At 42.3% G+C, this 70,571-nt stretch overlaps 1 protein-coding gene across 1 annotated transcript; it reads left to right on the top strand.

Annotated features, from left to right (window-relative positions):
* Positions 1-10,610: 10,610 nt before the first annotated feature.
* SLC17A8 (solute carrier family 17 member 8) lies at positions 10,611-67,511 on the top strand (the record flags this gene model as incomplete). The annotated part of the gene is made up of 12 exons (XM_080706457.1): positions 10,611-10,711; positions 31,906-32,158; positions 38,520-38,638; positions 42,371-42,485; positions 44,293-44,380; positions 50,419-50,505; positions 50,850-50,989; positions 51,126-51,275; positions 52,801-52,933; positions 61,446-61,556; positions 65,670-65,797; positions 67,167-67,511. The coding sequence occupies 12 exons, from the start codon at positions 10,611-10,613 to the stop codon at positions 67,509-67,511; spliced, it is 1,770 nt and encodes a 589-aa protein (XP_080562583.1).
* Positions 67,512-70,571: the final 3,060 nt, after the last annotated feature.

Raw genomic sequence — 70,571 nt, 5'->3', positions numbered from 1 at the left:
AGAGTTTGTACTGTAATTAAAAAGGTAGCCGCGCAGGCAGCCAATGACAGCACGGTGCTATGTTGTGATAGACAGCTCTGGACTAGGGACACCCACTCTGGCTAGGGCAGCCAGGAGAGCGTCTTAGAGGACATAGGGACTCAGCTCTGGGGAGCTTTTTCAAAGCTAGTTTTGTTTTTTTTTTTAATGTTATCAAATGGTCACTTAGGAATGACATTTTCTCTAGGTGGATATGCTAGGGAGGTGATTAAAACAGGTAACCCCCAGAGTCCTTCTGAATTTTGAGATTTTGTGAAAACTGCTTGAATTAAGGGAAGTTTGGTTAAATAACTTTTGATGACCAAGAAAACTAGAATTAATATTAGCTGCTTAGAATGTTTTCTGTTAGCCGGGCGTGGTGGCGCACACTTGTAATCCCCGTGCTTGGGAGGCAGAGACAGGAGGATCACGCTGGTTCGAAGCCAGCCGCGCTGGCTTAAGAGACCCTGTTTCCAAATGAAAAGGTTAAAAATAGGTCTGGGAGTGTAGCCCATGGGAGTGTATCCCAGAGATAGAAGGGCTTCCAGGAACCCCAGTACCACCAAAAAAAAAGAGAATGTTTTCTGTTAGAACGAGGAATGGCAGCAAGGGGCAAAATAAGTGAGCTATAATGTTATTTTTTAATCATTTACATTTATTCAGTTATTTCAGAAGTTTAAGAATCCCACACTTAGGGGCTCAATAAATGTGTATAGAAAGGCAGACCTATTTTTAAAAATAGTGGCTGGAGGGGGGAATGTCCAGCATAAATATATTTAGTTTATAAACTACCAGAAGATGTCACTGTTTCCCACATAATCCTAATAGCCAATTTTACAAATGCATTTAAAACACACACAGGCCGGGCATGGTGGCACACACTTGTAATCCCAGTGCTTGGGAGGCTGAGACAGGAGGATCGCACAGGTTCAAAGCCAGCCTCAGTTACTTAGTGAGGCTCTCAGCAACTTAGTGAGACCCTGTTTCCAAATAAAATATAAAATAGGTCTGGGAGTATAGCCTGGAGGTAGAAAACCTCTGGGTTCCATCCCCAGTAAACACACACACCATAAAACACACACACACACACACACACACACACACACACACACACACACTCCATTAGAAGAAAATACAAATAAAGATACTGATTTGTGGTACTGAATAGATAAAAGGGTAAGTACCTCAAGAGAAATGCTTATGGAAGGTGGGTAGGTTTGTCTTGACTTGATTCTTGACACCTTAAATATGAACTGTGTTCACTGGTTTATGTGTTGGAATTATCTGGACACCCATGGTTCCATCTTCACCTTTAAGAAAAGTGAAGACTCTTCCAAAATCTTCTGATCTTGACGTTTCCTTCCAGTGTTTCAGTTTGTGTTGATACAACTGCACCATTCAGCATGAATCAACTGCATTTGCTAAGATAACAGGTTTTCTAATAATTTTTATCTTGGACACAACCACGTGTTTGAGAGAGTCTGTGTTGCTGTGATTGGTATGGAATTCCTGGCTCAAGTGATTCTCCTCGGCCTCCTGAGTAGTTGGAATTACAGGTGTGTGCTGCTTGAAATGTTTCCTATTAGAGCAAAGGGTGATGGCAAGGCAAGTAGGAGAATATGTGAGCTATATTGTTATCTTTAACCACTTACACTTTATTATCTCAGAAATTGAAGAATCCACATTTCTCTCTATTGCCAGTTGGTTTAAATTCCCAGTGGAACATTTCAATGAAAGCAAACATAGTATGTAATCAGCCCCTTAAAGTTAGCACACAGTCTGTAATCAGCACCTTGAAAACCAGCACTTTATTGTACTTTGGCACCGGGAGTTGAACCCAGGGGCATTCTGTCTCCAAGCTCTACTCCTAGCCCTATTTTATTTTTTTTAAATTTTGAAACAGGGTCTCACTAAGCTGTGGAGTGTCTCACTAAATTCCCGAGAATGACTGTGAATAAATATATTCTTGGGCAGGGTGTGGTGATGCACGCTTGTAACCCCAGCATTCGGGAGGCTGAGACAGGAGGATCGCGGTTTGTGGACAGCCTCAGCTACTTAGTGAGGCTCTCAGCAACAAATAAACTATAAAATAAGTCTGGGGTGTAACTGGAGGTAGCCCCTGGGTTCCATCCCCATTACTACTAAATAAATAAAGCCCCTGGGTTCTATCCCCAGTACCATCTCCAGTACCAAAAAATAAATTAATTAATTACAAAATAGGTCTGAGAGTATATCTTGGAGGTAGAATGCCCCTGGGTTCTATCCCCAGTACTGCAAAAAAAAAAAAATATATATATATATATATACATATATATGTCTATATATGTATATGTGTGTATATTTATGTCTATATATGTATATGTGTGTATGCATATACATATTCTGTTTTAGCCTCCCAAGTACTAGGATTACAAGTATATGCCACCACGCCTGGCCAGGACCCTATTTTGTCTAAACATTTCCATGGTATCTAGCATAGACTTACCTATAGTGTGCGTGGTGGCGCACGCTTGTAATTCCTGCACTTGGGAGGCTGAGACAGGAGGATTGCACAGGTTTGAAGCAAGCCTCAGCTACTAAGTGAGGCTCTCAGCAACTTAATGAGACCCTGTTTCCAAATAAAATATAAAAATAGGTCTGGGAGTAAGCCCGGAAGTAGAAAGCCCCTGGGTTCCACCCCCAGTACCACCAAAAAAAAAAAAAAAAAAAAAAAAAAGTTGTCTCCAGAAAAGCTCAGATGTTGTAAAACACAGCAAGGTTCAGAGGTGAAACAATTAAACCAGGGCTCTTAGTTTCACAATTAAGCCATCTCAATTTGAAAGTGCTTTGTATACAAGTCTGACTACTAAAAGATAATGTCAAATTGGTACTTAATGAGAAAGTCAAGTTTTATGTATATTTTGGTTAGCACTAATGAGTTCTCAACAATTATACAAATTTTAAAGGATGGAAAGATGTCTTGGATAAAAGAAAATGTTATCTTGGTTCAGGATGTTACAAGAAAGTGAGTAGGAGGAAGATGGAGCTGGCTGGGAAATTTGGTTGGATTTGATGAAGTTATATAGAGCGCCGGGCGTGGTGGCGCACGCTTGAAATCCCAGTGCTTGGGAAGCTGAGACAGCAAGATCGCACAGGTTCAAAGCCAGCCTCAGGCTACTTAATGAGGCACTCAGCAACTTAGTGGGACCCTGTTTCCAAATAATGTATAAAATAGGTCTGGGAGATAGCCTGGAGGTAGAAAAACCCCTGGGTTCCACCCCCAGTACCACCAAAAAAAAAAAAAAAAGTACCTATATCTATACCTATCTATCTGTGTGTGTGTGTGTGTGTGTGTGTGTGTGTGTGTGTGTGTGTGTGTGTGTTACCGGGGATTGAGACTAGTGGCATTCTACCTCTGAGCTACACCCCCAGCCCTATTTTATTGTTTTTATTTTTTTATTTTTATTTATTTACCTTTTTTGCGGTATTGGGGATTGAACCTCAGGAGCATTCTCCTCTGATCTACTCCCCCTAAGACCTATTTATTATTCTTTATGTTGAAACAGACTCTCACTAAGCTATGCAAGACCTCACTAAGTAGCTGAGGCTGGCTGCAAATTTGCGATCCTTCTTGTCTCAGCCTCCCACATACTGGAATTACAAGCGTGAGCCACTATACCCGACCCTATTTTATTTTTATTCTGAAACAGGGTCTTGCTAGGTTGATGAGAGTCTCGCAACTTGCTGAGGCTGTCCTCGAATCTACAGTAGATTCCTGTCTCTTCCTCATAAGTACTGGGATTACAAATGGAAGCCACCACACCTGGCTGAAATTATATTCTTAACTATTATCTTCAGGTTGTTTGTGATTTGCCTGTTTGCTTTTCTGGTCTTTGAGTGGTAGATTGGAACAACTTGGCTCATGACCAGTTCATGAACTCCGCTTGTTTCCTTCTTACAAACTAGCATTCCACCTGTCATTGAGTGGGACGGTCAGGCTCCCCCACATGGGGCTACGGATAGATGATTTAGCATTATGGAATTTGTTTTAAATAATTGCAAAAGCCAAGATTCTTTATTTGTGAGGAGCAGAATCTATCTTAGCTAAACCGAAAGGGCCATTTCTGCCAGGTGTGGCGATGCATGCGTGTAATGCCAGTACTTAAAAGGCTGAGACAGCAGGATTTCGGGTTTGAAGCTAGTGGGCAGTAATTTAGTGAGATACTGTTTAAAAAAAGGGGGTGGGGGGCAGGAGAGATTTCTTATAAGGATGTGGATATTTTACAAAGTCCAAGAGTGGTTCAGCTGAATCCAGAGGTTCCCAAACTTTTTGGCTTACTGCCCCCTTTTCAGAAAAAATAGAATTACTCGGCTTTCCCTAGCCCTGCAAATTGACTTTCTTTAAAAAACAGAAGGGTGCAGTGACGAATTTGTGTTCTTTTCTATATCTGTATTGCCTTGCAGCATGCCCAGGGGGTGGTATTTCCCGCTTTGGGAACCTCTGAGACCGATGGGGACTGGAAGGCCATTGTAAATAGACATACCCCCACTCTGTTGAAGTTTCATTCGGTTTCATTCTTCTTTTTCTGCCAGACTCAAGTTCTCTGCATCTCTTTTCCATAGATGTGAGCATAGCCACCCCTCCATTACAGTTCTAGGGTCCTTTAAAGATTAGCAGTCTTTCAACCCCAAAGTTAAATCACTAAAAGAATCTGGCAACTGACTGACTGAGTGTGGTATGAGTGCCGACCCCTGTTCCATTCAACAGTGGTCAGCGGGATGGGAAACAATATATGCAGGACTTTTGGACACCTGTCACCATCAAGGGAGAGGGAGTGGGGACATTGGAAGTACCCTGAGAAATAAACATTGCTGTGGGATCTGGGCAAACACCCCGAAAGCTGTCCTAGTTAATGTATACACTCTAGGGAAGGTTTTCATTTGTTTTTTGTTGTTTTAGTGTAGGATAATGGGAAGCCATCAAATAGGAAGCAGTGGCTAGATTTTTTTTTATAATATGTATATTATCCATCCTATGGACCAAATCTATAGTATGGACCAAATCTTTTGTTTCACAGACCTAAGTGAAATCGGAACTGTACATATTTTCCTCCATCTTTGCTGTATTTGGTATTTTGAGATGAGGAGCACCTGCCTTCATGTTCTTCTGCAACAACAGAATTATACAGTCAAGATCATCACTGCGGCCTTATTTTCTAAAACATGGACACACCCACCCAACTCTGACCCTACGCTGTTTCCCCAGACGTGATGCTCTCGCATGCCTGCCGGCCTGCCTGCTCCCTCATTGACTCCGCGACCCTCTCATCTAGGAAGCCCTCTTCCACTTGCACCTGCAGGATGAGGCTCGCATCCTTGCGTGTACTCCCAGGGCCCTCCGTTGCACTGCAATGGATTCAGTTGTTTTCTGTTTAATTTTTGCACAGTTCACCCTGTATCACCATTGCCTAAAAAGGGCCGGCCACCTAGGAGACCCTCAAGAAAAAGAACTAGTAAATGAAATGGGCCTCAGTTCTATAAAGTACTGTCATGAATGCCTAATATAATTAACTTATGAAGAGTTATTTGGGCTCATAAATTTTGGAGTTTTGGTCCCAATGGGAGGTCCTATGGCTTTGGGCCTGTGGTTGTACATGATTGTAGGAACTTGGAGTAGAGCAAAACTACCCACCTTGTGGCTGAAAGAGGAAGTAAGAGAAAAGCAAAGGAAAGGCGTGGGCCCTCAAGTGCCCTTCAAGGGCATGCCTCCAGCGACCTAAACACCGCCCTTAGGTCCCATCTCTTAAAGGCTCCTTTACCTTTCAGGGACATTTACCTTTCACGGACATTTCAGGGACACTTCAGGTCCAAACCAAAACACTGGCCTTGTATTTTCTGGACTCCTATCAACAGATTTTGTGTAAAAGGTAAGAGCATAGATTCTAATGTCAGGCTTCTTGGGTCCATATCCCATCTCAGTTTGGTTTTTCAGCTGCGTGAGCTTAAGTTTGCTTAACCTTTCTGTGTCTCGGTTTTCTCATCTGTAGATGATATGACGGTGCCTACCTCAAGGTAATTGTGGAGATAAAATAAGTTACTCCCTGTGAGGTACTTAAGTCTAGCAGAAAATGCTCCAGAAATGTTAGTTATTATTAACCATCAAAAGTGCCACCCAGAAGCTTTGTAGATTTGGTGAGCAGTGTGTTCTGTAGGAACAGTTAGTGTTCTCAGCAGCTATTGACCCTTAGAGATGGGCGATCTTTGCCTAGCAATGCTTCCATTATGTGCTGCAGGAGGTAAGTGACTTAAAGCATCTGGGGTGTGAGGAATGTGTTAGAAGCTCCCCCAGGGAGCGCTTTCTGTAGCAGAGAATGTTCATCGTATTTCACTGTGATCGCACTCATTTTTAACAAATGAGCGAGCTTTTTGGAGATAGGTAAAGATTCAGTGGAGTGATTAGACAGACATGTGGTTTTCTGAGGCCAGAACATTCTGAGACTTAAAGGGTTGCTTTGGCAAGGTTAGTGACTTATAAAATATCCTTTTAAGCGCACAGGGCTAGCCAACATGGTGGCACACACCTATACTCTCAGGACTTGGAAGGCTGAGACAGGAGGATCGCAGGTTTGAAGCCAGTCTCAGCAACCTATTGAGGCTGTCAGCAATATGTTTCTTAAACATAAAACTCAATATGTTTCTTAAACAGCAAGATCCTGTTTAAGAAACAAAAAATAAAATAGGGCTGGGGATGTAGTTTAGAGGTAGAATACCCCTGGATTCCATCCCCAGCACTACCTAAAAGAAAAAGAAAAAGCACTGAGTAGTATTAATTTTTGTAGAAACTGGCAAGCTGTTTCTAAAACTAATATGTAAAACATAAAATACCTGAAACAATTTTTAAGAAAGCAAAGTCGGAGGACTTTCCTTTCATTTTTCTTTTTTTTTGAACTAGGAATTGTCAGGGGCATTCAACCTCTGAGCTATGCTCCCAGCCCTTTTTATTTATTTATTTTTGTTTCAAAACAGGGTCTCTGTAGGTTGCCGAGAGTGTAGCTACGTTTCTGAGGCTATCTTTGAACCTATAATCCTCTTGTCTCATCCCTACAAGTACTGAAATTACAGGCATGTGCCACCATGCCCAATTTTTTTGCAGTTTCAAAACTTAACTCTAAGATATAGTCAAGACAGGGTGATACTGGCATAATAATAGACACAGATATCAATAGAATGTAACAGAGTTAAAAAATTAGTCTTTATGCTTTTGTTCAATTGGTTTTTGACAAAAGTGCCAAGACAATTAATTGTGGAAAGGATAGCATTTCTCAGATATGATGCAGGGACAGTTGGGTATCTACATGATGAACTTAGACACTTACCATGCATAAAAAAGAACTCATGATGGATCATAGATGTAAATGTAAGTACTAAGTTAATTAAGACTCTTAGAAGAAAACATAGGAGAAAACTTTTGAGGCCTCAGGTTGGCAAAGTATTCTTAGATCTAACAATAAAAGCATGGTTCATAAAAGAAAAAAATGAATCAATTTGATTTTATCAAAATTCATACACACTGGTGGAAATGTAAAATAATGCAGCCATTTTGAAAATTAATTTGGCAGTTTCTTTAAAAGTTAAACCTAAGCTGAGCATGATGGCTAACACCTATAATCCTAGTACGTAGGAGGATGAGACAGGAGAATTGTGGGTTTGCAGCCAGCCTTAGAAACTTGGTGAGACTCTGTTTCAAAATAAAAATTAAAAGGTCTGGGAATATAGCTCAAAGGTAGAATGCCTCTGGGTTCAATCCCTAGTACAACAACAACAAAAAAGGTTAAGCCTACATTTGTTATATGATTCAATAATTCTAGTCTTAGGTATTTACCCAAGAGAAAAATTTTTCACACAAAGGCGTATATGCACATATATCTAATAATTTTATTCATAATAACTAGAAATTGAAAATAACCTGAATGTCCATCAACAGGTCAGTAGACAACATGGATATGTCCATAGAATGAAATATTATTCAGCAAAGAAAAGGAGACAAACTACCTATATATGCTATAATGTAGGTGTCAAATTCATCACATCAAAGTAGAAGAAGCCAGCCACGAGGGACCATAGATTGTATAACTCTATTTATATAAAACGTCCAGAAAAGGCAAACCTATAGCGAGGAAAAGCTGATTAGTAACTGCCTGAGGCAGGATAAGGATGGTTTATGGGGATTAACAGTGAATACGAGGAATCTTACTAGGGTGATGGGTATGTTCTAAAAGTGCTTTCTGCAGCTGGGTGTGGTGGTGCACATTTGTAATCATAGCATTTGGGAGGCTGAGACAGGATGATCGTGGTTCGCAGGCAGCCTGGGTTGACACTTAGTGAGGCCCTTTGCAACTCAGTGAGACCCAGTTTCAAAATAAAGAATAAAAACTTGGGCTGAGGGAGTAGCTCGGAAGTAGAATGCCCCTGGGTTCCATCCCTAGTACTGCAAATAAAGAAATAAAATTAAAAAAATAAAAGTGCTTGCCGGGCATGGTGGTGCACGCTTGTAATCCCCGCGCTTGGGAGGCAGAGACAGGAGGATCGTGCAGGTTGGAAGCCAGCTGTGCTGGCTTAAGAGACTGTGTTTCCAAATAAAAATATAAAAAATACGTCTGGGAGTGTAGCCCGGAGGTAGAAGGGCTTCTAGGAAACTCAGCACCACCAAATTAAATAAATAAATAAAAGTGCTTTGTGGTGATGGCTGTACAACTTGGTAAATATACGAAGAACCATTGAATTGTATGCTTGAAGTGAGTGAATTACTTGAAATGCAAAATATGCCTCATTAAGATGTGGGTGGGAGAGGAAGGAGGGAAGAAAAAGAAGAGAGCGCATGCGAGAGAGAGATGGAGAGAGATGCAGAGACAGAAACAGAGAGAGAGAAAGAAATGAGGCTTCTTCGATCTGAAACCTGGCTCTGTGACTTATTAGTTGTGTGGTCTCAGACAAGTCTACCTTCTTTTTACCTTGGTTTCTGGTCCGTAAAGTTGAGGAAAATAAGAAATTGCTAACCACAAAGCAACACTGAGAAGCTTGTGTCAGGATCTAGAGTACTTAACACAGAATCTGGTCCATGGAAAGAGCTCGGGAGGTATTCGCAGTCTCTATCCCACTCAGCTTTGCTTTGCCTTAACTGAATTCAAATCTGAGAGAAGGATTTGAACTGTGGCTTGCAGAGACAAGGTCTGGTCCTGTGGAAACGGTTCCCGGGAAACCGGAGCACCTACCACACATGATTTCTCCATCCTGAGCAGGTTGTGGAGTGGGGGAACCCAGGGAGCCTCACAAATACAGGCTACTTCTCCCTGTCGGCGTACCTGATGGAGCCAGCATCCTGCAGCCCACATATGTGGGGACAACTTCATGTTTCAATCCTAGTCCAACAGGTATTCAGACTCCCAGCTGGGTCCTGCTAGGGTAGAGGGCAGGTGATTTGGAGGCAGAGTGGAGAGACACCTCACATCTACGAAGCTTTGAAGAGGAAAGGACAGTAGTCCTCCATGAGACTTAAGAAGTTTAAGAAGCTAGCCAGATGAAGGGGTGGGAGGGCTACCCAGAAAGTGGGTATAGCTCAAACCCCAGAGGCAACGTGAAGCTTGTTGAGTTCAGAGAAGAGCATTTCTCTGCTGTGGAGAGCAGAGGGATGAGAGACAAGGTTCAGAGTTCCCTGGAGGGACCTCAGGTGCCACGAGAATGGGTTATTTATCCCAAGGACAATGAGGAGCCAGTGGTTCATTCTAAGCAGGTTCTAGGATGGCTCAGATCTCTTCAATTAGAGGGTCTAATGGCATCTACCTACCACACCTTGAGGCAGCCTGCTCTGTTGATGAGCAAATGAAAGGCCTCCGGGCTGGCTGTGGCCTGGGGTTTGTGCTTAGCCCACTCTAGTCCAAGTGCTCCCCCAGAGACCACATCTCTGTACCGCCTGCCTGAAAAACGGTTTCATGGCTCCCAGAAGGAGAGTAAAAGGCATGAAGTGGTGGCTGAGAGCCTGTGTGCTGAGCCAGATCTCAGAAAAGCAGAGGACGTTTAAATGTTTCATAAACTTCCCTGGGTGCCCGCTCTGGCTGAGAGCACATTAATAAGCCCGGGTGGCGGAGGGGCGGGCGTCCTGCTGTTACTATAGCATTACCTGGGGAAGGATCACTCTGAGATCCTTCCAGGCGGGCGAGCTGGGGCGAGGCAGGAGGGGCAGGAGCTCAGCCACCGGCCGCTGCTGGTCTCCGGACCCCTCCTGGGCTGCAGCCCACTTGAGCTTCTCCAGCTGCAGCAGGGACAGAGAGAGGCTGTGCTCAGTTAGCCAGTAGCTGCCTGAGACGGCGGCCACAAGCGGCTGCTGGGCTTGCTGAAACCCCCCCTCCTCTTTTTTTTTTTTTGGTCTCAACTTGGAAAATCTGGGCTGGGTTTCATGTCCTTTTTGATTTTAAGTAGTTACCTCCATGAGAACTGACTTCCAGGTGTTCATCAAGGGAAACAGAGGGCTCCCCACCTTGGAAATGAGAAAAGATGACAGTTTCTGAGACCGGCTGCTAAAGGCTTGGAGGAGGTGCCCCCCACCCCCATGCAAAATGCCTTTTAAAGCATTTGATACCTTCAAAGAAAAAATTTTAAAACCTGGAAAGGAAGGAGTGAAGAACGCTGCGGGAGACTCGCTGGGGATTTTACAAAGGTAAAGTTGTGATGCAAACTTTATTTCTGAGTAGCCTCATCCTGCCCACGAATGCCTTTGTATAACGTTTATAAAATCATGTTTTAATGGGGAGGGGTGGGTCAGGTTAGATGGCTTCTGGAGCCCCGTTCAGAGCCTACGATCTATGCCTGAAGGGGAGAAAACAGATACATGAAAAATAGTGGGTTGAATTAGGAAAATATCAAGACAACTGTTCTATCTATTCAGTAGGATTATTAGTGCTTACTGGCAATATTGCACATGGTATGTTCGGGGTTTGAATTAGAGAAGATTTAGGGAGGTAATAGTTCATGTTAATTCAATAGTAATAATAAATATAGATTTGCTTTAAGCTGAAATACTTTTGAGTTTTTCACTATAAATGAAAGTTAGATACTTGCACTTTTTAGCTTACTCTACAAAATAAAGTGGTTCCTGATTGTATAGTTTTCAAGGAAAAAGATAGTTACGTGATAGTTTGAAGAAGTATCTTCAAAAATTAGTATTTTTTAAAGCAGAAATCCTCACGTGGTAGCAATGGGAAATTGTTCGGTTCTATCACGTAATTGAGAATTTTCGTCTACTCTCAAATATTTTAAAAGTAAAATATTATTTTGGGGAAGAGAGCTCACCATAAATCATGTTACATTTTAATTTGCTAATTCTTATAGATGTAGTAAATGTCTTCTCGGGTTTTATAGATGAATTAATCAGTAGTCCGTATGTGCAAGGTAAAATGACCTAACTCTCTCATATAAATAAATATGAGACATATTCTTGACAAGCTTTTTATGGGTGAGAGTAATTATTTCTAATCCCGCTGAGTGAAAATGCCACCTGGCATCTTGCTTTAAATTTTTTAATGTTCTCTCTGAAATTTAAAAACTTTTACATTGAAGTCCTATTTCTAGACAACTTAGGACTCTTTGTGAGATTCTATTTTTTGTGTTTTATAGCATCCATGCCCCTGTTGGTGTTAAGGTTTTCTGTCTCATCCCTCTTGATAATCCGCTTTCATAATAAAAGACTGAGTTTGGGTACCTTATTACTTTAGTAATTAAAAACAAAAAGGCTTCAATCAGCTATGCTAAATTATCATGTACAGATGAAAACCTAGCTCAGTGACAGCAGCATAAACCAGCCAAATATAGAAAATGATTATAATAACACTTTTAAGGAGTGTTTTATCCTTCTGTTGAGCACTCCCCAGGTAACATCTTATTGTGTGGCCCTCCTTTGATTAAGAAATGCAATAGACAGACACAATGGCTTAATTGGCTTATTCAAGTGGTGACAATGGAATCTGGCAGTCTGGGATAAAAACCATGACTTTAAACCACGGCTGCCGTTATATTCACCAAACTCTACTCAGTTTGTAAAATATGTGACAAAAAAAAAACCTTAATTTTTTTGAAACTTTAATTGCTTTTTTGAAATGCAATTGCTCTTTTCAATAGGAGACTTATCCTCAATGCTGCTTTTGCTCTGTTTGGTGAAACGATACAGGTGAAGATGTATTTGTTTACAAAGCAGTTTGCTTAGAGATATAATAAAGTATGTAATTTCTAGGTTGTGGGACCTCAACCCAAAATTGAGCTGTATGTCTGGGGCTCTTGGAACTGTTTCCTCTGAAACGCGTCACAGGACAGGAGAAAAATGGCCAGCACTAAGTGGATGCTGGATCTTGATCTCATAATTATGGAATGGATTCAGAAAAACCAAAGCCAAATTCAAACCTCTGCTTTCAGTGACCTCTATGGAGAAACAATTGGCAGAGGAAGGAAGAACATAGTCAGTCTTTGAACAGTGATTACCGAGCCCGGCTCTGCCTTGCGTTTGGACTGATCCCCAATTCTGTAAGATAATTACATGGCCTGCCAAGAGCTTGGCATATAATGGACATTTTCTCCTTACCTCATTCATTTCACCAATCGATAGCATGCAATATATATATATTTTTTAAAGTAAAAAAAGGACTGTTTTCTCTTTTGGAAGGGGCATTTGGTAGTTGAAAAACCTGCTTTTTCACTTAGCAGGCTGTGGGAACCCTACATGTCTAATGATGTTTGAGACTGAGAGCATCATTTCAGTGGAATTCTAGATGCTTCATAATCACAGAGTGTCCTCCTGGTCAGGGGAGTGGCAAGGTCCCCGGGGGAGCCTCTGAGGCTTCTCACATGGGGTTGATTACAGCCAGGCATTATTAGCCTTGCTGGAGAACAGTCATTGATAAGAAGCAGCTGAATAGCTAATCAACTAAAAGCACAATAATGTTTTAGAAGTGAAGAAAGAAGATGCACTCACTTGTGGTTTGGTATTGGATTATACAGATGACACCGAAGGGATTAAACTTGGAAATTAATGTCCCAAAATTGACATGCGAATTTATTCAACTTCAGTGACAATGTGGGTGTCCTCTGATTGCTTATCCTAAAAAAAACTAAAAGGCAAACAGAGCATGTCTCAGGCACTGTAAACCCACTTTTATTAAAACCCCATGGTGAGGGACTACTATAATTTTATAGATGAGAAAACCAAGAGAAGTTAAGTGATTTGCCCAAGGTCACGTGGCTTCTCAACAGCAGAGCCGGGCTTTATTTTATTTATTTTTTTGTGGTACTGAGGGTGGAACCCAGGGGCTTTCCTACCTCCGGGATATACTCCCAGACCTATTTTTTTCAATATATTTTATTTGAAAACAGGGTCTTACTAAGTTGCCGAGAGCCTAAGTAGCTGAGTCTGGCTTCGAACCTGTGGGATCCTCCTGTCTTAGCCTCCTAAGTGCTGGGATTACAAGCGTGTGTCACCACGCCTGGCTTAGAGCTGGGCTTTAAATCAGATGTTCTATGACCACATTCTTGTTTTTTCTTTCTGTCTGTCTGTCTGTATGTACGTCTCGGGATTAAACCCAGGTGCATTCTATTGCTGAGCTACATTCTCAGCTCTATTTTTTAATTTTCATTTAAAAAAATTGCTCCAGTGATGAGAGTCTCACTACTTGCTGATGCTGACCTCAAACCTACAATCCTCCTGTCTCAACATCCCAAGTAGTAGGATTATAGGCATGTACCACCAAGCCCAGCCTTCACTTTATTTTTAATTGACATAACAGTTGCATATATTTATGGAACCGAGTGATAATTTGATATGTGTATATAACGTGTAATGATCAAATTAAGGTAATTAACATTTCCATCTCCTTAAATATTTATTAGTTTTTTGAACCTTTGAACTCTCTTCTAGGTCTTTAAAAATATGTAATAAGCTGTTGTAAACTATGTCACCCTCCTCGGCTGTAAAACACTAGAATTTATTCCTCCTGTCTAATGTATTTTGGTACTGGTTCTTCAATTTCTTCTCTCACCTCGCCCCCAACCACTATTCCACTCTCTACTTCTATGAAACCAACTTTTAAGTTTCAACGTGAGTGACATGTCCTCCAGTTCCATCCATGTTGTCACAAATATCTGTGCCTATATGTTTAATCATTATATCATGTTACCTTGCTATCAAGCTACCCTTCTAATGAGTGTCTTTTCTTTTTCTGCTTGCTTTTTGGAGATTAAGCCACTTGTTTAGGTCTAGAAAGTTAGTTGCAGTGCAGTACAGCCAGCAACTTCTAGACCCGATAGGCTTTTCTTCTAATTAGTTGTGCCATTGAAGGCTTTCCCCATGGGGGGCTGAGGGGAGTTTGGAGTCTTTAAAGTATAAACTCTTTTCTTTTAAAGAGATGGACCCAGTTCCTGCATTGTGTTAGCCCCCAGCATTCAGTGGTAGATTATGAAACAAATGTTCCATAATGGAACAGGATGTGTACTTCCTGCTCCATCAGCAATGGCAGACATGTTAGAGAGCTCCGAGATCGGGTGACTCTGGGTCCCAGTTGCCCAACATCATTTACTTCCCTGCCTGCATGACATCTTTCCAGCTGGCTGCAAGGAGGTGACTCTATTAAATCCAGATCACATCTCACCCCTGCCCACCACCTCCTGGTGGTTCCCAGCTTACTCAGAGTTAAAGCCAGTGTCCTTTTAGTGGCCTTCAAGACCCCATATGATCTGTAGGACATGGAGAAGTCTTCATTGTCTTTTTCTGCTGCACTCCACTCTGTACTAATGGGCCTCCTCTCCCTTACCGGAACTCTCCAGGTCTCCTTCTGACCTGGCTTTTGTGCCATCTGTTCTGCGGACTTTCCTGGCCATCTGTCTTAAAGATGAAGCTCCTGTTCCTCCTCCTCCCACCCACTTCCATGTCCCTCTCCCCTGCCTTGTTTTATCCCTTCTGTTTTAGGCAGGGCTCCCTAAAAGAAGAGTCTGAGATAGAGATCTGGGTGAGCCTAGAGTGTGATTTATGGAGACAGAGCTCTTCCTGAAAAGATTGGGAAGGAGGATGTAAGCAGGGTAGGAAAGGAGAAAGAACCCAGCCAGGACGTGTTCTCAGATAAGGCGCCTGTGGATTGGTGCTGGACCTACAGAGGAGATTCTGGAACATAATACTAAGCCTTTTATATCTTTGCATCCAGCAGTCTTTGGCTGGATGGGAGGGTTTGGCAGTGGGGATGGAAGGGTTGTTTAGGGGCCACTCAATGGTGGAAAGTTTTCTTAAGAAGCAGCAGCTGTGAGCTGTTAGCAACTCTGGTAGTAGAGAGTGCAATTTCGTCAGCAGTGTGCTGCCAGTTAAGAGGACCTGGGGTATGACCTATAGTGTCTACAGCACCCCACCCCTGTACCGTGAAGATCCGCTTGCTTCTCACAGGAAGTTCACTCCATCCAGATACAGCTTCTCCGCCACTCTGTGGTCATGCTTCCTGAGGACACTTACAGAGCAGATAGCAGAACAGCTCTAGCTCCAGCTATTACTGCCGGTCCCTCTTCTCCACCCATTCTTGATTCCCCTCACTTCTATTGTCTTGCCAAAAGGAAGAACCCTAAGCTGGGCGTGGTGGCGCACGCTTGTAATCCCCGCACTTGGGAGGCTGAGACAGGAGGATCGCGCTGGCTTAAGAGACCCTGTTTCCACACAAAAAAGTTAAAAAATAGGTCTGGGAGTGTAGCCCGTGGGAGTGTATCCCGGAGGTAGAAGGGCTTCCAGGAACCCCAGTACCACCAACAAAACAAAACAAACAAACAACAAAAAAAAGGAAGAACCCTTCAATTTGGGACATAATGAACATCCCACTAAATATAGGGCTATGACCAGTGCCTCATCACTTTGGGGCCCTCATGACCCGACCTGGGTCAGAACCGTTGGTAAACATACCTTTACTAGGTCATGGTTGCTGTATCTGCCCACTTAAGAGTAAAAATGAGACAAGGCAGTATCAAGAGGTGTCCCACGGATCACCTGCGTGCCAAACATCTTTCTCCCTGTTTCCCTTATGAAGCAACAACCATAATTCCTCCTGAGGATCAGGATCAATTATTTTTGTCACTGTGGTGACTCTTGGCCTTGCCTTCTGTTCAGGGCATGAGGACCCCAAAGTGACGAGGTTCTGGTCGTAGGCCTATATTTAGTGGGATATTCATTATATTCCAAATGGAAGAGTTATTCTATGGGCTTCTAGACCCATAGAGCCTAAAGTTGAAGAGCTGAGATATTCCTTAAGTGTGCGGTTGTGAATGATGTGAGTGGTGCCACACCTGTCTTACCTCTTATTTCTCAGATTAATGTATTTCACCCACTGGGGAGAGGCAGCAGGTCATAACTGCGGGTTATGTAACGTACCACATCCTGAAGGATAATGTGCTATTCTCATAGCCATGCATCTCTACGCTGATGCCTCAGCTACATCTTTGAGAGGCTTCCTTTACCCCAGAGGGCTGTCGTCTTCCAGATGGTGCAGTATGTGGTAGGACCAATAGATTCCACTGTCACCTGCCCGTTGCTCCGTCACCTTCATGCTATACTCAGTGTCTTGGCTTGAGCTGATGTTATATGCAATCCCATGTTGGTGAATTAGATACTCTAGATCCTCAGATAATGGTGTTTTCTGAATGTGTAGCCTGAAAAGGCAAATTCATGGGGAATATATGTCTGCCCCAGGCAGGATCAGTTGTTATTCCTTCCATGATGGATGGGATCTGATATAAACCATTTGCCCCCAAGAGGCTGTTGTGCTTTCCCAGCCACTGTGCCATGGAGTGGCTCAGCACTGGTTTTGTTGCTGACAGTAACAGGAGCCAGATCAGATGTGATGACTGGCAGCCTGGATGCAGCCTCCATCTCTGCTGCCATGGATACTTCATTCCTGGGCTGATTGCTCCAGCGCTGGGTGCTGACATCAACTGGCCAAGGCAGCCTGTCTATTGGTTGTCTAGTACCTCTTCCAAGTGGATGCTCTCTGACATGTATTTATGGGAAATTGAAAGATTTCACACTTTGTGTTCACTCTCCGAGGCTTAACCACATGTTTCTCCCAGAGCACCTTCTTCCAAGTTCTCCTGTATTTCTTTTTCCAGAGCTGATCTGCCAGCTAAGCCATTCACTACTGCCAATGACTCCACATATAGCATTATCTTGGGATGTTTTGTTCTCCGTACAAAATGACTGACCAGGTGACTATTCAAAGCTTTATCTACTGGGAGGATTTCCACTCGTCACCTGAAGTAAAGGGTGACCTTTACTTCAGGGTCACCCTGAATGGGCTATAGTGTACCTACAGTCCATTTTCAATTTGCTCCAACTTACCAAAATGACTATCTGTGAACTACACTCAGTTTTATTCCATCCTATCATGTGTTGATAGGGGTAAGCTGATGGAGAGGCATTGGTGTGAGAGTTGAAGGCCACATGGGAGCCTGGACCCTCTGACATGGACTTAGTGACACCCAGTGGCCCTGCTGGTGTTTGATTCCAGATATACCACTTCCATCTTCTGATGCGCAGTATGACCTGATAGGTCGGATAATACCCAGCTTGTGATGGGTAGTTTTGTCTTCATGGTCTCTTGATAGTTTATGGTCAAATGCTTTGTCTTTACCATGGCTCAGTAACATACCAGGAGCTATGATTTGTATGTTGGACACTTCTCTACTGTAGATGGCATGGCCTCATTCCAGAATCTATGTTATATTTCTCCTGTTAAGTTTTGTGAGAAGCCTTATTTAGTGTCTTTTCCTGCCTAGATTCCAGAGGTACTTTGAATAACATGACTGTATTGGCAAGCTTGCTTGTATTGCAGCCTGGACATGCTGCTGAATACTTTCTCGCTTTTGGGTCTCACTAAGAACTAGAAGCCTCTAATATCATAGAACATGATATTAAAGAACAATATTCCCATGTGTGGAATACACTGTCTCTAAACCCAAAGAGGTCTGCCAAGCATTGTGTTTTCTTCTTGGTAGTAGACACTACAAGTGCAACTTCTTTTTCTTTTTAATTACTTTGGAGAGATTGTTCTGGAACTTCCCCAAGCACTAGGCTCCTATAAACGCTGGCCATGTTGTTGGACCTGTAAATCTATAGCAATTATTCCTTACCCTCCCGAACATACATTTTAGAGAAAATCTATAATACTTGTCACTTCTTGCTCATGAGGTCTAAACAATTTGATGTGATCTGTTGGTCATACTACATCAATTAGATGCTCTGCAGAAGGTCTGGGAGCTCTCTCAGATTATAGGAAAAAACAGAACAAGCCCATGAACACACATTATCATATCATGTCAACGATCCTTCCTAATGGATATGGAAAGAATGGAACTAGAGAAGCACCTGAGTTAAATTTGCGGTGGTCCAGTATCATCCTCTGAGATCAATTCCTCCTCCTCCTCCTCCTCCTCCTCCTCCTCCTCCTCCTCAACTTTCTCCTCCTCCTCCTCCTCCACTTTCTCCTCCTCCTCCTCCTCCTCTTCCTCCTCCTCCTCCTCCTCAACTTTCTCCTCCTCCTCCTCCTCCACTTTCTCCTCCTCCTCCTCCTCCTCTTCTTCCTCCTCCTCCTCCTCAACTTTCTCCTCCTCCTCCTCCTTCTCCTCCTCATCTTTCTCCTCCTCCTCCTCTTCCTCCTTCTCCTCTTCTTCCTCCTCCTCCTCTTCCTCCTCCTCCTCTTCTTCCTCCTCCTCTTCCTCCTCCTCCTCCTCCTCCTCCTCCTCCTCCTCCTCCTCCTCCTCCTTCTTTGGTAGGGGCCAGGTTGGTGAATTAAATGGAGATATAATAGGAACTACCATCTCTTGCATCCTGTAAGCCACTAAAAGTAAAGCAAATCTCTATAATTCTGTGTAAAGTAGCACCGCTTTTGATTTATCATCTTACTATTTAGCTTCATGTACTATAATAGCTCTTATTAAGAGACCTTTCAATCAAGGGTATGATCAACATCCAAGATATAACAATCACAAGTTCTCATGCTCCAGATAACAGAGATCAAAAAGGAATATCAGGTCAATTCTAAATCACATCTATGGTTGGATCAAATTGAGCAGTTTTTGTACTAGTAATTAAAAATGAAATAGAATTAAAAATTAGGTTTATAAAACATGAAGAAAAACAGGAAGTATGGACACTGGCTACTTTGTGGTCTTGTGTTTCTTTGTTGGAATGAATATTATCTACCAAAGGAACAAAGTTGGACATGCCTATTAGATCATGACCTGATTTCATTGTGTCCCCACTTCAGGTATTTATTCAGAGATGGAAGTCACAGACAGTCAAACCCACTTACTTTATTTATTTATTTATTTATTTATTTATTTAATGTTGGGGATTGATCCCAGAGGCTTTATATGTCTGGGATACTCCCCAGCCCCCCCTTTTTTTAAAATTTAAAACAGGATCTGGCTAAGTTACTGAATGTTGGCATAACCTGTGATCCTCTTGTCTCAGCCTCCCTAGTACTGAAATTACAGGCATGTACCATTGTACTCAGGTGTTCAAGTTATTTATTTATTATTATTATTATTATTATTATTATTAGTAGTAGTAGTAGTAGTGGGAATTGAACCCAGGGACATTCTAAGCTATCCCCAGCTCCTCCTTTTTTTTATTTTACTTTTTATATTGAAACAGGGTCATACTAGTTTTCTGAGGCTGTTCTCAAACTTTAGTTCTCCTGTCTCAGTCTCCCAAGTACTGAGGCGTCTGCAACCATGCTCAGCTTTAAGTTATTTTAAAAATAAAGTTATAAAAATAGTTCTGGTGGTCATAGCTTGTATCTTTAAGCATATTCAATAATGACTAGAAATTAGTGCACAATTATATTTCAAAACGTAACCAGAGCCAAGCATAGTGGCGAATGCTTGTCATCCCAGTACTTGGGAGGCTGAGACAAGAGGATTGTGGGTTCACGGACAGCCTCAGCTATTTAGTGAGGCCCTGTGCAACTTAGTGAGACCTTGTTTCAAAAGAAAGTATAAAAAATAAGGCTGGAGGACTTCCAGGAAGATGGTGACCGAGAAAAGCGGGGCTTAAGAGCCCCGCTAACAACCAATCTCTATTACCACAAAATCAGCTCCTTTCATAGCCAGAAATCACCATCACAGAGAAACAAAAAAATGTAATTACAAGGGACAGAGAAAAAGAGGGCTAGAAAAACAGGACACCAGAAAGAAACCAGACTTCAGTGCTGCGGCCAGAGCCGCGGCGTGGAATGGCAGGCGCCATCTTTCCTTGCAGCACCAGCCCCAGAGAGGAGGGGGACTCAGAACGGAGCTCAGAGCCACAGAGGAGATACGCCGGCCTCACGCCCGAGGACGCAGCAGCAGCACCTTACTGCTGGCGGCAGCAGCGAGTTCACCGGACGGCTATGGCTACAGACCAATGCACTCAACAGCCCATCAGGCTCCAGAGAGAAGCAGCAGACAGCGAGCCGAGGTGAGCCACTGCGGAACAGCCAGGCGGGATTCGGCAGATTTTTCCGCGCAGGGAGCATCTAAAGCTCCCAGTGGCTGGGCTCAGCACATGCTGCAGGGACTCAGAGCGGAGCTCAAAACCAGAGAAGAAATATGCCAGCCTCACGGCCAAGGGTGTGGCAGCAGCGTCATATTGCCACTGGCGCAGCATCAGCAAATTCACCAAGTCCACTAGAGCTCCATCTGCATACTCAACCACAGTGAGTCAAATTGCAGGCCCCAGAGGAGAAATCCCAGTACTGCACTCCCAGGGACTTGACCCAGTTGGGGGAGTGGCAGTGGCAGAGATATCACACCATAGAATGCCCAACCTGGCACCTCCCCATAGTCTAAAGCAGCCTCTATCGACTCCCTGGGTCGGAGACTCTGTGATACAACCCAGTAAAGGAGTAGTGGTGACTGAGCTACCACAGACTCGAGATCCAGAGCACGTTAAGTGAAGTCATAGTGACCCAAGGGAAGAACCCAGAGAAGGCACAAACTTCCGAAATCATGGGAAAGAGTAATAACAATGGAGCAATGAATGCCCACAACCCCACAACATCAGAACCCGATAAAACAGAAAATCAGAGATTTCTAGAAGATCAAATCAGGAAAATAACTGTAGAAATAATAGAGGTGCTTCGAAAAGAATTCAGCGAGAGCCAAAAAGAGATAAAGGATGCAATTAATGAAGTAAAGGCCTTAATTCAAAGTACAAACAACCGATTAGACCACATGGAGAACAGAATCTCGCTCTTTGAAGATAAGCAATCCAAAAATAAATGCATAGTTTCTAATCTAGAAAAAAATATCCGACAGCAGCAATCTGACATTAAAGAAATATGGGTCCATTTTAAGAGAGCTAACCTAAGAATAATTGGAATAGAGGAGGGAAAAGAAGGTGAAACCAAAGGGATCAACAATCTCTTCAAGGAAGTAATAGCAGAAAATTTTCCAAACATAGAGCAAGAGGTTGATACACAGATCCAGGAAACTTATAGAACTCCCTTTAGACAGGATCGGAGAAGAGGATTCCCACGCCACATAATTGTCAAAATGACCAATGTGGAAGCCAAGCAGAGAATCTTAAAGGCAACAAAAACAAAGGGCCAAGTGATATTCAGAGGCAAACCAATTAGAATCACTCCAGACTTCCCAAACCAAGTCATGAGAGCCAGCAGGGCTTGGAGTAACATATTCCAAACTCTGAAAGAAAACAACTTCCAGCCAAAAATTTCCTACCCAGCAAAACTTTCTATCAAATTAGATGGAGAAATAAGAAGCTTCCATGACAAACAAAAACTGAAGGAATTTATATCTTCAAAACCAGTGCTAGAGAAAATACTCAAAGAGATTAACTACAAAGAAGAAATAGGTAACACACACCAGAACCAGAGAAATAAGATTTTCCATCCAACAGACAACTAAGATTAGTTATCTGTGGAGATTCATTATTTATGTTAGTCTTTTACCTATCTCTAAATTGTATTGTTTGCTTTTGTTGTTGTTAATTTTTAGGATTTCTACTTAGAATATTAATATACCTTCAGATATAGCATTTGGAAATATTTCATCACATTCTATCAGTAACTTTTAACTCTGTTTACGTTGTCTTTGGATATACAATATTTTTTTATTTTTTAGGGAGTTTTTATACTCTTCAATTGCCTGTGCCATTGAAATCATATCCAAGAAATCACTGCCAATTTCAATGTTGTGAGGTTTTATGACCCAGATTTTCTCCTAAAAGTTTATAGTCTTAAGATTTATATTTAGGTCTTTTATCTATTTTGAGTTAATATTTGTATATGGGATTAGGTAGGGTCCAATTTTATTCTTTTTTATGTAATTATTATTTTTCAACAATATTGAGTTAAAAGATTATTATTTTCTCCACCAAATGTTCGTGGAAACCTTGTCAAAAATAACTTGACAATATAGGGAAGAATTTATCTCTAGGCTTTTATTTAACTCCAATGGTTTATATATCTGCCTTTATAACAGTACTACACTGTTTCAATTATTGTAGCTTTATATGGTTTGAAAGCAGAAAATATATATCTTCTAGCTTTGTTCTTTTTTGAGATCGTTTTGGGTATCTAGAGTCCATATTCCATATTAGGATAGATTTTTTTCTGAAAAATAAATATATAAATATATGATAGTTTCACCTAAAAAAAAAGAAAAAAATATTCTCTGGTAAGAAAGAAAGCAAAAAGAAATATTGAAATGTTATCTTTAAGTTATCAAAAGCTTGGTATCAGACAAATGAAACTATTATGTGAGATTATCATTTTTAATTTTGGATAAATTGCTATAATACTAGATGTCAACCACTAAGCCAAGCATGGGAAGGATGGATGGGGAGGGAATGGGGTGGGGATTGGGTGGGGGCTGACTGGGCAATGGGTGCATGTATGTCTACAAAAGGTTTTGTATCCCACTATGATGTATGAATACAGTGCACCAATAAAAAATGATAAATAAATTTTAAAAAATTAAAAAAAAATAAGGCTGGGGGTGTAGCTCAGAGGTAGAATGCCCCTGGGTTCCATCCCCAGTGCTGAAAAGAAAAAAAGTAAAAAAAAAAAAAAAAGCAACCACACTTCTCTTGATATGTGTATTCTGTTTAGGTGTCCAAGAGCCACATTAGCAACTTCTTAGCCTGGAAAAGGCTGGGAAAATAGTACCAAATATCCAACCTTTTTTCATGGGACAATGCCCCCTAGATTAGTTTTCTAGGGCTGCTGTAACCACCCAAGGGACCACGAACTGGGTGTCTTAAAACAAGGGAACTTCTTCCTCTCACAATTGTGGAGGCTGAAAGCCCACCATCAAGGTGTTTGCAGGGACACACTCTATTGAGGAGATTTTGTCCTCACTTCTTCCTGCCTTCTGTTGATTACTTCTAACCCTGGGCATTTCTTGGCTTGCAGATGCATCATTCAAAGCTCTCTGTGTTGTCACGTGGACTTGTCCTCTCTGTCTCTACGTCTAGGTGCTCAAATTCTCTCTTCTTGAAGCAACACCTGTCATTGGATTAGGGTTCGTCATAACCCAGCATGACCTCATCTTAACTTGATGGCACCTGCAAAGACCACATAGCCACATGAGGTCACGTGCACAGGTATTAGGAGTTAGGACTTCAACATATCTTTTTGGGGGACATGATCCAAACCACTTCTCCATGTTCGCAAACTCTCCTGCTGTGATTTGAATGTGCCTCCAAAGTCTTCCTGTGTTCATATGTAATCTCTGAGAGTGTAAATTTAATCTGACTGTGGTCTTTAGAGGTGGAGATTTTGGGAGATCATCAGGATTAGAGAAACTCATTAAGGTGGAGCCCCATGATCAGGTGGTTTTATCAGAAGAGAAAGAGACCAGAAGAGGCACACGGGCATGCGTGTGTGCGCCCTGTCTCTTGTCATGTGGTGTCCTGCACCACTTGGGACTCTGCCAGAAAGAAGGCCATTATCTGATGCGGCCCCTAGACCTGGGCCTCTCAGAACTATGAGCCCAAATAATCCTCGTTATGCCACAGCTAGTCTGTGGTATTATTTTATTAGCAATTAAAAAAAAAACAGACTAAGACACCCTCCTGATCCAACTGTATTACCCACCTCAAATCCAGCATATTGAGGATCCATTTGCAGGCATTCTTTGCTGCTTATACATATCAGTCAGATCCTGCTCCTGCTCTGTGCTGGGATTCAATGCTAATTATCGATCTGGTGGCCAGAGGGAAGGTGGGGATAGACCCTGAAGAACATTAGAAGTTATGAGTAGTTCACCCATCACCAGTGACCAGGTCCTCATTGTTGGATACCTAGTGACAGGTCAAACTGAAGATCTCATCTTCAGGGTCTTCTTCCAAGGACTCCCCACCTCAGGCTTCAGCCCATCAAGCAGGGTCCAGGTGCTGGGGATTAAATTCAGGTCCTTGCTCAGACTAAGCATGAGCTCTGCTACTGAACCATACTCCTATCCTGGAAGAGGTTTTTGTTTTGTGTTGTTTTTGAGACATGGTCTTGCTGGGTTACCTAGGCTGGCCTTAAATTCACTTTCTCCTGTCCTCAGTTTTCTTATTAGCTGGGATTACGGGCATATGTCATAGCACTCTGTTTCTTTTTTTCCCCCTTCCTTCCTTGATTCCTTTCTCATTCCTTCCCTCCCTCCCTTCCTTTAGTTTATCCCTGTGCTCCCCAGGCTGGCCTTGGTGCTCTCTCCTGAGTCCCCAGTAGTAGCTGGGACTACAGTTGTGCTCCACCATGCCTGGCTTTATTTTCTTATCTAAAGTTTATTTTCCCTCTTCTCCCAAATATTTGTATATAACAAAATTCTCTAAGTGCCTCTTAAAGCTTAGTGCAAGGGCCATATTGCATTTTTTAAAATGTAGACACACTTTACATATTAACAGACGGAAGTAGTCTCCGCTTCCATAAAGAAATGTGCTGTATCAACGTTCTCACGTGCGATCAAGAGTTCACTTTAGCTGACATGGTGTCCCAGCCAGGAGAGCATGTTCGGAAGCCCTTGGAGGACCAGGCCTGGATGCTCTGCCTTCAGGAAACAAGCAGCAGAAAACACACTAGATCATACCTCTAGATTGTGCTGGACAAAACACAGATGTCTCCACTGCCTGCTCTTAAGTACCCATAGTAGTTATGACTTGTTCAAGAAATTCTGCCAGAGCAGATATGGAGGAGCAATCGTTTTCACCCTTGCCTTTACCACCATTGCCATTTCTCCTGTACACTGTGTCCTCTTGTTCCTTCTGAATCTTAGTCTCACTTGAGGTGTGTGTGTGTGTGTGTGTGTGGTATGGGGATTGAGTCCAAGGGATTTGTACTTCTGAGCTATATCTCCAGCACTATTTTTTTTTTTAAGTTTTATTTTGAAACAGGGTCTCGCTAGGCTGATGAGAGTCTCAGTACTTGTTGAGCCTGTCCTCGAACCAGCCATCCTCTGTCTCAGCCTCCCAAGTACATTACAGGCATGCAGCACCATGCCTGGCTTTACCAAGTATTTATTTCTGATGTAGCATCTCTTATGCCTGCATTTTAGCCATAGGAAAGCCTAGGGAAAACAGTTTTCTCTGTTGTTCAAGCAAGATTCAGTATCTTTGTGTGTGTGTGTGTGTGTGTGTGTGTGTGTGTGTGTGTGTGTGAGATACTGGGGCTGAAACCCAGGGGCTTTCTACCTCCAGGCTATACTTCCAGACCAATTTTCTATTTTATTTGGAAACAGGGTCTCACTAAGTTGCTGAGAGCCTCACTAAGTAGCTGAGGCTGGCTTCGAACCTACGTGATCCTCCTGTCTCAGCCTCTGAAGTGCGGGGATTACAAGTGTGCACCACCACGCCCGGCTAGATTCAGTATCTTAAGAGGCCACGAAGGCATTGGTCAGCTACAATGATGGCTATCTACTACACTGCTTTGCTCCTGGCCTAATTTTTATTTCTCTATTTTGATAGATGTATGGGTAAATCAAAACGTCTTTCTTCTTCTTAGTTTTAAACTCTAAGAATAAGAACAGTGCAAGAATAATGTTAAGTGGCAACCGAGCTGAGGGTGGAGACTGTCCCTCTGTAAACGGGGAGCCAACTGTAGCCAAAAGAGTGTGGGCCCAACAACTCCAGGTCTTCAGATTTTTCAAAATAAGCCACAAATTCTGTTTTCTTTTTAAATATCTCCTGATTTAAAAAAAAAAAAAACTCCATCAATGAGTCCAAATTCTAAAAAACCTCCATACACACACATTACATCATTCAATAAAAACCAAACATGTCTATGGGCGAGATGTGTCTATGGGCGAGATGTGACTATGGGGTTTTTAATTGTCACCTGTGGCTAAGGATTTTTTTTTTTTTAACTGTCTATGTTATTCCCTGCTGAGGCAGGGAGTATCAACTCTGCTTAAATGAGGAAAACAAAAACAGTGTAGAGGAACACCCCCAAATCTGTGGAACTGTGCTGGGTGACCCTAATCTAATATGATTGGGTATGAGTAAGAGCCATACAATGAGAGGAAATTTGGATATGCAAAGACTCCGGGGTGTGTGCACAGGAAGGGCCGTGTGAAGAGGCAGTGGGAAGGCGGGCATTTGCAAGCCTGGGTCAGAGACTTTCCTTCTACTGGAAGAAGGAAGCAAAGAATAAGACTGACTAGCCCAGTGCAGTGGTGCACACCTGTAATCCCAGTCCTCGGGAGGCTGAGACAGGAGGATGGCAGAGTAGAGGCTGGTCTTGGCAACTTAGTGAGACTCTGTTTCAAAATAAGAAAATTAAATAGGGCTGGGGGTGTAGCTAGGGGGTAGAATGCTGTGGTTTCGATCTCTAATATCAGAAACAACACCTAAAGACTTTGACTACCTCCTCCACTTTAGACACTGTGAGGTTTCTTTGTTTTGCTTTTTTTTTTTTTTTACTAGATATTATATCTCTTAATTCTCAAGGCAATCTTGAGAAATAGGATTTATCCCTATTCTATAGTTTAGAATCCCATTATAACCCTCAGTGACTTAGAACCCTGTTTCAAATTAAAAAATAAAAAGGGCTGAGGGTATAATTCAGAGTTAGAATGCCCCTGAATTCCAATACACAAAAAAATCAGCACTAATAGGATACATTTTATGAACAAATTAAAACCATGTTTTGAGCAGAACTAGAGAGTTAGCTCTTTAAATAAATAATAATTTTAATTTTTTAATTAAAAAAGTTCTGGTGAAAAGCTCATATGTAAGCAAGTGAAAGGGTTTAAAAAACTCCTACAATTATCTGTAAGTTTTTCTCACTTTGTGCTACAAATGTTGACCTAATTACCTATAAAACAAAACAAATCCTTTGCCACAAATGGTAGGAATTGGAAGTAAAAGGTTCCGTAAAGGCTGGTTCGCATATCTCAAGCCAGCAGATCTGAGGGGTTTGGATGCTCAGTGGACAGAGGACAGTAGGCACGCTCTCCCTCGGGTGTAAAGAGCTGGCAGCCCGCAATCTGCAGCTTTCTATATTTGGAGAAACGACAATGATGGATGTCACCCTAAAGAGAATGAAGAATCTTTGATCTGAAAGACTGACCACAGGCAGACAGAAAACCGAATGGGGTAAATAGCTATTATGGATAATTAAAGCCCTCCACTTCTTAAGAAAGTTCTTTTTTGGTCTCTTCTTCTGGAACCCAGGGCCTTGTACATGCTAGGCGAGTGCCCCACCCCTGAGCTGCATCCCAGCCCTCCTACAATTTATTGTATTTTTTGTAGTACTGGGGATTGAACCCAGGGGAATTCTACCTCCAAGATAAACCCTCATCCCTATTATTATTATTATTATTATTATTATTATTATTATTCTTACATGGTACTGAGGATGAAACCCAGGGGCATTCTTCCTCCGAGCTACACCCCCAGCCTTATTTTTTTTTATCCTTTATTTTGAAACAGGGTCTCACTGAGTTACAAAGTGCCTCACTAAGTAGCTGAGGCTATCTGTGAACTGTGATCCTCCTTCTGTTCCAGCCTCCCGGATGCTGGGATTACAAGCATGCGCCACCACGCTGGTGAGATTTTTTTTTTTTTTTTTTAATTTTGAAACATTAGGTTGATGAGGGTCTTGCTATGTTGCTGAGGCTGGTTGCAAACCTGCAATCCTCCTCGTCTCAGCCTTCCCCGTACTGGGATTATAGGAGTGTACCACCACGCTCGGATCCTCCCACAATTTTAATGTTTTTAAGACAAATCAGATCTGACTCTGAGGCCTCTGCCTGCTGGGAATGAAATTTCAGTCATTAATTAAATTTGGTGCTCCCCAGGCTGGGCAAAGGATTCCCGGTGGTTCAGGAGGTCCCTCTAGGTGTTCATCCACATTTGTTCCTGACCTCACGCACAGGTCCCTTGAAGTGATGGCTCAGCTGCCACTATTGGGCAAGGCAAACTGGGTCCCTGTGCCCAAGCCACTCCCTGCAGCTCCCCGCATCTGGCCTCCCACTGGGCAGGGGCGGTGAGGAGGTGCTTCAGGTCGGCAGCCGTAGGTCCTGCCACTCAAGGAGTCTGCACTCTGGGGATGCTTGTCCTTCCTCACTACACGACCCCCCTTCTCCTCATCGCTCTGGGAAGTCTCAGAACATCAAAGATGGTACCGTGCACAAGAGCACGACTGTGTTGGCTCAAGTCCTCTAAGGAGCAGACAGCAAGGCAGGATTAGCTACATGGGAGATTTATCAAGGGAAAAGGGAAGGAACTGGACAAGCTTAGGAGAGCAATCAGACCGCAGAACCAGAGAGTTAGCTGGTTCCAGACTGGCAAGGCTAATGGGGCTTCCTGGAGCCAGTTGCCTGTCAGAGGCCGGCTGTGCTCAGTCCTTGGCAGAGAGCAGCCTATGAAAGCGTGGTCTCCGTGCCAAAACCCAAGCCCTGGTGCACTCAGAGCGCAGCAGCTGGGGCTGCCTCCAATTAGGCTCCTCAGAGCCCATGGTGCCTGAACACATCAGTCCTCATTACCCTTCTTCTGAAGCACCTGCACGCATGGAGAGACGCTGAGCTTATGACAGCTAGCCACTGTATTAACAGCAACAAGAGTAATGTTTACCATTCGCTACTAGAAAGCTCTTTAATGTACAGGTGCTATGATGCACCTCCCGTCATCGTCATTAAGCTACGCTACCAGACAGCTATTATGATTGGCCTATTTTAGATGCTGAATTTCTAATCTCCAGTATTTCAAAATATGATTATATTTGGGGATTGGGTTCCTCCTCCTCCTCCTCCTCCTCCTCCTCCTCCTCCTCCTCCTCCTCCTCCTCCTCCTCCTCCTCCTGTTCTTTTTCTTGTTGTTCTTGTTGTTGTTGTTGTTGTTGTTGTTGTTGTTCTTCTTCTTCTTCTTCTTCTTCTTCTTCTTCTTCTTCTTCTTCTTCTTCTTCTTCTTCTTCCTTCTTCTCCTCTTTCCTCTTCTCCCCCTCCCCTTCCTCCCCTCCTCCTCTTCCTTCTTGTTCTTCTTGTTCTTGTTCTTCTTTCCTTATCTATCTATCTATCATCTCATTAGTTTCTGGGGATTGAATTGAACCCAGGAGAATTTTACCTCCAACCCAGCCATATTTTTTTTAATTTTTATTTTAAAACAGGGTCTTGCTAAGTTGCTGAGGGTCTCAGTACATTGCTAAGACTGGCCTTGATTTGCAGTCTTCCCTCCTCAGACTCTCAAGTACTGGGATTACGGGTGTTCACCACCATGCCCAGCTTGAAAATGGCATCTTTAAAGAGATAATTAAATTAAAATGAGGTCATTGGGGAGGCTCAAATCCAAATGACTGGTATCATCTGGGCACAGGCATACAGACAGCAAAGAGTTATAGGGAGCAGACAGTCATCTAGAAGCGAAGGAGAGAGGCTTCCTAAGAAAGCAGCCCTGCCTACGCCTTCATCTTGGACTTCCGTCTTTCAGAATTGTAGGAAAGTATGTTTCTGCTAAGTTACCCTTTTTGTGGCATGCTGTTATAGAGAGCTCATTCGCTCTTTTACCATTGCTTTTCACTTTGATTTCAACCAAACCCACATCTTCTAGTCACTACGCCTGTGTGTACGTGTGTCTTTCTTCCCCAAGTGCCTAGGAGCTGCGGGAGGTCAGAGAACACGGCACGTTTGTCATTGCTCCCAGCACTTAGCTCCATGCCCAGCACACAGTGCTCGGGAGGTTTCTGGCGGATGGAATCCAGTGTACGTGTTTCTTTGTACATATGTTTTAACTCTTGCCGTAAGAACCTGCCAAGATCACCTTCTGCATGGGTTGGTGAGCAAATTATTTGTGTGTTCAATATTGTTAACTTTTATAATAGATGTTAATTATTAAATTTTATTTTTTATGAAAACTGGTAAGCTTTGCTTATTTTTTTAAACAAAGATTTGGACATTAATTGGGTCAGGGCAGCATCCTCGGAAGAATTATAATATTGAGAAAGGATACAAACACCTCCTTTTTATAGTTGACAGTGTTTAGTTTGCCTGATTATTCTGTGTGTGTGTGTGTGTGTGTGTGTGTGTGTGTGTGTATGTGTGTTTGCAGTACTGGGGAATGAACCCAGAGGCATTGCACCTCTGAGCTACACCCCTAGCCCTATTTTTTTTTTTTTTTTAAATTTTGAATGGTTTCACTAAGTTGCAGAGGGCCTCACTAAGTAGCTGAGGCTGGCCGCAAACCTGCAATCCTCCTATCTCAGCCTCCCAAGCACTGGGATTACAAGCGTGTGCCACCATGCCTGGTTTACTTTTTTTTTTTTTATTGAAAAGAGTACATTTACTCTAATGAACATGCGCAGTCTGAATTTGTAGAAATCAGTGGAAAGTCCTACCATTTGGATCAGAGATGCCAGAGGATCACCTCCTTAGAAGAACCACCTAAGGATAAAGGACAGGAACCAAACCTCTGCTTAGGAAAGGCCTTAAGATATTTTAATTAAGATTCAGAAAAAAGCCGGGCGTGGTGGCACACGCTTGTAATCCCAGCATTCGGGAGGCTGAGACTGGAGGATCGCGGTTCGCGGACAGCCTCAGCTACTTAGTGAGGCCCTCTGCAACTCAGTGAGACCCGGTTTCAAAATAAAGAATAAAAAATAGGGCAGGGGGTATAGCTCGGAGGTCAAATGCCCTGGGATCCATCCCCAGACCCGCAAAAAAAAAAAAAAAAAAAAAAAAAAAAAAGAATCGCAGATTGTTTGCTTTTTTTCTTGCCTACCCTTCTAGCAAGCTTCAATTGATGCTAAGATTAAGGTTGAAGCTGGTCACGCTGTGTGGATGACCCACTACTCTTTCAGTGGGAGATTCAGAGGAGCGTATTATAAGGGAATTGACTCTGAATTTGGGCTTGCATCCCACCTCAAACGAGTTTTCCTCCCCTATAAAATGGCACAATAAGCTGGGTGTGGCGGCACACACCTGTAATCCTAGTAGGTGGGAGTCTGAGACAGGAGGATTGCAGGTTCAAGGCCAGACTCAGCAACTTAGTGAGACCTTGTTGCAAAATAAAAAATAAAATTGGACTAGTATGTGTAGCTTGGGGGTAGAATATCCCTGGGTTCAATCCCCAATACCCAAAAATAAAAACAAAACAAAATGGCATGATAACGCTACCTGTCTCGCGGGGTTGTTATGAAAGATAAATGATTTAATGCTCCAGAAAGTCCAATGAGCTATCTAGAGCATCAGTAACTTGGCCACTATGACCGACTTTCATAATGATGATAATAATAATAACTGTGCAGGCTGCATCCTACTTCAGGATTTCCTTTATTTCCCCCCTTCTTTAATATACTTTTTGTTTAGTATCCTTTTTTTTTTCCTTTCTGATCCTGGCCTATCTTTTCTATTCTTTTTCCAATGTAGAAAAATCGATGGGACAAACGCAGAAGAAGACCCCATTGAACTGAATGAAGAGGGCAGGCCGGTGCAGACGAGCCGGCCCCGGCCCCCGCTCTGCGACTGCCGCTGCTGCGGCCTCCCCAAGCGCTACATCATCGCCATCATGAGCGGGCTGGGATTCTGCATTTCCTTTGGGATTCGGTGCAATCTTGGCGTTGCTATCGTGGAAATGGTCAACAATAGCACCGTGTACGTGAATGGGAAGCCGGAGATTCAGGTCGGTATCAACCCAGGGCAGGAGCTTGGTTTTGGCCATAGCTGCGCCAGCGCTCTGCTGCATGCGAGAAGGAATGCACTGAGATTCATTCACTGATGTGCCGGGAGCACAGAGCGACTACCATGTGCCGGACACCGTGAGAGGTGATGGGGAGAGATGGCCACGGGGACGGGGCCCTCCGGTTCACTGCATGGAGACATGCAGGGAGTCATGACAGTCTGGGGTTCTAGGTAATATGCTGGGTTGTACAGGATCCTGGGGCTCATCCGGGACAAGGTCTAGCTTAGACTTCGATATTGTAAAAGAATTCCCAGAGAAGGTGATGGCTGGTCCATAGAGAGTTTTGGTGAGGTGGGAAGAAGAATGTTGAAAGCAAAAGGGTTATCATGTGTGAAGGACTGTTAGGGAGAGAGAGATAGAATGAGATAGAAAACAGCTACTGTACTGTGCTTTAAAGATTGAGACACGAGCGTTTCACTCTTCTATGCCATGAACACTTTTGACAACTTGGTGATGACTAATGTACTTTTTGCTAAAGATTGTGTGTGTGTGTGTGTGTGTGTGTGTGTGTGTGTGTGTGTGTGTTCTGTGTTACTAAGGATTGAACTCAGGGTGTTCAACCACTGAGCTATACCACCAGCTCTATTTGATTTTAATTTTGAAACAGGGTCTTGCTAAGTTGCCGAAGCTGTCCTTGAACCTGCAGTCCTCCTGTCTCAACCTCCCCAAGTACTGTAATCTCAGTACTTGGTTACAGGTGCCACCATGCCTGGTGAAGATAATTTTTAAATTCTTCATTTAAAATACAAAGGATTATAGAGAAAGCCAATGATATTAAAATTGATATAAAATATTCAAAAATCAAATTTGTGATATAAAGAACCAGGTGTTAAGGCAAACGCCAATAATCCCAGTACTTGGGAGTCTGAGAAAAGAGGTTCAAGGACAGCCTCAGTAACACAGCAAGACTCTCAGTAACCTAGTGAGACCCTGTTTTAAAACAAAAAATAAAAAGGGCTGGGGCTATAGCTTTGAGATAGAATGCCCCTGGATTCAATTCCCAGTACCTTCCTCTCCCCACTCACCCCTAAATTGTGATATAGAAAGATAAGGGCTTCTTGCCCAGCGTGGTAGCGCACGCTTGTAATCTTCATGCTTGGGAGGTGGAGACAGGAGGATCACACAGGTTCGAAGCCAACCTCGCTGGCTTAAGAGACCCTGTTTCCAAAGGAAAAAATAAAAAATAAAAAATAGGTGCCTGGAAGTGTAGCCCGGAGGTAGAAGGGTTTCCAGGAACCTCAGTACCACCAAAAAAAAAAAAAAAAAAAAAAAAAAAAAAAAAAAAAATGGGCTTCTTTATTAACATATCAGATGACTAAATCTAGCTGTGGGTCTAAAAATATCACTATAATTTTAAATTTGAAGTATAAATGATAGCTTGAAATAGTGGCAACAACTATAATATGATTTGAACATATTTATGGTTGCTGCTAGTGATGGAGTCACAAGTATCAGTAATACTATAGTGGCTGTTTGCCTAGCTTCATAATTGCAAAAAATGTTAAATGTAAGTGAACTGTCAGTGAAAATAAAGGTACTGACTTTTTCCCATCCAGATTCACAGATTCACAAGATTCTCTCCATAGACTGCAGGCTGAGAACTCTCTGTAGGAAGGCAGAGAGCATCTAGAGATGGAGGCAGTGAAGTAAACAGGGGCCAGGACACAGGCCTGGCAATGATGCAGGAAGCTGTGGATGGGATTCAGGGGAGAGGCTCCCAGCATGATGGCTGCCCAATGGGAGGAGGTCGGGTTGAAGTGAGACCAGACTGGAGGGCGTGGCTCAGTTCAAAGGCAGTTGTAGACACTAGCACGCATACTCTGATGTGATGTAGTAAAACTATTTTGTGAATCACTACAAATATAAAACCTGGTGTACTTTTTTTTTTTTTTTTGCGGTACTGGGGATGGAACCCAGGGGCATTCTACCTCTGAGCTACACCCCCTCAGCCCTAATTTTTAGTCTTTTTAGTTTTTGAAACAGGATCTCACTGAGTTGCAAAGGGCCTCCCTAAGTAGCTGAGGCTGTCCTCGAACCATGATTCTCTGGATTCAGCCTCCCGAACGCTGGGATTACAAGCGTGTGCCACCATTCCCATTCTGGTGTACTTCTTAAATGATTGACATAGGAGATGAGTTGAGGTTACAGGAGAAAAAACAAAACAAATGGAAGTGTGTGCCTTGCCGAGCATTTGCCCTGAAATGACTATGGCAGGAATCTGTCCATTTGCAGAGAGGCACCTAATAGTTCTCTGGGCCCCAAGTACATTTGCAGAAATGTTTAGAGGAGATTTTCCCACATGGGTGTGTGGAAATTCACTGCTCTAGGCTGTACTTTGATGAAGATGTTGCTTGACATGAGCCTGGACGGTTTCATGCCACCTTCCAAGTCAGGGACGTGGGATGCAGTTGTTTCCTGGCCTGACTTGAAGGCTGGATGCACTCTTTCATGCCACATCTATTAGCATCTCCTGGAACAATCTCCTGCCAAACACTGGCTTGGGAAAATTTGATGGTGGTCCATTAAAAAGAGGTCTTCAGTTGGCTTTCAGGCTTTTTTTTTTTTTTTTTTTTTTTTTTAGAGATTATTCTGCCAGAGTTAAATAGCTCCATGGAGATTCTTCTAACTAGTCTCTTTTGATGCCATAGCTGAATTTGTCCTAAAATAATATCCTGTTTTTTTTTTCCTGCGGGGGAGGCTGGGGGGCAGGATAGAGGTAGAGGAGCATGTCATGTATTTTTGAAAAAATAAAGAATGATGTATATTAGTGAGGGTTCAGATGTGTATCACATGCATTCTTTCGGCCTTTTGTGAGCAAGGCCAGCTAATTAAAACATGTCTGCTGAGGCCCAGATCAAAATGAGATGCTGTTTTTTTTTCATTTGTTTGTTGCCTGAAAAGATAGGCCTAGGTCAACAGAGTCTGCTTTGAGGCATATAGAAAAGACATTTTGATAAACCCAAGGAAAAATGCTAGTGCGTGCTGTCTGGTTTCTATGATTTTGTCCTCTGGTGGCTTGGAGGAACCGATTAAGATCTCAAATATGCTTTACAGAGTTTTCTCCAACCTCAAAAGTAGGACTTTTGTAGCATTTCAGAGGCTTGAACAACTCCAATTGTATCAGGTTATTTCCTTTTTGTCCAAATAGAACAAAACTTGGATATCTGCTGAGCATGTTCCACAGGATGGCAAAGTGCTCTGAATGGCTGGTGTGTGTGTGTGTGTGTGTGTGTGTGTGTGTGTACATACACACATTTTTTTTTTTTTTTTTGTGGTACTGGGGATGGAACCCGGGGGCATTCTACCCCAGAGATTACAGTCCCAGCCCTATTTTTTATTCTTTATTTTGAAACAGGGTCTCACAGAGTTGCAAAGGGCCTCACTAAGTAGCTGAGGCTGGCGGTGAACTGTGATCCTCCTTTTTCAGCCTCCCAAATGCTGGGATTACAAGTGTGCACCACCATGCCTAGAAACACATTTTTTTTGTCTCTTTTTGTTGGTACAAAATTAGATATTTTACATTGAGCTATTTTGGAATCCTCCTTTTCAAAAAGGGAGAGAACATGGCATGGTGGCATATACCTGTAATTCCAGTGCTTTTGGAAGGCTAAGAGAGGAGATCACAGATTTGAAGCCAGCCTCAGCAATTTAGTGAGACTCTCAGCAATTTAGTAAGATCCTGCTTTAAAAAAAAATTAAAAGGGCTGGGGGTGTAGCTTGAAGGTAGAATCCCCTTGGGTTCAATCCCTAGTACCAGAAAAAAAAAATGAGAGAAGTAAGCAGTATGAATAGGTAGGTCTTTCAAATATATATATGTTTATATATGTATATTATATGTATATATATGTTTATATGTATATATACTTGACTTGTAGAATGTAGATTACATTATACTCTCTCTCTCTCTCTCTCTCTCTATATATATATATATATATATATATATATATCCTACATATATATGTAGTCTACATTCTACAAGTGATATTAAGGGTATTTTAGCTGATATGTGGGTAGTCACTAGAATAGTGTCTGGAATATGGTAAGCAAAAAGGCTACTGAAGGCTGATAAATCTTGTGACGATTTCTCATTACTCTCAGGAAGAGTCCAGAGTCCTGCGCCTGAATCACGAGTCCTGGAGAGTTAAGAGAATAGGCTCTGAATTGGCCAGACCTGCTTTCAAATGTGACTGCTATTTATTAGCTCTGGGGCCTTGAGCATGTTGCCCTGTGTCCTGGCAGCGTTGCTGGTTCCACAGAATAGACGTGCAGTAAAATCATTTCAGGTTTAAAAGGGGTTGCCACAGGCCTGAAGGGGAAGGTTTTTCTCTTTTCTTTTCTTTTCTTTTCTTTTCTTGTCTTGTCTTGTCTTGTCTTGTCTTGTCTTTTCTTTTCTCTTCTCTTCTCTTCTCTTCTTTTATTTTCTTTTTTGTACTAGGGATGGAACCCAGGGACATTCTACCTCTGAGCTACACCCCAGCCCTATCTTATTTAGAAGCAGGGTCTCGCTAAGTTTCTGAGGCTGGTCTTGAGCCTATGATCTTCCTGTCTTAGCCTCCCAGGTACTGGGATTACAAGTGTACACCGCCATGCCCAGCTTAATTTTTAATGTTTTAAAATTTCATTGTGATAAGAGTGTTAAACACGAGAGCTATCCTCTTCAGTTTTTAAGTGTGATTACTGTGGACTATCCAGTGCTGTATAACAGCATCCTAGAGCTTATTCATCTTGTTGGGCTGAAACTTTATTAAGCCCATCACTTAGTAGCTCCCCATTTTGTCCCCGGCCCCTGGCAACTACCATTCCACACTTTGACTCTGAATCTGACTGTTCTAGAGACTTTGTGGAAGCGGAGTCATGCAGGATTTGTCCTTCTGTGACTGCTTATAGCTCTTAGCATAATGTCCTCCAAGTTCATCCAACTTGTTGCATATTATAGGATTTCTTTTTTTAAAAGGCTGAGTAGTATTCCATTAAGTGAATATACTACATCTTCTTTATCAACTCACCCGTCAGTGGACATTCAGATTGTTTCCATATCCTGGCTAGTCAGCATGAGGATGCAGGTATCTTTGAGATCCTGATTTCAGTTCTTTTGGCTAAATACCCAGTAATGTGATTGCTGAATCATATTTAGAGTTCCTTTTTTAAGTTTTTGAGAAATTTCTACACTGTTTTCCATAGTTACTGAACAATTTTACATCCCACCAACAGTATATAAAGGCTCTAGTTTTCCACTGTCTTGCCAATACTTGTCTTTTTGTCTGTTTTGATCATTGCCATCTTAATAGGTATGAGGTAATATCTGCTTGTGGTGTTTTTCTGTTGTTTTGTTTTATTTGAACTGGCATTTGAACCCTGGGGGGTCATTCAACCTTTGAGCAACATGCCTATACTCTTTTAATATTTTCTTTTTTGTTTTGGAACAGGGTCTCAATAGCTTGCTAAAAGTTTCATTACTTTGCTGAGGCTGTCCTCTAAGTCCTCTAACCTGCAATCCTCCTGTTGTCTCAGCTTCCCAAGAACTGAGGTTACATGTCACATGCCTGGCTTTCGTTGTGGATCTGACTTGCATTCCCCTGATGATCAGTGACATGGGCCATCTTTTCATACAGATGTTGGCCATGTGCATGTCTTCTTTGGACAAATGTTTATTCAAGTTCTTGGTCCTCCATTACAATTTCATGGGGTCTTGATGATGATGAAAGTCATGTCTCAGAAGGCCCAGGGACTCCTTTAGGGTATCATGTCTTTCAGAGAAGACAGGAGCACCATCCCCTTAGAGAGAAAGGCAATAAAAGAAACCACGTGGTTGACATTTAGCAGCAGCAGGAAGCAGGTAGAATGGGTTTTATTATCATCATAAAGAAACGAGAGACTTAATACCCTCAGGCCCTTTGTACTCATACAGAACTGGTATCTGAATAACCTAGTAAATAACCCAGTAACCCTAGAACTTAATTATTTTTATTTTTTGTTTTCTTCACAAGTTGTTCTGTTTTCTCCTTAGCACTCCTCACTGTGTGGTATGCCACATTTAATTATATTTATATTACATATATAGAGACTGTACACCTTTTGTTCATATATCTCTCTTACGAGAAGGCGAGATTCATTAGAGCAAGAACTCTCGATCGCTGCCTTCGCTGCTATATCCCGAGTGTGCAGGATGCCTTCTGGAAATGTTTGTTGAATGAAGGAAGGAAAGAAGGGCCTTATAGGGTTACTGTGTGGGATCGGCAGTGAAAAACGGCAGCTGGGTGTTTCCTTACCGACACAGCTATCTCTGATTTCTCAATTCCAGACGGCATCGTTTAACTGGGATCCAGAGACAGTGGGCCTCATCCATGGATCTTTCTTCTGGGGTTATATTGTGACGCAAATTCCAGGAGGTTTCATTTCAAACAAGTTTGCTGCTAACAGGTGAGATAAATTAATGGGAGTGCCGCACAGGCTAGAATGTGGCTCTGTTCCTTTAGAAAAACTACATAGTTGGTTCTCAGTTTGGGGTGCAGGATTAAAAAAAAATAGGAACCATCAGGATGGGTGTGATTTGGAGACATGAATCCCACATGATCTCAGTCTAGTTTTTTTTTTTTTTTTTGTGGTACTGGAGATTGAACCCAGGGAGCATTCTACTTCTGAGCTACACCCCCAGCCCTACTTTATTTTTTAATTTATTTTAATTAATTTATGTTTTGGTGGTACTGGGGGGTGGAACCCAGAGGCTTTCTACCTCTGGGCTATACTCCCAGACCTATTTTCTATTTTATTTGGAAATAGGGTCTCACTAAGTTGCTGAGAGCCTCATAAGTAGCTGAGGCTGGCTTTGAACCTATGTGATCCTCCTGTCTCAGCCTCCCAAGGGTGGGGATTACAAGCGTGTGCCACCATGCCTGGCTTATTTATTTATTTTTTTTTGAAACGGGGATTTTTTTTTTTTTTAAGTTGCTGAGGGCTGGCCTCAAACCTGTGATTCTCCTGTCTCAGTCTCCCAAGTACTGAGACTACAGATGTGGGCCACTGTACCTGGCTACGATCTCATTCTTAATAGTATTTTTTTTTTTTTTTTTTGGTGGTGGTACTGGGGTTCCTGAAAGCCCTTCTACCTCTGGGTTACACTCCCAGACCAATTTTTATACTTTTTTTTTTTTTAATTTGGAAACAGGAAACAGGGTCTCTTAAGCCAGCGCGGCTGGCTTCGAACCTGCACGATCCTCCTGTCTCTGCCTCCCAAGCACGGGGATTACAAGTGTGTGCCACCATGCCTGGCGAGTTTTTTTTTTTTTTTTTAATTTGATTTCTAACCAATGAAATTTGGTTAGAAATCACTTGCAGCTCATTAAATGATTATGTAAATAAAGAACAATGAACTCCGAGGCAGGAGAGTGGTCCCTGGCCCTTCACAGGCTCACAGAGTTGCCTCTATTGAGTCACTTTCACTCCTTCTCTGGGGCTCAATTTCCTCCTTTGTGACATCCAACATGGTACTAAATTGTGTTTTAGTTCCCTCCGACCAATGATGTCCTATGATCCTGTGTGTTACGTTAATGTCACCAAGTACCATACAGGTTCTGGCATGTGGCATGTGAGGGGCTTGCCTCTAGACTGCAAGATGATTCTATGAGGCCCTTGAAACTATGGTGGGTGTTTTAGCCAGTAAGTGTCTAGTAGCAGAATGAACTGTTTCAGAAACCAGTGAGTTCTCTGTCACTAGAGGTATTCAAGCAGAAGAAGATGGCCACTTGGGGGAGATGTTGTAGAGTGTATTATGTACCAGAAAAGGAGTGTACTACATATTTCCAGGTCACTTTCAATGTATTTCTTAAATGACCTTGGATTAATCAATTTAATGAAGTATATTACATTTTATAAAGCAGTATCTTCAATAAAAGTATAAAAAGCAGTATTTTTCAGATTCTGAAATATAACTCATTAGATGGTTGTGAAATCAATCTAGTGATCTACCAATGAGCATTCTTTTAGAAAGAAAGAAAATCAGAAGATAATAAAATAGAATAAAACAGAATAGAATATACTGAGTGCATTGCATGTACGGGTAGATACTGGTTCAATTTATAATTGAGTGTATGAGCCAGGTGTGGTGGTGGCACACTTGTAATCCCAGCGCTGGGGAGGCTGAGACAGGAGGATCGCTCAGGTTTGAAAACAGCCTCAGCTATTTAGTGAGACTCTAGGCAACTTAGTGAGACCCTGTTTCCAAATAAAAATATAAAATAGATCTGAGAGTGTCGCCCGGAGGTAGAAGGCACCTGGGTTCCATCCCCAGTACCAAAAATAAATAAATAAATAAATACATAAATAAATAATTGAGTGTATGAATATAGATAGACTAGACTGCAATGAGAAATGTGTGTTAAAGTTAGGGTCAAAAAGTTAGTTGGATGTGGTAGTGTACATCTGTAATCCCAGTACTTGGGAGACTGAGACAGGAGGGTCCCAGGCTCAAGGCCAGCAGTATACAGTAAGCTGGTGAGATCCTATTTCAAAATAAAAAATAAAACAGGGCTGAGGGTATAGCTCAGAGGTAGACTGGTCCTGGGTTCAATTCCTAGTATCACAAAAAGAAGAAAAGGGAAAAAAATGTTTGAAAGCCACTACCATAAAATCTAATTATGGCCAGGCATGGTGGTGCATGCTTGTAATCCCAGCACTCAGGAGGCAGAGACCTGAGGATTGCTGTTTGCAGACAGTCTCAGCTACTTAGCAAAGCCCTTCACAACTCAGTGAGACCCTGTGTGAAAAACAAAAAGAATTAAAAAATAGGACTGGGGGTGTAGCTCAGGGGTACAATGCCCCTGGGTTCCATCCCTGGTACCACAAAAAATCTAATTATATATAAGCACGACTGTCCTTCTTATGTTCTTGTCTAATTTGTATCTTTTAATTATTGTTATTTATCTATTGTACTGGTAATGGATCCCAGGGCATTCTCTCTCTGAGCTATACCTCCAGCCTGATTTTATTCTTTTATTTTGTAACAGGGCATCACTAAGTTGCAGAGGGCCTCACTAAATTGCTAACACTGGCTGTGCACCTGTCATCCTTTCTCAGCCTCCCAAGCACTGGGATAACAAGTATGCACTGCCACACCAGCTTATATATTGTATTTTTGAAAAGTGATCAAAAGAGCTGGGCATGGTGGTACATACTTGTAATCCTAGTACTTGGGAGGCGGAGACAGGAAGATTGCAGATTCATGGCCAGCCTCAGCTACTTAGTGAGACCCTGTTTCAAAATAAAGAATAAAAAATAATGGGGCTGGGGAGTGTAGCTCAGAGGTAGAATGCCCCTGAGTTCAGTCCCTAGCACTGAAAAAAAAAAAGTGATCAAAAGAGTTGGATATGATGGCATATACCTGTAATCCTAGCACTTGGGACACTGAGACAGGAAGATCGCAGGTTTGCAGTCAGACTTTCAGCAACCTAGCAAGATCTGGTTTCAAAATAAAAGTAAAAAATAAATTTGGGGATGTAGTTCAGAGGCTGAATGTCCCTGGGTTCAATCCCCGGTAAACACACACACACACACACACACACACACACACACACACACACACACACACAGTGATCAAAGAGTAGCTACTACTGTCTCCTTGGTTACTGTTTACACCTCTTCTCTAAAAGCAATCACGTATAATTTCCCAGCATGCAAAATGGTTGAAGTATCCTTAACATGTGGGAGAAGGGAAGAAAATGCTGCCCGGTCTTTTTCACAGGACACACTGGGCCAGCAGGAAGAGAAGGTGGTGTTGGGGGCTAAGACAAGTCCACAGCTTACCCTGTGCTTGGTGGATCCCAGGTCCAAATGCTTCCTGGACAGTCAGCATCCCTGTGTACTGAGCACTGTGGGGAGCAGAGGCAAGTCATTCTGTAACTTTCTAGGACATCCCTCAGGCAGACATCTCTGTGCTGCCATCAATATGTCCACAATTGGCCCATGGACTGCAACTTGGGAATCAAGGCAGCTGGAGAGTCTAGTCGGGGCACACCGGACCCTTAACACAACATCTATATCCCCGAATTTGTTTCTCTTAATTTTCCTAAATATTTTTCACGAACTGGTAGGTTTGTTTCTGATGGGTAACCCAAGTGCCTCCTCCACTATCGATCACACAGAGCTTTGGTATCCTAGGGTCTTCGGAGCTGCCATCTTCTTAACATCAACTTTGAACATGTTCATCCCTTCTGCCGCCAGAGTGCATTACGGCTGTGTCATGGGCGTCAGGATTTTGCAGGGTCTCGTGGAGGTAGGAGATACACCTGCCTGATGTTTTTTGATATTGCCAGAGACAGCATGGCCCTTTAGAAAATTCAGATTCTGAAGAAAACCTCCTTTACTCAGTATTCCTGTTTCCAATCTTGTCTTGCTATCCCAGCTCTCTGGTGATGGGTGCTGCAACTGTGAATATTTTAGTGAAACTGCTTTTGTGTGGTGTCAGCTTTGTACACAATAAAGGACCATGTGCTCCATAGTGATCTTAGAGATAATTTAATACAACCCCCTTTATCTTCATAGAGGATGGAATTGAAAGCTCCAAACCTATGGTTCCCATAGCAAGAGACATCTTTCCTTTAGTGAAAGTGATTTAAATGCATTTTGTTAAAAAATATGAGCTGGGTGGGCTGGCACATGGCTGTAATCCCAGTACTTGGGAGGCTGAGGCAGGAGGATTGCAGGTTTGAGATCAGCCTCAGCAATTTAGTGCGTCTCTCAGAAGGAAACCTAGTGAGACCCTGTTTCAAATGACAAAACAAAAAGGCCTGACAATGTAGCACAGAGGTAGGATGCTCCTGGGTTCAATCCCCAGTTAAACAAACAAACAAACAAACAAAAAACCAGCCTATAAATGGATGTGGCCTGGTGTGGAGATTTAATTTGCTGGAAGGAGCAGCATGATTTAAAACCAGGAGGCAAACAATTTGAGTTTTGCAGGCCTTGTCTATTGCAGCTGCCCATGCCCAAAGCTGCCATTATTGTTCAAACGGGCCACAGACACTGTGGAAACAGATGGGCGGGCTGCGATCCATTCACACTTTTTGGATCCCGAGAGTTTGAATTTCACATGATTCTTATGTGCCATAAAGTATTATCTTCTTCTGATTTTTTTTTCTTGACCACTTTATAAACCTTACAGGCCACACAAAAACAGATGGTGGGTCAAACTGGGTCATATTTACCAACTGCTGATGTACAGCCATGTTTCCCAAACCCTGACATTCACCTCTAACCTTCACCATGTGAAGCCTGTACAACTTGTCTATTTGCCTATTGTTTGTTCCTAGATCAACTCACTTCAAAAGCAAAACTGCAAACCCTTGTTCTTAGCAACAGTTATCTTTGAAGTCATGGGTTTGATGTGGCCCATTACCTGTTTATCTAAGGCTTACTAGAAGATGTAACAATTAAAATTCAGCGTGTAGATTGTCACTATATCTCAAATCCAACTTGACTCCCACTAGAGACACACCCACCATTCTTAAGAAAGTAATGGGGACATAGACCATCCTTCAGGTAAAATGTAGGCCAGGCAGTTAAGATTGGGAGCTGTGGAAAGCCCTGAGTCAGGATAGCTGAGTGATGCTGGGTAGTGTCTATCTCAGCCTGCTTGGGCTTCTATAGTGGAACATCAGAAACGATATACATTTATTGCTCACTGTTCTGGAGGCTGAAAGTCCAAAAGTCAGGTACCCGCAGACTCAGTGTCTGGCGAGGGACCGCATTCTGGTTCACAGACAGCCGTCTTCTGTCCACGTGCTCAACGGGCAGGAAGGGCTCGGATGCTCCCTGGAGAGGACGCTACCTTCAAGCCCTAATCACCTCCCCAAGGCCCATCTCCCAGTCCCATCTCACTGGAGCTGAGGTTTTAACACAGGAATCTGAGGGACACACACACACACACACACACACACACACACACACACATTTTCAATCTATAGCCGTGTGTATCGATTAGGTGTTTGTGTTATAGCCAGTGTGAAGAAACAGCATCCATGTTTTAAACACAAACGGAAGTTGCAGTCACATGTAATCATCGGTTTGCAACCCTCTGCCAGGGCGTGACTTACCCAGCCTGCCACGGGATGTGGAGCAAGTGGGCGCCCCCGCTGGAGAGAAGCCGCCTGGCCACCACTTCCTTTTGTGGTAAGTGCATTTGAATCTTAACATGCCTCATTTAGTGATTTTTTTTTTTTTTTACTTCAAGTAACTGAAGACCCTATCAAGAGGCTTAAAAAAAAAGAATCTATTTTTCTCACATAACAGAATCCCAAGGGGGAGTGGTCGCTGCGGCTGGTTCTGGGGCTCAGTGGCCCATCCGGACACTCTCTGCTTTGTGGTGCTCAGCGTGGTAGCTTCTCCTTCGCGTGCTCACTCCATCTGACCTTTTGATCAGGAAAGCAGAAGCTCTCTCCAGGCCCCTAGCAGGCTTCCACTCGCATTTCCTGGCTCCTAAGGGTGCCACAGGCTTTCGACAACACTGGGAAAGCATGTGCCTGGCTTCTCCAGCCTCTGCAGTAGAGAAGGGCAAGGTAGGGGCTTGGAAATGGCTGTTGGATTAACCAACAAAGGATGTTTGCCAAGGACAAAGTGTAAGAGATGTGCTAGGGCTCTTCTTTTTATAATGAAACCAAAGTCAGCTGCTGGCCAAGGTCACTACCTAGTGGAGGTAGAAGAGACCAGCTGACTCCAGATGTGAACTTTCCTCACTAATACTACACACATGGTCACAGAGGTAGCTAGATTCATTGTTGCCATCACATGACAGATAAAATTGGAGTCCAAAGCCGGATGTGGTGATGCACCCTTGTCATCCCAGCATTCGGGAGGCTGAGACAGGAGGCTGAGACAGGAGGACCGCGGTTCGCAGACCGCCTCAGCTACTACTTAGTGAGGCCCTCTGCAACTCAGTGAGACCCTGTTTCAAAATAAAGGATATAAAATAGGGCTGGGGTGTAGCTTGGAGGTAGAATGCCCCTGGGTTCCATCCTCAGTACTGCAAAAAAATATAAAAAAATCAAATAAATGCTTCCTTCATCAAATCTCCCCCCACCTGCCGCCTTCCCTTAGCCCCTCCATCACTCCACGAGGGCTTCTCCTCCTTAGTCAAGAGTCATTTTTGTATTCCAGTTTCTCCCTGGCTTCCACATATGAGGGAAAATATCTGATGTTCATTTTTTTTTTTTTTTTTGCTGCTCTGGGGATGGAACCCAGGGGCATTTGACCTCTGAGCTACAGCCCCTACCCTATTTTTTATTCTTTATTTTGAAACCAGGTCTCACTGAGTTGCGGAGGGCCTCACTAAGTAGCTGAGGCTGTCTGCGAACCGCGATCCCCCTGTCTCAGTCTCCCGAATGCTGGGATTACAGTGTGCACCATCACACCTGGCTATGTTCATTTCTTTGTGACCAACTACTTTCACTCAGTATAATATTCTCTAGTTCCATCCATTTGCCTGAAAATGATAATACTTTTGTTCTTCTTTATGGCTAAATAGGATTTCGTTGTGTGTACATCCCATAATTTTTTAATCGATTCCTTGGTGGATGGACACCTAGGTTGGTTCCATAATTGGACTGTTGTGAATTGTGCTGCTATAAACATAGATATGCATGTGTTACTCTCATTGTCTATTTTTTCCAATAATAATCTGACTTAAAAAATAGTATTTGCCTATAAAAGAATCATGTGCTATGAGAAAAGTTACTGTTATGTACTATGTTTAGAACACATTTGAGTTATGTAATTGTTTTTTAGGAACCATTTTTGCCAGGAACTCCTCCATTTCCTTTACCTTTGCTAAGAATAGATCCTAAACTCTTCATTCCTGGATTTTATTCTAAAGCGATATGAAACGTATCCTCCCATTTAGGGGCTGTTTTGAGGTGGCTGAGTGGGAAGATGCCGCCATAGCATCCTGGTTATGGCTGCATCCTAAGCAGATCGCTCTGCTTTGTTGAAATTCAGATTCTTCATCCAGGAACTGAGGCCCTTTCCTTGCAGAGCTGGCTCCCTGAAGCCCTTCACTGTCTTTGTCCATATGGCTCATCTACTCTTAGCCTGTCTCTCAATGCCAGCTTTATTTTCTTTCTCGATTAAAGAATGTGTGCTTACAATGTTAACTCAATCTTCCTCTTTCATGTTCTTTAGCGTAGTTTAGCTGGCTTCCTTAGCTGTGGCGAAGGTAGTTCAGTGCATGAATAACTGTTTAAATTGTTTTGTCTGAGCCGGGCATGGTGGTACACGCTTGTAATCCCCGCACTTGGGAGACTGAGACAGGAGGATCGCACAGGTCTGAAGCCAGCCTCAGCTACTTGGTGAGGCTCTCAGCAACTTAGTGAGACCCTGTTTCCAAATAAAATAGAAAATAGGTCTGGGAGTATAGCTTGGGGGTAGAAAGCCTCTGGGTTCCACCCTCAGTACCACCAAAAAACAAAAAACCAAAAAAACCAAATTGTTCTGTCTGAGCTGGGGATATAGCTCAGGGGTTGAGTATTTGTCTAGCATGTGAGAAGCCCTGGGTGCAATCCCCAGCCATGCAAAACAAGTGAACCAACCAATCAACCAGCCACCCCACTCACCCAAGGCTACCAGGCGATTAGTGGAGGGTCTTCTTTGGGCTTCTCTCTCTCTCTCTCTCTCTCTCTCTCTCTCTCTCTCTCTCTCTCTCTCTCTCTCTCCAGCACTCTGATTTCTCAAGCTTGTTTTTCCCAAGACATCTGTAGGTTCTCTTGTCCTTAGACACCATCTCAGGCCTCTTGTTTGCAGGTCAAGAACATCTCTGCCCTACTGTTGAACTTATGTCAACTCCAGAAGCCTGTAGGACTCTGTCCCCGCAGCCTTTGTGGGATGTCCCATCCTTGACCTTGCTTTCTTTAGATGGTCTATTAGTAAGACATCTTGTTTTGATTTGCCAGCAAAAGGAAAATGACTAGCAGCCACTCCCGATGCTTAGTGTTTTTATGGCCCTCAAAAGACTCAATTAAGGAATCGTTTGACTCTCAGAGAAAGCTGCCAGATCAAAGTCGAAGCCCCAGCTAAGGCGTGGCCCTGTTTCAAAGGACAGCCAAGGGAAAATGAAGGGACTTCAGCCTTGGGGCCAATTAATTCTTAATCTCAAAGGATATTGGAGTGAGAGGGGAACCCTAGAAAACCTCTAGTCACACTCCTTTGTTTTACAATTGAGAACACTGTGGAAAATAAGATTTAAATCCGCATGGCTCATGAGGACAGAATTGGGTCTCTCAATCCCATTTCAGGTCCTCCACTTCCCCATGCCACTCAGTGGTCACTGAGGGCCTCCTTTTCTCTCTGTGGTGAGCACGTGGGGGACCCAGGTGTGTTCTGCTTCGGGGTGGGGGCAGCTTGAGAGCAGTTTCAAGGGCTGAGCGCCATGTTGAGGGAGGTGCTCAAGGGGCTGTGTCTGAAGATGACACCAGAGCCTTGTCTGAAAGGCCCAGGAAGGGTTTGGAAGGGTAGCCGAGGTCACGTTGTCATTTTCTCAGTGACAGAATACTTCTTACAATGGGAGAGTTAATGGGCACTTTTGAGTGAAGGAGATCAGACCAAATTATTACAGTGTAAGGGCTTTCGAGTCCCACGGACCTGATTCTCAGTATAGGAAACCTGTCCTTTATACAGTTTACCTCCCCTCCCCAAGGCTTGTTTTCTCCTGTAATATGGGAATGATGTTGGTACCTAAGTCATCAGGTTGAATAAAATCATGGGTATGGAATACTTAGCACAGTACTCAGCACACAGAAAACGTGTGGTGCATCCTGGTTTTTGGTTATTCCTCCCTCCCTCCTCCTCTCCCCCCAGTCCCAGGTACACCTTCACCCCAGGGGCAGAAGACCACCGTCTTCACCTGTACAACAGAGTCAGACCTTGAGTCCTTTTCTGACATATGCCCCAGAGTGCTTGCCTTATTGGTATGAGAAATTCTGAGGTGTTAAAAAAGTATGCAGTCATTCTATGCATAATAGAAACAGCCAGAGTTGGCATTTTTATTGCTTACAAAGCATCTTCACGTACATAGTTTAGTTTATCCTCACACCAACCCCACGAGACAGATACTTCATGCCTGTCTTATCTCTGAAGGAGTTTTTCTTGACTTCCTCAGGTCAAGATCCCAGGCTGAACTTTTCCTAGAGGGTCAATTCCAGCCTAGAAAGATGCAGTTTCATCCAGTTCTCTGAACAATCCCCCCATTTCCAGTTTTTAAAGCTCTTCCTTAGCATTGGATTCTGGAATGCAGAATTTCCTTTCTTCATGCTCATTTTTCTGAAGCAAGAATTTTCTTATTCATGGCCCAAGGAAAATTTCGGAGAGTAATTTTTTCAGGTCAGTTAATATTTATTGGAAATTTGTGAGGCTCCTGTTTTCCTACCAGGTATCCCAGAGCTACAGAAGATAGGAAATCCAGGTCACTGCTCCTATTCCTTATTATCTTGTCTAGACAAGATAAACAGCCAAACATGGGTAAGTATTCTACAAGGTTAAGTATTTACAAAGTAGGAGATGTCAAAGGACAAAATTACAATTTAATTTAAAGATTTTTTTTTTGTGTGTGTGTATGTATGGTACCCAGTAACATTTTACCTCTGAGCCACACCACCAAGTGTTTTGTTTTTTGTTTTGAAACAGGGTCTTACTAGTTTGCTCAGAGTCGCTCTACATCCCTGTCCTCTAACCTATAATCCTCCTGTCTCAGCCTCCCAAGTACTAGAATTATAGGCATGTGCTACTATGCCCGCCTAGTTTAAAGATCTTAATTGGCTTTATTTTCAATTCTGGAATCAGTATGTTTACTTTATAAAATGGAATGGCTATTCCAAAAGGACCAATCAGAAGACGTTGGTTTTTATGGAAAAAGGAGGGCTAAAATAACCCCCCAAAATGAGAAACAAAGAACAAGATGCCGATGGTCACTTTCCCTATAGATAGCAGGTACAAGGACACAGAATAGACAATAGTCAATTGGTTAACATCAGATTACATTTTTTGGGGGGGATAAGGATCAAGGCTGAGGAAACTATATCATCATGCTAGTAAGAAAATTTGGCTGTTATCTCTCATTTCTCCTGATTTCTTGAAAAGTCAGATCATAGATTAGTTTTGGTTTGGTGGAACTTTACATAAATTACTTTATTTTGACTTTTAGTCTTGTCCACTGGGGCCCAGTACAAGAACCCCACCCCAAACAATGTTCTCCTGTATTTTTTAATTCAGTGGAATAAACTTAAGAAATGTACTATCCAATTAGGTAATAGACTGATATAACAGTTCTCTTGCCATACTGAAATTCAACTTTCTGATTTTTAAAACAAATTTTATGGTACTAAGGATTGAACCCAGGGACATTCTACCTCTGAGCTACATCACTAGCTTTGTTTAATTTTTTTTTTTCAAACTAGGTCTCACTAAGTTGCTAAGAGGCTTAAATTGCTATGGCTGGCCCCAAAACCTGCAGTTCTCCTCCTGTCTCAGCCTCTCAAGTACTGGGATTAGAAGCCTATACCACAATGTCTGGTTTTTTTTTTTTTAATCAAGGCTGATAAAACACAGTCCTTTTAATAGTTCAGTGTCTCTCATCTAATATAAGCCTCAGTGAGAATCCTCTAAACTGTGAGTTCTGAAAGGCAGGTTTTCTGTTTTCCTTCATTTACTAGCTTTAATACCCCAAACCCAATATTGTGCCTGGGTGAATTTTTTAAATTTCCTTTGATTTTTTTTCATCTGATTTTGTTCTCTTATTATTTTTTATTTTGTGGAATTCTACCTCTGAGCAACACCCACAGCCCTATTTTTTATTCTTTATTTTGGGGACAGGGCCTCATTAAGTAGCTAAGACTGTCCATAAACCTGTGATCTTCCTGTCTCAGCTTCCCAAGTACTGATATTACAAGCATGCACCACCACACCCGGCTCTCTATTCTCTTATGTAATTTCAAATTGTGATGCCCAAGAAACCATTGTCTAATCCATGGGTGAAGCTGAAGGGCTCCTGGTGACTTTCCTTTCCTGGGAGCCCGTTTGAAGACTCGCCAGGAGTTGGCCTGACTCTGCACCGAGGAAGCACGAGTCAGCCTCAGTTTGCATTGTCCTCCCATGTCTGCATGCACTCTCTGTGGGAAGTCTTGCATGAGGATGGGTCAACCTTCCTCAACTTTTCCTTGTTCCAGGTTCTTATGCAGGGGCCGTGGTGGCCATGCCCCTGGCTGGAGTGCTGGTACAGTACATTGGATGGGCCTCCGTCTTTTATATTTATGGTGAGTGATTTGACTGTATGCATTCACAGGGTGACTCAGAGAGATGGTACTTTACTGTGCAAGAGTTTGGCTGAGGGTTTATTATGGGAAAATAGAGATCACCAAGACAAGTTGATGGTATAAAAGGAATACTTGTCTACTTGTGATTAATGTGTATGTTAAAGTTGATTTTTGTAACAAGCAGAACATTATCTTTCTTTAAATACCAGTTTAGCGACAACAGGAAAGTCAACAAAGAAACTTCTCTTACCTGAACCTATTGCTTTTGGGGAGTATTGTAAAGATGGGAAAGATGAAATAAAAAAACAGACTGTCTCATCAAGCCCTTTGTTTTTCAACTGCAGGTATGTTTGGGATTATTTGGTACCTGTTCTGGCTGTTGCAGGCCTACGAGTGCCCTGCAGCTCACCCAACGATATCCATTGAGGAGAGGACCTATATAGAGACAAGCATAGGGGAAGGTGCCAACTTGGTTAGTCTAAGTGTAAGTATAAATAAACAGGCAGAGTCTTGCCTCTTGTCTATGAATATTTCCTTTAAGGATTGTACTATCCTCTTGAAAATAAATCCGATGTCAATATCCTCACTAAAAGAAACCTCACGGTATCTTTACTCCCTAGAAATTTAACACACCGTGGAAGAAATTTTTTACATCTTTGCCAGTTTACGCAATCATTGTGGCCAATTTTTGCAGAAGCTGGACCTTTTATTTGCTCTTGATAAGTCAGCCCGCTTATTTCGAAGAAGTCTTTGGATTTCCAATAAGTAAGGTAAACACATGTATGCTTCCGATACTCTTGACCTTTAACTTTCTTGATTCTGCTGAGAATATCTTTGTATGACAAAATAATTAAACTGCTGATATGAATAATTCATAATAGTCCTGTAACACCTGAGTCTGTATGTCGAGTAAGCTACATATTCTGCTCATAATGTACTAGCTATTTAATTTCTTCTTAGTTAAAATAAGAACTGAATTAATTTGCAATAAGACTTCATTTCTACCCAGTCTTGAAAGTGCTGTTAAGGCTAACTCAAGGACTGTGTATTAGATAAAGATGCAGGTTTTCCTTTCCCTATAAACTCTTTGGTTAGTAGTAGAAAGAACTTGATGACCTCATTTTGCAAACCACTCCTCTCTCCTTAATGGTGATGGTAGCAGTAACAACCATTGCTCCTGGTGGGTTTAGGAAGAACTTCCGTTTGAGGGCCCCAGCCATTTAAGGTTTATTGTGTTTCAGGGAGGGAGACTTATGGTGGTTGAATATAAACCATCATCATAAAAACATAAAACCCCCTTCCTCCAGGAAAAGCACAAGAGCCCACAGAGGCTGATGACTGCAGAGCTCCAGGTACTGTCAGAAAAAGACCTTGGGAAAACCAGCACAGTCACTGAACGCTGGCTGCCCCCAGTGTGACTCTGTGCCACACGCTTGGCCTTCCATGTGCTGGGCCTGAGATGTGTAAAAGTCATCTCTGCCTCCAGGGAGCTTCCCAACCTGTGGAGGAAACAGAAGAACCTATATGGTTTTTTTTTTTTGTGTGTGTGTGTGTGTGTGTGTGTGTGTGTGTGTGTGTGTGTGTGTGGTACTGGGGTTCCTGGAAGCCCGTCTACCTCTGAGCTACACTCCCAGACCTATTTTTTTAAATATATTTTTATTTGGAAACAGGGTCTCTTAAGCCAGCATGGCTGGCTTCAAACCTGTGTGGTACTGTGGTTCCTGGAAGCCCGTCTACCTCTGAGCTACACTCCCAGACCTATTTTTTTAAATATATTTTTATTTGGAAACAGGGTCTCTTAAGCAAGCATGGCTGGCTTCAAACCTGTGTGATCCTCCTGTCTCTGCCTCCCAAGAGTGGGGATTACAAGCGTGCGCCACCACGCCCGGCGGGACCTATATGTAAAACCATTCACTCATTCACTGGGCTTATTATAAAATTCAGACCTAGAGCCAGGTGTGGTGGCACATGCTTATAATCCCAGTATTTGGGAGGTTGAGACAGGAGGATCGCGGTTCGTGGCCAGCCTCAGCTACTTGGTGAGGCCATTTGCAACTCAGTGCCTGTTTCAAAAAAAAAAAAAAAAAGATAATTGAACGCCCTTGGGTTCCATCCCCAGTACTGCACAAACAAACAAACAAACAAACAAACAAACAAACAAACAAATACAGTTCAGGCCTCCCTGGACACCATGTCAGAGGATTTGCTGGTGGCTGTGGGGCCGGGGCCAGAGCAATAGAGCCACACATCGCTTAGAAGCAGCAGAAGGTGGCTGACTGCTTCCTTTCCTTCCAGGTGGGGCTCCTGTCAGCAGTCCCACACATGGTGATGACCATCGTTGTACCTATCGGAGGACAGTTGGCCGATTATTTAAGAAGCAGGAAAATACTGACCACAACTGCCGTCAGGAAGATCATGAACTGTGGAGGTATTGCGGGCTTCCCCATGGGCTAGGCAGCTGGAGAATTAGAGGGAGTAGAACTTCAGAATTGTCAGAGGTGACATCTAGTCAGGAGATGGAGCTTAGAAACCAGATGTCTGTCCCTTGCAGCAGACAGTTGAGGCCTGCCCACCGTGTGGCTACCGAGTGGTCACCCAGGCTGTGCTTGTGCAAGCCGAGAGGGGGCAACTTAAGTCAATGGCTAAGGAATCGGGACACACTCAGGACCAAAGAAATGTTTCATCTACTCTCAGCCCATGGCAACAGGACTGCCAGTTCCAGATCTGCTTGTTACTTGTCTTTTCCACACACCTGACCACACTTATTGTTTACTTACCTGGTTTATTCCGGGTCCTCTCTAAGGAGCTCTAGCAGGTAGAAGAACATCAGGTGCCAGTTCTCAGACTTTCTGAATGTTTGCTCATCTGTCAACGGGGACGTCGCAGATGTGATTCCATTAGGGATCTCGAGATGGGCCCAGTGTAATCACAAGTGTTCTAATAAGAGGAGGCAGGAGGGTGTCAGCTCTGACGTTGAAACTGGGTCAGAGAGCGGCTATGGCCGAGGCTGTTGGGTAGTAGTGATGAGAACTCTCACACGTCTTGTGTGCTAATTGCGTGCCTCTTGAGAGAATCTTTTCCCCCTGTGGAAACTAGCATACAGATGGGAAATCTCCCAGCCCCACCCGTCTTTTAAAAATACCTCTTCACTTTTCATGTTGTTTTATATATTGACATGGTCCTGTCATAGCTTCTACACAGAATCATTTTCTTGGATTGAACCCAGGGGCTACATCCCTAGCTGTTTTATTATTTTTTTTTCAGAAACATAGTCTCACTAAATTGCCGAGGACCTCAGTACTACTGGGGTTATAGGCAAGCACTGCCATGCCTTGCTTGCTTAAATACAGAGATGCTAGACCATAGTATATATATAGTATATATAGTATAAATATAGTATATATACTATATATACTATACATAAACTATATACTACATATACTATATATACTATATACTATGTATAGTATATAGTATATATTACTATATATACTATATATACTATATATACTATATATTATTATAGTATATATACTATATATACTATATATACTATACATACTATATATATATAGTATATATAATATTTATTTATTTGTGGTACTGAGGGTACAACCAAAGGACTTTCTACCTTCAGGCTACACTTCTATAGGTCTAGGAGTGTATATTTTATATTTTATTTGGAAACAGGATCTCAATAAGTTGCTGAGAGCCTCACTAAGTAGCTGAGGCTGGTTATAAGCCTGTGTGTTTCTTTTGTCTCAGCCTCCCAAGTATTAGGATTACAAGTGTGCACCACCACGCCCAGCTGAAGGTAATATATGAAAACAGAGTTTTGTACCACCACTGAGTAATCCAGACTTATTTTGACATGATAAGGCACTTACAATGATGCTCTAGAGAATTTTAGTTGATTTTATCTTTCCTGAAAAGAAATACAGGATGTTTCTCATCTGAGAAGGGCCCACGTGTCTGGGAGCCTGTCCCATCCTTCTTTCCACTGACAAGCAATGTATTCTTACAAACATTTAAAATGGATGGGTCACCTTCAGACATGACGTTCTGTTCTAGTTCATTCTGAGCCGGGGCACATTCCCAAGGTCCTTGTCTTCCCTGCACTAGTACAAGTAAAATATGACTAAAGTAAAAAATCCAGCCAGGCATGGTGGCACACGCTAGTAATCCCAGTACTTGGGAGGCTGAGAAAGAAGAATTGCAGGTTTGAAGACAATCTCAGCAAGTAGTGAGACTCTCATCAACCTAGCAGCAAGACACTTTCAGAAATAAAAATAAAATAGGGCTGGGAGTGTTGCTTGGAGGTAGAATGCCTCTGGGTTAGATCTCAAATAACACACACACACACACACACACACATAGTAAATAAATAAAGTAAAAAAATTCTAGCCTGGCTGATTTAGTTGCCTTTGTGAACTGCAGGTTGTTATACTATGAAATGTAAATTTTCTTAGGTCCTTAAATGCTAAGGCTATTTATCATGTCCGCTCTGAATAGGTTCATGATTTCTCCATAATTTATTGTTGTACTACAATTATACATCACAGTGGGGTTCCAACTGTTGAAAACACACATGCCCTTGGCTTTGATCCCCAGTATCACAAAAACAAAAACAAAAACAAAAACAAAAGACAAGACAAACACCACTCACATGCACACAGTTCTTTGCATATTTCCCTCCATACATGAGCTGGGGAGATTGGTAACAGTATCTTCACACATTGCTGTAGTATTATTTAAACTGTTCCTCTCAGGTCCTCACGCTTCCTCCCCCTAACTCTCATTCCCAACTCCCTTCAACTACTCCGTGGATCTATCTTGGCATCCTTTAAAGCCCCTTGTGTTTCCTGTTTCTCTCTGGCTTCCACAAATGACAGAATATGCGCCACCCTTGACTTTCTGAGCCTCACTGATCTCCTGGCATAACTCTCTGCAGTTCCTTCCATTTTCCTGCAAATGACATAATTCTGTTCTTCCTTGTGGCCGAGTAAAATTCCATGATGTGTATAGACCATATATTTTTTTAATCCATTCATCTGTTGATGGGCACTTAGGTTAGGTCCATAATTTGGCTAGTGTGAACTGTGCTGCTATAAAGGAGTATACATATATTACTATAATATTCTGATTTTAGCTCTTTAAGAAAGATACCAAGGCATGGTATAGCTGGGTCATCTGGTGGTTCCATTACTAGTTTATTTTGAGGATACAAGATCTTTTAGTTACTCTTGATATTCAAATGTTATCACTATACTCCTGTAACAGTCTTATCTCTAGCATTTTTTTTTTTTTTTGGGTGGTACTGGGGTTCCTGGAAGCCCTTCTACCTCCGGGCTATGCTCCCAGACCTATTTTATACTTTATTTATTTTTGGAAACAGGGTCTTTTAAGCCAGCGCAGCTGGCTTCAAACCAGCGCCATCTTCCTGTCTCTGCCTCCCAAGGTGGGGATTACAAGCATGTGCCACCACGCCTGGCTTATCTCTAGCATTTTAACCACCCAGTAGGAATCATTTAGGCTCTTAAATGCTTTTTCTTACTTTGGTAATCTGCTACTTGATCAAGATTTTTTCCTTACAGATTAACACATACATATATATAGGCATATATATGAATATATATATATATATATGTATACACATGGACATATATATGTATTCATCTATAAGAAAAAAATATATATAGTAAATTTTATTCTTGGGGGGAATTAACTCTCTGGCACAAGTTTTGTTGAAAGTTTTAAAGACAAGATATACAATAAATACTGTAGCTTATATTTCAACCTAAATACTAAAAAAATATGCAATATTTGGTAGTGAGGATTGACTTCAGAGGCACCCTACCAGTAAGCTATATCCTTTTTATTTCTGATTTTTTTTTTGGTGGTACTGGGGGTGGAACCCAGAGGCTTTCTACCTCCAGGTTATACTCCCAGACCTTTTTTATATTTTATTTGGAAACAGGGTCTCACTAAGTTGCTGAAAGCCTCACTAAGTAGCTGAGGCTGGGTTCGAACCTGTGTTATCCTCCTGTCTCAGCCTCACAAGCACGGGGATTACAAGCGTGCGCCACCACGCCCGGCTTATTTCTGATTTTGAGAGATGATCTTTCTAAGTTGCCCAGGCTGGCTTCAAACTTGGGGTCCTCCTGCCTCAGCCTCCTGAGCCGCGGGGGTTACAGCCGTGCGCCGCTGTACTTGGCCCAACCTAAATATTTGGATTCCATTTTCTTTCCTGTCATTAATTGTCCTTGATTGAGTGTCCACTCCATGCTAGTCAGATTTTGTGTTAAAAGTAGAGTTTTGTGGTAGAGGCAGAAACACATGGGAAAAATTAGAAAGCAATGTTGAAAAGTTCTATAACATAAATAAGACGAAGGAAATGTGGGCTTCACTGGTTGAGGGCAGGGCTGTCTAAGAAGCTTTCTTTTTTTTTTCTTTCTTTTTTTTTTTTTGGTGGTACTGGGGTTCCTGGAAGCCCTTCTACCTCGGGGCTACACGCCCAGACCTATTTTTGCATTTTTATTTGGAAACAGGGTCTCCTAAGCCAGCGCGCGCGGCTGGCTTCGAACCTGCGCGATCCTCCTGTCTCTGCCTCCCAAGCGCGGGGATTACAAGCGTGCGCCACCACGCCCGGCTAAGAAGCTTTCTAAAGGAAGCAATATTTGAGAAAATAGAACTTCTCCAGAAAAAGATAAGATGGTGGGAGAAGAGTGTCCCAGGCCAAAAAACAACAACAAACAACAACAAAACAAAACAAAAAAAAAAACAACCAAAAACCCAACAAACCAAAAACACAAAACAAAAAAAAAAGCAAAAAACAAAAAAGAAAAAACCAACCCAGCAGTCCATAAAAATTTGTACAGGCACGAGACAGGTCATGTGTGATTAGGAAAGAGCTGCGGAGCTGAGCGTATGAGACACAGAGGGCTCTGTTCTGCTTGGGACTGTTAAGGACAGCAGAGGGAACAGGAACAGCAAGAGGGAGTCTTCCACAACTCTGTAGTGATGGTGTGGCACTTTGACACGTGTTTTTTTGTGGTACTGGGGGTGGAACCCAGGGGTTTTTCTACCTCTGGGCTATACTCCCAGACCTGTTTTATACTTTATGGAAACAGGGTCTCACTAAGTTGCTGAGAGCCTCACTAAGTAGCCGAGGCTGGCTTCGAACCTGCGTGATCCTCCTGTCTCAGCCTCCCAAGCATGAGCCACCATGCCCGGCTCGACATATGTTTTAAGGAGAGAAGGGACTAATTCAGTGTATGATTTAGATAGACAGTGGTGTGCTGAATGGGTTGGAAGAGTACGAGGTGAAAAGACCACCAGAAAGGCTGTTGTGGTTGTTCAAGTGAGAGGCAGGAGGGTCCAGGACTAATGCATTGCCAGAGCTAAGAGTGGGAGTTGGCTTTGGTAGATATGTTTGAGGTCAAACTCAGGGATTTTGCTTTCTTTTTTTTCTCCTTCCTTCCTTCCTTCCTTCCTTCCTTCCTTCCTTCCTTTCTCTCTCTCTCTCTCTCTCTCTCTCTCTCTCTCTCTCTCTCTCTCTCTCTCTCTCTCTTTCTTTCTTTTTATATGTGTGGTACTGGGAATGAAACCCAGGGACATTCTACCTCTGAGCTATACCCCCAGACTACTACTACTACTACTACTACTACTACTACTACTACTTCTTCTTCTTCTTCTTCTTCTTCTTCTTCTTCTTCTTCTTCTTCTTCTTCTTCTTCTTCTTCTTCTTCTTCTTCTTCGTGCTCCCTATAATATTATTATATATTATAATATATAATATTATATAATAATAATAATAATAGCACCAGGGTCAGTCTACCTCCAAGATACACCTCCAGCCCTATTTTTTACTCTCTATTTTGAAACAGGGTCTCACTAAGTAGCTGAGGCTGGCTGTGAACCTGTGATCCCTATCTCAGCCACCCGAGTAACTGGGATTACAGCATGCACCACCACACCCAGCTCTATTTTATTCTTTTTTATTTTGAAACAGGGTCTCACTAATTTGCAGAGAGCCTCATTAAATTGCTGAGGTTGGCCGTGAGCCTGAGAGCCTTCTGTATTAGACTCCCAAGTACTGAGATTACAAGTGTGAGCCACCACACCTGGAGAAACCAGGGAATTTTATGTGAACACCAAGAAAGAATGAGAAGTCTAAGATAATTCTCTGGGTATATGGAGATTAAGTTTCTGTGCTGGACTTCTTTCACTGAGCTGTGCCCAGGGGCCATACACAGTACCTCAAGTATCCAATCCCACTTAATTTTCCAATATACTACAAGGCTGAATTATATATCTATTTATTTGGATGAGGGATTGAATAGGCAAAGTAACTTGTCCAAGGTCACACGATTACTGATTCTCAGGTGGGATCATCTGAAGCCAGTCTTGATTGACTCTGTAATCTAGGTCCTAAATGTGAGTATGTGGAGATTAATATATAGAGAAAAGGAAGAATCTGGGGAGCTGGGAGTGGTATCTCATGCCTGTAATCTTAGTACTTGAAAGGCTCAGATAAGAAGGTCACAGGTTCAAGGCTAGCCTCAGCAATTTAGCAAGATTCTGAGCAACTTAGAAAGACCCTGTTTCAATATTTTAAAAAAGGGTAGGCTGGGGGTGTAGCTTGGAGGTAAATGCCTCTGGATTCAATCCCCAGTACCAACAAAACAAAATAAATGACTCCAACAACAACAACAACAACAAAATGGTGGTAGTGGTTTGCTGTGTGTGTGTGTGTGTGTGTGTGTGTGTGTGTGTGTGTGTGTGATACCGGGGATAGAACCCAGGGGAATTCTACCTCTGAGTCCTACTCCCAGCCCGGTTTTTTAATTCTTTATTTTGAAATAGAATCTCACTAAGTTGCAGAGGACCTCACAAATTGCTGAGGCTGGCGGCGAACCTGCGATCCTCCTGACTCAGCCTCCCAAGTACTGGGATTACAAGCGTGCACCACCACACCCGGCTTGCTTTTATTTTTTATTTATTTTATTTTTGGTGGTACTGGGATTCCTGGAAGTCCATCTACCTTCGGGCTACACTCCCAGACCTATTTTATTTTTGGAAACAGGGTCTCTTAAGCCAGGTGGCTGTCTTCGAACCTGCACGATCCACCTGTCTCCGCCCCCCAAGTGCGGGGATTACAAGTGTACACCACCATGCCCGGCCTTGCTTTTATTTTTTTTAAGAAGTAAAAACTAGGAGTGCTGAGACTTGATTTGTCCTACAGTGAGATAACTGTAGGACAATCCTGTGGCGATGTCTCCAGTCAGCAGTCTCTAGACTGAAGCACCACTAATTGTTTCTCTGCTCCCAGGGCACTTCAGAAACTGCAAATGGTATTTAAACTATCTTTCTGTCTGCTGCAGGCTGATTTTTTTTTTTTTTTTGGATTAGAGGGATTTCTTCATAATTTTCTCATCCTTTCTATTGTGTTGGACTCATTCTGAATGAAAGGAACAGAAAGTACTTTTGTTCTGTTGTATTTTCCTTGCAAATGTTTTTTTTTTTTTTTTTTTTTTTTTTTTTAAAGAAGGCCTGAGAACTTGGTGAATTATAAAAGGGAAGACTTTTGCCTTATGCATTACAAGGTTTATTAGGACTAAGGCAATGATTTTTACTTTAGATATTCACTACAGTTTTCTGGTCTCTTTGGCAATAAATGTCAGGGTTGTCATGTTATTTCATTTTTTTTTATTTTGGCAGTGTTGGGAATTGAATGCAAGCCTTCACTCTTGCTAGGCAAATACTTTATCCCTGAGCTAATTCCTCAGTCTCCCCACCCACCTTTTAATTTTTAAAATTTTGTCACAGCATCTCACTAAACTTCCCAGGCTAGCCTTGAACTTGTAGTTTTCCTGCCTCAGCCTGTTTAGTAGCTGGGGTGACAGGTGTATGTCACTGTGCCCACCTTGTCATGCTACTTATTTATTTAGTTTTGGTATTAAGGATTGAACCCAGGGCACTTTACCTCTAAGCCACACCCCCCAAATCTTTTTATTTTTAATTTTTTAATTTTTAATTTTTGGTGGTACTGGGGGTGGAACCCAGAGGCTTTCTACCTCCGGGCTATCCTCCCAGCCCTATTTTCTACTTTATTTGGAAACAGGGTCTCACTAATTTGCTGAGAGCCTCACTAAGTAGCTGAGGCTGGCTTCGAACCTGTGTGATCCTCCTGTCTCAGCCTCTCAAGAGGGAGGATTTCAAGTATGTGCCGCACTTGTTTATTTTGAAACAGGGTCTCATTGAGATGCGGAGGGCCTCACCAAGTAGCTGAGGCTGTCAGTGAACTGTGATCCTCCTGTCTCAGCCTCCCGAATGCTGGGATTACAAGCATGCGCCACCACACCCGGCTTTGTCACGTTATTTTTATTTGAGAGGCTATTAACTGAGGGTAGATAGTACATAGGAAAGTTTTCATATTTAGAAATGGCAGGCACAGAGCCAGCCACAGTGGCGCACTCTTGTAATCCCAGTACTTGGGAGGCTGAGACGGGAAGATCTTAAGCTCATGGCCAGCCTCAGCTACTTAGTGAGGCCCTCTTCAATTTAGTGAGATTCTGTTTCAAAATAAAGAATAAAAATAGGGCTGGGGGGTAGCTTGGAGGTAGAATGTCCCTGACTTCAATCTCCAGTATTGAAAAAAAAAAAAAAAAGAAAAGAAAAGGAAAAAAGAAATTGGTGCAACTAACAGCATCCCTCCTTCCAGGAGCATCATTGGAACCTACTGGGACCAGTGGTGCTCAAGGTGCACCAGGATAACGTTAGAAAGTTCACAGAATACCCAGGTGATACCAGCATAGTCACGTAGTCATGAAACCTCTGGGTAATAGTTAAGCCTGTGCCAGAATGTACGTTGGTGAAGGAATAAGCTCAGGCTGACCGGTTTGTAAATGACATATCTCCCCTTCTGTTTTCCTTTGCAGGTTTTGGCATGGAGGCCACCTTGCTCCTGGTGGTCGGCTTTTCCCACACCAAAGGAGTGGCTATCTCCTTCCTGGTGCTTGCTGTAGGATTTAGTGGCTTTGCTATTTCAGGTAAAGTGGCCTTTGGGGTTCTGAATCTTGATTAGAGACTCATCAAGTCTATAATCAAAAAGGAAAAAAAACCTAGTGTATCAACTTCCCTGAGTAGCTAGGCCATTCTCCAGGGGGCAGGGCTACAGCCTAGAGTGTCACCTGGGGCAGGGAGGTGGTCACTCTAAGCTGGAGTCACCCCGACTTACTCTCAGGGGAAACAGGTACCAGTGTAGGTGACTTCCTCAGGCACAAGCAGAGACCCAAGTGTGCATCCATCCCGGGTTGGCGCCAGGTCACCCTCCCTAATAGAGGATCTTGGGTTATTGTCGGTCATCACCCCCTGCTAGAGAATTGCTAATTCTCAAATGACTAGGTTGTTTGACAAGTAGTCACAGCCTCAAAAGATTTTTTTTTAAATAGTACTAGGGATTGAACTCAGGGGGATTCTACTCTGAGCTACACCCAGTCCTTTTTATTCTTTGGAAATAAGACCTAGGTAGGTTGATGAGTACCTCACTATGTTGCTAAGGCTGCCCACAAACCTGTAACCCTCCTGTCTTAACCTCCTAAGTACTGGGATTACAGGTGCATGCCACAGCACCCTGAGCAGCAGGAGTTTTTTAGAGTGGAAGTCTTGGTTAGATTTTTGTCTGTTTCATTGTTTTCATTCTCCAAACAAGAGAATGCAGGGCCAGAGAGAGGAAGTGTTATTTTTGGAACAGGTAGAGCAGGTTGGAATAATGACGTGAGTTAGATGAAAGCCTGGCCAAGCCGGCTCTGCCGAGGGCGTCAAAGCCCTCTATGTGTATTAAGCCCTGCCATCCTCCGGACTACCCTAGCGGGAATGAGCACTCTTAGTATCCTCACTGTACAGGAGCAGAAACCAATCAACTATATGTGAGAAGCGAGAGTGCGATGACATCACGTCTCAGAGACTTCCAAAGCTCCTATTCCCCATCAAGTAGGGCTTGTCTACTTTAGAAACATTAAAATAAAAAAATTGTTATTTACTCAACATTTTACATAATTGCCTCTGTCTCGCCACATGGTGAAGTAAGTAGTGACATCGCTATTTTACAGTATTTTTTTTTTTTATTGTAAAGGAAGGCAAAGCTAGTGTATCAACTTCCCTGAGTAGCTAGGCCACTCCTAAAGCTCAGAAAATCTGGGACTTCCCAATGTCACCCAGTTGGTGGCAAAGGAAAGGCAAAAACACAGTCTTGCCTGGCTACGAGTCTGTGTTCTTTTCATTATCTCAGTCTTCCCTTGAATCTCAAATGTAGTGCCAGAATTAAAAAAAAAAAAGAGCTGATGAATAGTTAAATTAGAAAAAAAAAGCTTATATTGAGAGTAACTTCCAGATAAGAATTTGGGTTGGAAAGTATACACACACACACACACACACACACACACACACACGTATGTATATGTATATATATACTGTGTGTATATATACTGTGTGTGTATATATATGTATGTATGTATGTATGTATATATATGTGTGTGTGTGTATATATATATATATATATATATATATAGAGAGAGAGAGAGAGAGAGAGAGAGAGAAAGAGAGAGAGAGAGAGAGAGAGAGAGAGAGAGTTATTTGGATTTGAGAATTGTTTTGGTTACTATACCATTCACAAAAGAAAGATTTTGCTAACTTATTTACATTTTCATCCAGAGTTTGGAGAGATGTCACACCACTTCATAGGAAAAGTGGGAAGTTGTGGGGAAGTTGAGCAGAGACCTTTCATGGATTCACTTCTACTTCTCAGTAGTTGGGCTGTTCTCAGCACTGCACGTACTGCAGTAAACAAAGCTTCTTGCCCTCACGCAATTTACGTTAAGAGTGGAAATGAGGTTTTTGAAGTCCTGAGCTCAGTGCCAGACACAAAACGAAATGTCTTCACTGTTATTACTGTTTTCTTTATGGACTAGGCAAGTGCTTTCCCAACTTTAACGCACATAGAAACCACCCCAAGACACTGCAGAATGCAGGTGCTGATTCAGTAGGTTCAGAGTGGGGCCTGAGAGTCTGCGTTTCTACGAGCTCTGAGGAGAGGCTGATCGACAAGCCACACTTTGGGTAGCAGGGATAGAACAATTATAACTTTCTTCCAGGAGGATGTTGAAAGACACCGTCCCTTGATAACCGTGATGCAAAAGAGATTCATATCCTGTCTCCAGAGACACTGGAATGTTCAGGTTCCTAAGGTTTCCTGTCCCCTGGATTGCCAATCGGGTCACAATCAGGAGGAGAGAAAGCCAATACCTCCAACCACAGTAGTTGCATTTTTTTATGTCCTTATTTTATATTTGCCGCTTTAAAAACCCAATCTCATTTAATCCGCATTGCAATCCTAGAAGGGCATTGTTATATCATTTTACTAAGGAGAAAACTGAGGCTCAGAAAGGTAGTTTGACTTGCCCAGGTATAATGAGTGGCTTAGACTGGACTACCAGTCTCTGACTTGACAGTGATGCTATTGGAGGGACTGTGGCTGTAGGTACGATAATTCCTCAAGATCTGCTACCTGACAACTTAATAAGGAATAAATATGGATTCCAGGGAAGACTGGCCCAAGTTAAGAGCTGATTATAGATAAGAGAGTCCTGATAGGTGAGGTTAGAAAATTCAAGGAATGAGTGATACTTGCTTTGGGAAATGTCCCAGGAAGAGAAGAAGACAGACTCTCCCGGTTTGTATGCAGGTTTTTCTTATTGGTTATTACAAATATCTATCAATAACTCAGTGATTTTTCCCTCCTGAACACTAGGATTGTGCAGCTAGAAACCTAAATGGCTTTTCTCCCATTATCTGTAGCTGAACGCAGATGCCTAGGCCTTGCTTCAGAATATAATACTAGAGAATCATATTAATTGTGTCTTATCTCTGGGTTCTTTTCTCATAAAGTCCTTATCATATTCAAATGAACAGTGAGATTAATTAATCTTGCAGCTGTTTTATATTCTGGCTGTCTGGCACTTTGATCTAAAAGAGAAGGTGTATTTATTGCAAAAAAGATTTCCTCAAAAATTCTTTTTGAATGGGGATAGGAAAAATACAGCAAACCCTTGTAACATACTAAAGAAAAGATGGCTTTAAATCTTATTTTCAGGTGCTTTGCACAGAACAGAGAATTAAGAAACAAAGCAAAGAAGAAAATGTGAATAAACAAGACCTACAGCTCCTTTCTGTTATTTTAGTGGCTCAAATTAGTATTTATTAGTAGTGGCGCACATTTGTGCTTGTAATTTCAGTATTTAGAAGGCTGAGACAGGAGGAATGCAGGGTTATGGCCAGCCTCAGCTACTTAGTGAAGTCATCTGAAACTTAGTGAGACCCTGTTGTAAAATAAGGAATAAAATAAATAGGGCTTGTTTGCCGGGCGTGGTGGCGCACGCTTGTAATCCCCGCACTTGGGAGGCAGAGACAGGAGGATCATGCAGGTTCGAAGCCAGCCGCGCGTACTGGCTTAGGAGACCCTGTTTCCAAATAAAAAAAATGTGAAAAATAGGTCTGGGAGCGTAGCCCGGAGGTAGAAGGGCTTCCAGGAACCCCAGTACCACCAAAATAAATAAATAAATAAATAAATAAATAAATAAATAAATGAATAAATAAATAAATAAGGCTAGGGGTATAGCTCAGAGGTAGAATGATGTCCCTGGGTTCAATCTCTAGAAACACATGTGTGTGCGCACACACACACACACACACCCCCTTTCCAATTGGCCATGTGGGCTAGGAGGGAGCATATTATGAGGCAAGATTTGTTCCTACTGAGTTTGATTGCTTGCTCTGAAAAAAAAATGTGGTCCAGGCTTTAGGCTTTTCAGTATTGTCCAAGTACTACATTTCCAAATATATTTACAGAGTTCAAATCAGCTGGGCAAATGTGCTATAATTCTTCCCATCCAGAGCCCATACAGACATTGCTAATCAATCATGGAGAGCATGTTTTCCTGCTTTGCGCAGATACAGCCTGATGATGTTCAACCCAGTCTTCTTGGTAGAGTACCCATGAGCCATGTCTAGAGGAGACCAAACTGATGAGAGCTGGGGCAAGCAAAAGATTTTCCAAAGGATATTCTGTTCTTGACTCTGATTTTGAGCTCTTGGCTCCACTGTAGGTTTTAATGTCAACCACCTCGACATCGCCCCCCGCTACGCCAGTATCCTCATGGGGATCTCCAATGGAGTGGGAACCCTTTCTGGAATGGTCTGTCCCCTCATTGTTGGAGCAATGACCAAGCACAAGGTAACAGACCCCTTTGTGGCGATGAGTTACAGTGTCAGAGCACAGGACTGCACAAACAAGACCTCAAGGGCTGCCCCAGCCCGTAAATGTGTGCTTAATGTCCTCTTCTTCCTCCTCCTATCTTTCTTCTCCTGTTCTTCTGTTTTAAAAGTCATTGTTGATTGGTGGTTCCTGGGCTGACTGATGTTTGATTCTGTGTTTTCTGAACTGATAAATAAAGGTGTAGGGGCGCGGGGTAAAGGTCACAGAGGTTGTTTAAGGACCCAAAGAAGAAACTGAGGCAATCAACTGAGGTTAAATGAGTTACCCAGGATTGTTTTATAATTCCAAGTGATTAAACTTTATAGCCACTTTCCATCTATTGCTGAGCATGTTCCAACATAAAAATATTAACGCCACTATACTTCCTTGTTAGGAAGAAAGAATCTTCAAGGGCGTGCCACTCAGCCTTCTCCGAAGGCGGTGTGTTTACACTAGAGGGTGGTAGAGCGGATCTTGTAATCCATCCAGAGCTCAGTCACAGGCCGTGTGATTTCTGTATCTTTGTCACTGAAAGAAGTTCAGGATGCAGATAGGAATTATTTGATACCATATTTCTTTTTTTTAAAAAAACTGTCTTCTTAGACTGTTTATTACAAATATGACTTCAGGAATTTGTACGTATGTTTGGAGGAGAAAATGTGAAATAATTTTTCTTGTTTTTTAGCAGAAAAAAAAACATGGGATTTTGAGATTTTTGTTTTACTTTTGTTTAGGTGCTGGGGGATGTAGCCAGGGGCACTCTCCCTCTGAGCCATTTTATGCTTTTATTTTGAAACAGGCTCTTGCTAAGTTGCAGAGGGCCTTGCTAAATTACTGAGGCTGGCCTAGAACCTGCGATCCTCCTTTCTTAGCCTCCCAAGTACTGGGATTACAGGCATGTGCCACCATGCCTGGTTCATTTGTTGTAACCAGTTAAGGTTAAAAACTCAAATGAGGTCTGGATCCGGGATGTTACTTCTGACACATGGCCTCCCAAAAAGCACAGTGATGTCCTGGGTTGGGAACGTGGTTTTGTCTCTGCAGAGGACTTCAAGATTTCAGCCTACATTGCTGAATCCTTTTTTTTTTTTTTTTTTTTTTGGTACTGGGGATGGAACCTACCTCCGAGCTACAACCAGCCCTATATTTTTTATTTATTATTCTTTATTTTGAAACAGGGTCTCACTGAGTTGCAAAAGGCCTTACTAAGTATCTGAGGCTGTCCACAAACCACGATCCTCCTGTCTCAGCCTCCCGCATGCTGGGATTATAAGCATGTGCCACCACACCTGGCTCCGCTAAATCTGTTTCTGTTAAGACATTAATTACGCTTTCTTTCCTCATTTAGACCCGTGAGGAATGGCAGAATGTGTTCCTCATAGCTGCCCTGGTACACTACAGTGGTGTGATCTTCTATGGAGTTTTTGCTTCCGGGGAGAAACAGGAGTGGGCTGACCCAGAGAACCTCTCGGAGGAGAAATGTGGAATCATTGACCAAGATGAATTAGCCGAGGAGACAGAACTGAACCATGAGACTTTTGTGAGTCCCAGAAAGAAAATGTCTTATGGCGCCACTACTCAGAATTGTGAAGTCCAGCAGCAGGGATGGAGAGGGCAGAGAGGTGTGGCCCTCACAGAGGAAGAACTGACATCCTACCAGAGCGAAGAGGGGAACCTCTCAGACGCATCCTAAGATCTGAGGGGTGCTTCCGTCTTCTCCCCTTAGCACCAGAAAGTATTCAACCTATTGCCTTCCCTGTAGCCTGGCTTGCCAGAGGGCCCATTGAGGAGACACCGGGGGTAGAAGGGGAAGGGAGGGAAATTAAATCAGCAACAGAAAAAAGAGAAATAGTATCATACAGTGACATGAGTGCAGAGCTTGCTTTCCGTTGATAAAACTGTTGATTATAATTTAGGGAGAGGAAGGGATTGGCAGTTGACCCTTCTCTCAAAGAATTGAACTTATGCAGAATGGGATGACTAAGGAGAATAAGGAAGATAGCATGTGGTTCAAAGAAACTTTGAAATAAATGGGAGGAAAGTTAAAGATAATTAGAACCACACCTCCAAGGGCAGCCCTGCAGAGGGTGGGGGGTTCCTGATCCTGATAAAGGGTACCACCCATGAGGGCCCTCTGTCACGCCGGGTGCTTTGTCAACATTTGTATTTAATCTCCACACTCCTGTAACATGCATCCATCATCTCCATTCTACCATGATCAAAACAAAGGCAACAAGAGATCAACTCACGCAGTCATCCTGCCAGGCCCAGTGCTGAGGCTGGCAAGGCCCCAGATAAGTGGCAGTTTTAGGAAAGAAGATTTCAGCTCAGTGTAAGGAAGGGTTTATTTTATTTTTTAGTAATAAAAATTGAAAATGGAATGAGTTGCCTTGTGGGTAATTATCTGTTTGAAGAGGAGATGGGCAATATTTGGGTTTAATGTGGCAGAGGGGATTCAAACATTATATAAGGATCTGGACTCCAAGGTACGGAGAGACCTCTATTACCTGAGGAGGCAAATCATCCTGTGAATTCACAGTTTTCTTTTTTAACAGTAAGGATCACCGATTGCATGAGAGATTCAAACAGGCTAAAAGAAAACAAAAAAGGAACTAAGCAAGACAGCCAACTTATGGGAATCCAATGTTCAGAATGGTTGAAAAGAAACACAGGGGTTGGATATTAAGTTTTAAACCCTTTATAATAGCAAGAATGTGGTTAAATAATGCCCCAAATTACTTATAAACCTTTAAGTAATTTAAGGCATTTAATAATCTCAGAAGTAGGGTCATGCATTTTATTAGGTAAATTTTTTTTTCGAATGAGTCTTCTGTTTTTAAAAAGTATGTCTTTGAGCCGGGTGTGGTGGTGCATGCTTGTAATCCCAGCATTCAGGAGGCTGAGACCTGAGGATTGGGGTTCTTGGACAGCCTCAGCTACTTAGTGAAGCCCTCCACAACTTAGTGAAACCCTGTTTTAAAATAAAGAATTAAAAAAAATAGGGCAGGGGGTGTAGCTCGGAGGTCAAATGCCCCTGGGTTCATCCCCAGACCCGAAAAAAAAAAGTATGTCCTTATAATCATAATGTACCAATTAAAAGAAAAGAAAAAACCCTAAAGTTATATCTTAACCTTTTCTTCTAGTGATTATATTAGAAAGTTTGATCAAGTTGTACAAAATTATGGTTGAAGTATTAACGATGACTTTATTTTGAATGATATTCAGAGAAATCACTATAATATAGCAGTAGTTATACAGGGAAATATTATAATGAAAATATTTAAGACAGCTAGGCCTATGGTTGGTATTAAAAAATTCATCTTTGTATCAGGCAATAACATGGATACTCTCTAGATTTATTTTAAAATGTAATATTGGCATGTAAAAGATTATTTGAAAATAAAATTATTTTTTCCTGTTGAATCATTCTGAAAATTTTATTTCTATTTTCAGAAGAAAATTTCAATATGATAAATATCAAATTGTAGCTTATTAGAGTAAAGTTTTTCCTAATTTCTCTCACATATATTTCTGGCCCCTAGTTGTACTGATGGAATTATAATGTATTTTTATAAAAAGAATAATTTTGGGTTAAAAAAAGCATCGGTTGACTTTCCGTGAAATAGTATTCTTTATATCATCGGTATATGTTTATAAGACATCTTTATGTCACTTTAATGAGTAAATTCATATGAGTCCCTTACAACAGTTCTTGCACGTAGAAATGCTCGATAAACTATCTAACCTTTTTCTGGGAAATTTTCAGTTGTGAAGAAAGCATGTCGTCACTTTCATCCATCAGCCACAGAGATTATTGTAAAAAGTGTATTGTTTTCTAAGTTAAAAAAATTAGAAATTTATGGTAGCCAGTGGGTTTGTGTGTGTGTGTATATATGTTAATAAAGTAAAATAACTATATATACAAAAAAGCACACGATAGTCCTTAGGTAATATTGTAAATTGTGATACAGAGCTACATGTATTTATCATCTGAAGTTTGTGTCATATGCAGAAACTCCACCTTTTTTCTATGACTTGACCTTATGCTATTTAAAAAAAAAACAAAACAGAGCCCTGATCATGGTGTCTAAAGCTAAAAAGCTCATTAATATGTTGTGATTTTTTAAAAAAAATCTCTGCTTAGGTGGCATTGGACAGATAATCACATATGAACATCAGATAAATGCAGTTTGTGAGTGTGTATATTTTTCTGCAAACATCTATTTGTAGGTGAAGAATGAATTCTAGCTGAGTGTGGTGGTGCGCACCTGTAACACCAGTACTTGGAAGGCTGTGACAGGAAGATTACAGGTCTGAGGCCAGCGTGCTATAACTTATGGAGACTTTCAAAATTAAAATAGGGCTGGGCATGTGTCTTGGAGGAAGAATGCCCCTGGGTTTAGTCCCCAGGACCAAAACGTGGAGTGGAGGAGAATAGATTCTAGCTGGAAGGGAAGGAGGACTGAGGGTGTTGGATTTTTACAATAAGAAAGTCTTGATTGGCCTTTCTTTTTTTTTAAATTTCTAGGTCTTTTATTCTTTTTTAATTTTTATTTTTTTATAAGTGGAACATATTGAGAGTGGTGTACATTTACATTGTGCTTCATGCCCTTCCCCCCCCCCATAGAGAGTGTCCAGGGTAATCAATCATGTTGTATTTATGCTATTACACATATTCGTATGTAGCTCCTCCCCATGTTGTATTTATGCTATTAATCATGTTGTATTTATTCTATTACACATATTTGCATGT

The sequence above is a fragment of the Muscardinus avellanarius genome (assembly GCF_963383645.1).
Source record: "Muscardinus avellanarius genome assembly, chromosome: 11".
NCBI classification, from domain to species: Eukaryota; Metazoa; Chordata; class Mammalia; order Rodentia; family Gliridae; genus Muscardinus; species Muscardinus avellanarius.
This window is presented reverse-complemented; position numbering and strand designations above follow the sequence as displayed.